A 60,948-nucleotide genomic window follows, 5' to 3' on the forward strand; every position below is an offset into this window, starting at 1 on the left:
GCTCCGTCACTTGTTAAGTGCACAAAGGCCATCCCTCATTGCTACAAAAAGTCCAAAGAGGAAAACACCCCCTGTGTCTGCGAGAGCGGGGGCGGAAGAAGACTCATCGGCTGGCATCTCGCTACCTGACCCTGGAATGAACAAGACAACGAACCAAAGAATCAGCACACAAGTACCATCAGCTGAAGGACTAAAACTCCAAGTATGTAGCTGTGGCTGGTCCAAGGTAACATCCATCAGAGGCCTAAGAATACATCAAGGGCGGATGAAGTGCTTGAAAAATGTGAGGTCAGGACCTTGCATTGACCAGTATTTTTTGAGAGACAGGTCAAGTCAGGCGACTGAAGCTCAGCGGCAGGACTCAACCCATAGTCCAATGAGCATCAGTACCCCAGAGGCTGAATGTGCCTCAAGCACAACATCAGAGAACCTGGAACCAAGCCACATGCAACCAGCATTGGAGAAGAACATTCAAGGCCACAGACCCCAGGTTAAGTGGCCGAAGTCCAACAGCAAGAAAGAGTGGGAAACAATTGATGCAGACCTAATCAAGATCCTTGACAGAACCTGCGGAACGGTGGAGAAGAAACTGGAGAAAATGGGCGATCTGATCTACTTCTACGGAGCTGAAAGGTTTGGAACAAAAGTGACGGGAAAGAAGGATAGGACATCAATAACCCCTCCTATGTCCAGAAGGAAAAAAGAGATCCAGCTCCTAGTGAGAGAAAGAAGGGAGCTGAGGAGTGCTGGAAGAAAGCGTCACCAGAAGAGAGAGTGGGTATCGACTTCCTGCAAGTAGACCTGAAGGGGCGCCTGGGAAGATTGCAGAGAGCTGAAAATCTCAGAACTCAACGCAGAAGGAAGGAAAAGGTGAGAACAGTTTCTACAGTGACCCCTTCAGATTTGTGAAAGGACTTTTCACAAAGGAGAAGAGTGGGTCACTAATGGTGCCCAAGCGGGAGTTAGAAGACCACCTGAAAACAACTCACACAGACAGCCAAAGGTTTGAACAGCGGGAGATACCACCAGATATGCCACCCATTCCTCAACCGAAATACCAACTTGACGACAGTCCCCCTAGGTGGGGTGAGGTTGTGGAAGCAGTGAAGAAGGCAAGAGCAGCTTCAGCTCCAGGACCAAACAGAGTTCCATACCGGCTGTATTAAAAACTCCCCAAACGTTTTGCGGTTGCTATGGAAACAAATGAAGGTGATGTGGACAAAGCAGACCATCTCAAAGGCATAGCGAAGAGCAGGAGGAGTGCTAATTCCCAAGGAGAAGGATGCCTCAAACATCGGTCAGTTCCGGCAGATTAACCTGCTAAATGTGGAAGGGAAAGTCTTCTTTAGCATTGTTGCTAAAAGATTGACAATGTACCTGAAGGAAAACAACATGATAGACACATCTGTGCAGAAAGCCGGAATACCTGGGTTTTCAGGATGCTTAGAACACACAAGCATGATATGGCACCAGATCCAATCAGGCAGAAGGGAAGGAAGAGATCTGCACGTCCTGTTCCTAGACCTTGCCAACGCCTTTGGATCTGTCCCCATTCTCTCATCTGGACAGCCTTTGACTTTTTCCACATCCCAAATACCATCACAAACCTGGTGAGGAACTACTTCCAAGATCTTCAATTCTGTATTCAAACAACAGAATACATAACATCGTGGCAATCCTTGGAAGTGGGAATAATGGCTGGCTGTACCATCTCCCCTCTAGCCTTCACCATGGCATTGGAGGTAATCATTCGAGCCTCCAAGTGGGTTGTGGGAGGAGAATGTCTGCAATCTGGACATCGTCTACCCCCCATTCATGCATACATGGATGATTTGACCACTCTGACCACGACCGTGGCATGTACAAAACACTTGCTGGGAAAACTTCAGGTCAACATTAAATGGGCACGGATGAAGTTTAAACCCAGTAAATCCAGAAGCATATCCATCATCAAAGGAAAACTTGTGGACCAGAGGTTTCACATCAAGGAGACACCCATTCCGCTGGTCTCAGAACTGCCTGTGAAGAGCCTGGGACGCTGGTACAATGCCAGCCTCAAAGACTCTGACCAGGCTGACCAGCTGAGGAAAGAAACCATCAAAGGCCTGGCCAGCATAGATAAAACCTTGCTTCCTGGGAAATTAAAATTGTGGTGCCTACAGTTTGGTCTGCTGCCGCGCCTGATGTGGCCCCTGACGGTATATGAGATCCCCATGACCAAAGTTGAGAAGCTTGAGAGGACAGTCAGTTCATACATCAAGAAGTGGCTTGGCCTCCCACGGTGCCTCAGTAACATCAACTTATTTGGACATGGTGCCCTGGATTTGCCCATCTCTAGCCTCACAGAGAAGTTCAAATGCACCAAAGTGAGGCTAAACATGACCCTGACCGACTCCCATGATGACCGGATTCAATTGGCCGCTCCCAGACTGGCAACTAGGAGGAAATGGATCCCGTCTGAGGCCATAGAGTAAGCAAAATCTGCTCTCAGGCATGGAGACATCGTAGGCCAGGTGCAGCATGGAAGAGGTGGGGTTGGGCTCAGAAAAAGCCGACCCACGTGGCACAAAGCAACACCAAACCAGAAGAGAAAGTTGGTCGTGGCCGAGGTGCGGCACCAAGAGGAGGCAGACAGACGCACAAAGGCAGTTTTGCAGTCCAAACAGGGCCAGTGGACTAGCTGGGAATGCCTGGAACAAAGAAAGCTCAGCTGGAGGGATCTCTGGGAAATGGAAGGGAGCCAAATCAGCTTCATCGTCAGAGCCACCTATGACGTTCTTCCAACATCCACAAACCTCAGCCAGTGGTTTGGTGAAGATCCCTCTTGTGTGCTCTGTCAAACCCCTGCAACTCTGAGGCACATCCTCACAGGCTGTAAAACCAGCTTAGCCCAGGGCCGCTATACCTTGAGACACAACCAGGTGCTATGACAGCTGGCCATCTCTTTGGAAAGAAGGAGAACCAGCACCAACGCCCTCCCTCCGTCAGTGCCTGGACGCATATCCATCACAACATTTGTAAGTGAAGTGTGAAGCGTTTACCCCTCTAGCCCTAACCCCTCACCAAGTGCTGATTAGTTAAGGGATTGTACTACCTAGTCCTATAAGCTCAACTGTATTGCATTATAATGAATGCCACCAGATTTTAAAATTGTTAATAGCTGTTTTTATTGTTATGTTATGATTTGTTATGATGTGTCATTATATACAATCATGTATACAAATATTTTACACAATAAAATGAATTATGAATTAGTAATTAGTAATTATGTTATATAGAAGCAGTGGTGGGCACAGCTAACGAAAAGGTTATCTTCACTAACTGAAAAGTTTATTTTTATAATGAAACACTGATAAACTGAAAAACAAAATTTAACGGAAGCTACAGCTATCCACTACTTTTAGTATTGACTCCGGTAGGCTGCTAACAAGCAAGTTTTGAGCTTAAGCACCTCAGACACTTCAGAGTAGATACAAAGGCAATCACAAACCCAACACAAACAATTCAGTGTTTCCCAGAATGCACCACGGTCCAGCAGAGTTCCGCTGTCTCACAGCGCATCTACACAATGGCAAAGCGAGGATGTGGATGGCTCCGCTTCAGAAAGTTCACGAGCGATTATGATGATGACACGTCCTCTCAAGTGGAGAGGGTTATCTAGAGGAAGTGTAGCACCTGTGATAAACTTCTGCCGTGTGCTGATGTTGTCTTGTTGTCCACGCTTCATGAGGTGGTTTCCACGGTGCCCTAAACCGGAACTCTGCTGAAACAATCTCTCGTGTGAATCACGGACCGACAGACAGCGCAAGATTTCACAACTGCGAAACACCGAATGCGTCAGAGCTCCTGTCTTTATGCGCCCTGCCCACTGCTGTAAGGAAGAGTCACTGCAGAGGTTTGTGCACCTGTGGATATTCATCAATGAATGAGTGTTGTCTACAGAAACACCTGTGTAGAGGTCAGTACAGTCAGAAGGTGGACAAGGAGTTTGAAGGGCAAAAATCCAGTCAGTCTTCATGTCTAGGCCCATAGCGAGCACCCTACAACAGCCTCAGATGCACAGCATCAAGCAAGGGTGCAATTTAGAACTAGAAACTGGGGGGACAAAGTGTGAGGCCCGCAGGGCCGAAGCCCATAGGCCGGGGTTCTGGGGACTGCTTTAGGCCCCCAGAAGCCAACGGTTTCTAGATAAGCTCAAATGCATTCTGAGCATCCAGAACAGTAATTTTAATGTTTTGAGAAGACCATAAAGTGGACACCATTTGACTTATGCAATTTGAAACTGTGGATATAAGTACTTTATTCTGAGAATAGCCAGCATTGATTTTATTAACATCCTGGTGTAAATAAGTTATCACCACATGTGTAGAACTCAAAAAGAATGATAGGTTGAGTTTTCATTAAAAAAAACAACTGCAATGTGGTAAAATGTATTCATAAATATGAAAGAACAGGCCCTTTACAGGGCACCCATTGAAATACTTTGAAATTCAAAAATTCAACACCACACTGTTATTGAAGGCCATAACCAAACTTTATTTCTGTTATTACATTTGAAAAAAAAAATTAAAATTCTTTAGAAATTTGAGGTCAACGAAGTTACCGTATTTGGTTCCTTGCCCATAAGTGGTAAATAAAAATCCAATAACTGTATATATAAAAAACAAGAAAAACACATGTAGGGGGAATACAACATGTAGGTTTGAACATTAGAACATCACTTTTAGACTATAACATTCCTGCTGCAATAGAAACATGTCAACTTGTGCTTAGACACCACTATGCTAGTTTGTCATGGTATCTAATAAAGCAGTTACGCTCACTGTAAGAACCTTGAACCCTGAGGCACCCCAGATGTAATCTTAAAAAAAAATGTGCTGCTCCCATTTTGTTCAGGGTCGCCACAGCTGATACGACCAGATCCGCATTGGTATTTGGCACACGTTTTACGCCGGATGCCATTCCTGATGCAACTCCAGTTTTACCTGGAAAAACACACACAGCCGCTGGTTTTACAAAGAGGTCTCCCATCCAAGTACGAACCAGATCCTGCACTGCTTAGCTTCTGAGATCTGACAGGATCAGGCTTACACAGAGCAGACCAGCTGCCAGTTATCTGATACCATACTTCTGTAACTTTATTTATTTTTTACATTTACTTTGAATTCTATTTCATTGCAATAATACTGAATATACATCCATTCTTGCATTTAAGACCTGTAACATTCCAAAAAAGTTGGGACTCTGCAGGATTCACCACTTTGTAATGATACTATTCCTTCTACAACGCTTAAAAGATGATTTGGCATTAAGGATACAAGTGATGTTGCGTTTCAGGTGTTATTTTGTCCCATTCTGCCTGCCAACATGTCTTAAGTTATGCAACAGTACGGGGTTGTCATAGCATTTTTCATTTTAAAATTCTCCACACATTCTAGATTGGAGACAGGTCAGGAATGCAGGCAGACCAATCCAGTACCCATACTCTTCTTCCACACCCACAGCCATGCATTTGTAAACTGTGCAGCATCTGGTTTTGCATTGTCTTGTTAAAAAAAATGCATTGAGGTCTCTGGGAAAGATACCTTGAAAGCAGCACATGTTGTTCTAAAATATCAATGCACTTTTGTGCAATGAAATATAAGTTTTTGTTTTGTTTGTTTTCATTTCCCATACTGTCCCACTTTTTTCTGATTTTGGATTGTGGGCTACATGATTTAATAGCTGGTTTGCTGCTATTTCTCAAAGTGGACACCTGCTGTTTATCTCCAAAGCATTTTGCTGCTTGTGCTTTCACTTACTGTATTTCTGCTCGATGTTCTTCCATAATTCCCCTGCCCGTCTCTCTCTGATTAATGGCCTGTTTTCCTTCTAGATATGTCCTTCAAAAACTGTGAGAGTAATGATGTTGAAAGAAACTTGAAATCCTTTCATTCTTGTCTGCGGTTTCTGCTGCCTTTTGAGTACCAACATCATTTTATTTCTAATTACTGTCTCGTTTCCCCAAAGGTCTGCGTTTCAAATGATGTCACATCATGAAGTCATTTTAACAACCAGAAATGATGGATTTGTGGGCATGAAATCTTTTCCAGCAAGATCTCTAATTCTGCTGCGGCACTGCTTGACTGCACTCACCAAATTCAATTTTGACTTGGTTCTTGTCTATTATTATTATTATTAGTGGTTAGTATTATTAGCCAAATACCAACAACTCTGTTGTGTTTGCGTTTCCATGGCCCTGTCTGTGTCTTTGGTTTAATGGTCTCGTGCAGTGGGTGCAGTTCCACTTGGGGAATGTCCAAATACACTTTGCTATTTAAGTGGAAGGAAACATCGCCACAAAGCTGGTGCTGTGCACAAAATGGTTGAGTTTGCCGTATTCAAGTGATAAGTGTACTGCAACCCAAACATGATATCAAGCACTCAGCATGGAACCTATCCTGACCTGTTAATGAAGTTGTGTCAGACTGTTTGAACTCACAGCAGACATCAGCCACCAAAGCTCCCTGAGGTGAAACAGTGATGCAGTAAGGTGAGATTGTTGTTGTTGTTGTTGTTTGCCATGAGTGTTTGCTCTGATTCTGTTCAGTGGTTGCTTTCAATTCATTTTCCTCAAGCATTTAATGTCACCCATCTCTGAGAGATAGAGACAGATACAGGGAGACAGAGAGAGAGAGTGCGACAGAGAGGACAACGAGACCACTTGCTTGCAAAATGAGCTTTTTCTCCTTCCTCCCACTCCATTAATTTTTTCTTTGCCTACAGTGGCACAATAAAAAAGTCAAATCTGGGATCACCCTACAATGGTGTTGTGCTTCCCCATATCCAAAAAAAATATGGAATTGCTGTGGGATCTGGATGGCACCCACCCAGGCAGACAAAGAGTCCATACCCACATCTCTAAAATAACCATCTATCTGCCACAGCCAAGCGAAGTATGGGGGGACCCCGTGGACGTTGTCTATAATACAACGTCATAATTGAGTGGTTGGAGGGGGATCTAATTTTAAGTCAAAGGGGAGGAGTGAGCAGACTATATGAGGATATTCAGATCATCGCTTTCCCATCACTCAGTCATGTTAGGGCGGGGTGGGAGGAGGAACTAGGGTTCGATTTGTCAGGTGCCTCCTGGCAAAGCGCAATCAGGAGAATACACTCAACGTCAGTTTGTATCAGACATGGTCTGCTCCAGTTTAAGGTGCTCCACAGGCTTGATTTATCTAAGAGTAGGCTTGCCAGGATTTATCCGGATGTCGAGCCGACTTGCTCCCGATGTTGTCAGGCTCCGGCTACTCTCTGTCATATGTTCTGGGCTTGCCCAAAGTTGATACAGTTCTGGTCATTAATTTTTGATACCTTTTCTTATATGTGTAATAGAGAGATAAGCCCTGTTCCTGAAATTGCAATATTTGGTGTGGTTCCTGTTGGAATGGCGATATCTGGGGCGCAATCGGACGCCATTGCTTTTGCATCTTTATTGGCCAGACGTCTTATTTTGCATAACTGGAAATCAGATATGCCTCCTACACACAGATGCTGGGTTCAGGATGTAATGGTACACTTGAAACTGGAAAAGCTGAAACATACGATCAGGGGATCAACTCAGAGATTTTATAAGGTCTGGCAGCCATTTCTAAATTACTTTACGCTACAATTTGATGCTGGAGACACTGGGACATAATGGATCCACAGGCTCTGTAACTTTGTAACTTTTTTTTTTTGTAATTGTCATTTCATTGTTGTATGTGTTCGGGTTGGTGTTTGGGGATTTGTTAGTTGTTGTATAACTGTTTACAATTCAAAACTCAATAAAAACATTTGAATAATACAACGTCATATTAAATAATACACTGTTGCAGGTGACTGGCAATGATATGTGCAGGCAACAAGAGTGTACATGCATTGTGAAGCCACTTATGTAAGGTGTGCCTGTTTACTGTTGTGTTGTGTGCAGTACTGGACTTTAGTCAAGGTTTTTGGTGGACTAAGGTGCAAATGCTTTCTGGTGATGGTATCAACACACCAGCTCTGAGCCCACCTATACCACATTTTTAGATCAACATGCCCCCAGGAACACAAGTGGTACTGTTTTTTATTATTATTATTATTAATGATTTGCCATGTGCAATAAAGTCAAATTGTAAAATCTTCGCCGATGACACAAAGGTGTATCACCCCATCCTTTCTTTAGCTGATGGGGAAGACTTCCAGTCAGACATAGATAGTCTAATGGCTTGGTCTGAAGAATGGTTACTTGGGTTTAATGAAGGAAAATGTAAAGTTCTCCATATTGGTAGAAAAAAATCCATGTTACGATTATTTTATGAATGAGAAACAATTAGAAGTGGTTTCAGAAGAAAGAGACCTAGGAGTGTTGATTTCTAAGGACTTATCCTTTTCCCGCCACATTGCTCTTTCGGTGGCTAAGGCCAATAGAATTCTTGGGATGATAAAAAGGGCCTTTTTGTTTATTGACAAAGACTCCTTTCTTCTTTTATACAAAACATTCGTTCGTCCTCACCTTGAATATTGTGTGCAGGCATGGTCACCATATTTGCAGAAAGACAAAAATATTTTAGAGAAAGTACAGAGAAGGGCCACTAAGTTGGTTCCAGAATTTAAAAATTTGCCTTATGAGGATAGGCTCTTGCAACTGGGTCTCACAAGTCTTGAAGACAGATGAACCCGAGGTGATTTGATTGAAATATATAAAATTTTGCATGGCTTTGAGAATGTTGACCCCATGGTATTTTTTGAAATGAGAAGGTATACTGGCCTTAGAGGTCATGAATTGTGCTTGGAAGTTTATAGATCTAGATTGAATGTGAGAAAAAAAATCTTTAGTAACCGAGCAGTAAAGATCTGGAATAGTTTGCCACCTGAAGTGGTCTTATCCTCAAGTACAGATATTTTTAAAGAAAATTATGATGATGATTTACCCCTCTAGCCCTAACCCCTCACCAAGTGCTGATTAGTTAAGGGATTGTACTACCTAGTCCTATAAGCTCAACTGAAAAGCTGGAGAAATCCAGTGACTGCTGTGAAAGGGCAGCTGACAACAAGGGAAAGACCATGTGACGGCTTGGAAAGACAGCTGACAGGAAGGAAAGACTCCACGGGGCTGTCATGGACTAGCTATCCATGATGGCAGGCTCCGTCACTTGTTAAGTGCACAAAGGCCATCCCTCATTGCTACAAAAAGTCCAAAGAGGAAAACACCCCCTGTGTCTGCGAGAGCGGGGGCGGAAGAAGACTCATCGGCTGGCATCTCGCTACCTGACCCTGGAATGAACAAGACAACGAACCAAAGAATCAGCACACAAGTACCATCAGCTGAAGGACTAAAACTCCAAGTATGTAGCTGTGGCTGGTCCAAGGTAACATCCATCAGAGGCCTAAGAATACATCAAGGGCGGATGAAGTGCTTGAAAAATGTGAGGTCAGGACCTTGCATTGACCAGTATTTTTTGAGAGACAGGTCAAGTCAGGCGACTGAAGCTCAGCGGCAGGACTCAACCCATAGTCCAATGAGCATCAGTACCCCAGAGGCTGAATGTGCCTCAAGCACAACATCAGAGAACCTGGAACCAAGCCACATGCAACCAGCATTGGAGAAGAACATTCAAGGCCACAGACCCCAGGTTAAGTGGCCGAAGTCCAACAGCAAGAAAGAGTGGGAAACAATTGATGCAGACCTAATCAAGATCCTTGACAGAACCTGCGGAACGGTGGAGAAGAAACTGGAGAAAATGGGCGATCTGATCTACTTCTACGGAGCTGAAAGGTTTGGAACAAAAGTGACGGGAAAGAAGGATAGGACATCAATAACCCCTCCTATGTCCAGAAGGAAAAAAGAGATCCAGCTCCTAGTGAGAGAAAGAAGGGAGCTGAGGAGTGCTGGAAGAAAGCGTCACCAGAAGAGAGAGTGGGTATCGACTTCCTGCAAGTAGACCTGAAGGGGCGCCTGGGAAGATTGCAGAGAGCTGAAAATCTCAGAACTCAACGCAGAAGGAAGGAAAAGGTGAGAACAGTTTCTACAGTGACCCCTTCAGATTTGTGAAAGGACTTTTCACAAAGGAGAAGAGTGGGTCACTAATGGTGCCCAAGCGGGAGTTAGAAGACCACCTGAAAACAACTCACACAGACAGCCAAAGGTTTGAACAGCGGGAGATACCACCAGATATGCCACCCATTCCTCAACCGAAATACCAACTTGACGACAGTCCCCCTAGGTGGGGTGAGGTTGTGGAAGCAGTGAAGAAGGCAAGAGCAGCTTCAGCTCCAGGACCAAACAGAGTTCCATACCGGCTGTATTAAAAACTCCCCAAACGTTTTGCGGTTGCTATGGAAACAAATGAAGGTGATGTGGACAAAGCAGACCATCTCAAAGGCATAGCGAAGAGCAGGAGGAGTGCTAATTCCCAAGGAGAAGGATGCCTCAAACATCGGTCAGTTCCGGCAGATTAACCTGCTAAATGTGGAAGGGAAAGTCTTCTTTAGCATTGTTGCTAAAAGATTGACAATGTACCTGAAGGAAAACAACATGATAGACACATCTGTGCAGAAAGCCGGAATACCTGGGTTTTCAGGATGCTTAGAACACACAAGCATGATATGGCACCAGATCCAATCAGGCAGAAGGGAAGGAAGAGATCTGCACGTCCTGTTCCTAGACCTTGCCAACGCCTTTGGATCTGTCCCCATTCTCTCATCTGGACAGCCTTTGACTTTTTCCACATCCCAAATACCATCACAAACCTGGTGAGGAACTACTTCCAAGATCTTCAATTCTGTATTCAAACAACAGAATACATAACATCGTGGCAATCCTTGGAAGTGGGAATAATGGCTGGCTGTACCATCTCCCCTCTAGCCTTCACCATGGCATTGGAGGTAATCATTCGAGCCTCCAAGTGGGTTGTGGGAGGAGAATGTCTGCAATCTGGACATCGTCTACCCCCCATTCATGCATACATGGATGATTTGACCACTCTGACCACGACCGTGGCATGTACAAAACACTTGCTGGGAAAACTTCAGGTCAACATTAAATGGGCACGGATGAAGTTTAAACCCAGTAAATCCAGAAGCATATCCATCATCAAAGGAAAACTTGTGGACCAGAGGTTTCACATCAAGGAGACACCCATTCCGCTGGTCTCAGAACTGCCTGTGAAGAGCCTGGGACGCTGGTACAATGCCAGCCTCAAAGACTCTGACCAGGCTGACCAGCTGAGGAAAGAAACCATCAAAGGCCTGGCCAGCATAGATAAAACCTTGCTTCCTGGGAAATTAAAATTGTGGTGCCTACAGTTTGGTCTGCTGCCGCGCCTGATGTGGCCCCTGACGGTATATGAGATCCCCATGACCAAAGTTGAGAAGCTTGAGAGGACAGTCAGTTCATACATCAAGAAGTGGCTTGGCCTCCCACGGTGCCTCAGTAACATCAACTTATTTGGACATGGTGCCCTGGATTTGCCCATCTCTAGCCTCACAGAGAAGTTCAAATGCACCAAAGTGAGGCTAAACATGACCCTGACCGACTCCCATGATGACCGGATTCAATTGGCCGCTCCCAGACTGGCAACTAGGAGGAAATGGATCCCGTCTGAGGCCATAGAGTAAGCAAAATCTGCTCTCAGGCATGGAGACATCGTAGGCCAGGTGCAGCATGGAAGAGGTGGGGTTGGGCTCAGAAAAAGCCGACCCACGTGGCACAAAGCAACACCAAACCAGAAGAGAAAGTTGGTCGTGGCCGAGGTGCGGCACCAAGAGGAGGCAGACAGACGCACAAAGGCAGTTTTGCAGTCCAAACAGGGCCAGTGGACTAGCTGGGAATGCCTGGAACAAAGAAAGCTCAGCTGGAGGGATCTCTGGGAAATGGAAGGGAGCCAAATCAGCTTCATCGTCAGAGCCACCTATGACGTTCTTCCAACATCCACAAACCTCACCCAGTGGTTTGGTGAAGATCCCTCTTGTGTGCTCTGTCAAACCCCTGCAACTCTGAGGCACATCCTCACAGGCTGTAAAACCAGCTTAGCCCAGGGCCGCTATACCTTGAGACACAACCAGGTGCTACGACAGCTGGCCATCTCTTTGGAAAGAAGGAGAACCAGCACCAACGCCCTCCCTCCGTCAGTGCCTGGACGCATATCCATCACAACATTTGTAAGTGAAGTGTGAAGCGTTTACCCCTCTAGCCCTAACCCCTCACCAAGTGCTGATTAGTTAAGGGATTGTACTACCTAGTCCTATAAGCTCAACTGTATTGCATTATAATGAATGCCACCAGATTTTAAAATTGTTAATAGCTGTTTTTATTGTTATGTTATGATTTGTTATGATGTGTCATTATATACAATCATGTATACAAATATTTTACACAATAAAATGAATTATGAATTAGTAATTAGTAATTATGTTATATAGAAGCAGTGGTGGGCACAGCTAACGAAAAGGTTATCTTCACTAACTGAAAAGTTTATTTTTATAATGAAACACTGATAAACTGAAAAACAAAATTTAACGGAAGCTACAGCTATCCACTACTTTTAGTATTGACTCCGGTAGGCTGCTAACAAGCAAGTTTTGAGCTTAAGCACCTCAGACACTTCAGAGTAGATACAAAGGCAATCACAAACCCAACACAAACAATTCAGTGTTTCCCAGAATGCACCACGGTCCAGCAGAGTTCCGCTGTCTCACAGCGCATCTACACAATGGCAAAGCGAGGATGTGGATGGCTCCGCTTCAGAAAGTTCACGAGCGATTATGATGATGACACGTCCTCTCAAGTGGAGAGGGTTATCTAGAGGAAGTGTAGCACCTGTGATAAACTTCTGCCGTGTGCTGATGTTGTCTTGTTGTCCACGCTTCATGAGGTGGTTTCCACGGTGCCCTAAACCGGAACTCTGCTGAAACAATCTCTCGTGTGAATCACGGACCGACAGACAGCGCAAGATTTCACAACTGCGAAACACCGAATGCGTCAGAGCTCCTGTCTTTATGCGCCCTGCCCACTGCTGTAAGGAAGAGTCACTGCAGAGGTTTGTGCACCTGTGGATATTCATCAATGAATGAGTGTTGTCTACAGAAACACCTGTGTAGAGGTCAGTACAGTCAGAAGGTGGACAAGGAGTTTGAAGGGCAAAAATCCAGTCAGTCTTCATGTCTAGGCCCATAGCGAGCACCCTACAACAGCCTCAGATGCACAGCATCAAGCAAGGGTGCAATTTAGAACTAGAAACTGGGGGGACAAAGTGTGAGGCCCGCAGGGCCGAAGCCCATAGGCCGGGGTTCTGGGGACTGCTTTAGGCCCCCAGAAGCCAACGGTTTCTAGATAAGCTCAAATGCATTCTGAGCATCCAGAACAGTAATTTTAATGTTTTGAGAAGACCATAAAGTGGACACCATTTGACTTATGCAATTTGAAACTGTGGATATAAGTACTTTATTCTGAGAATAGCCAGCATTGATTTTATTAACATCCTGGTGTAAATAAGTTATCACCACATGTGTAGAACTCAAAAAGAATGATAGGTTGAGTTTTCATTAAAAAAACAACTGCAATGTGGTAAAATGTATTCATAAATATGAAAGAACAGGCCCTTTACAGGGCACCCATTGAAATACTTTGAAATTCAAAAATTCAACACCACACTGTTATTGAAGGCCATAACCAAACTTTATTTCTGTTATTACATTTGAAAAAAAAAAATTAAAATTCTTTAGAAATTTGAGGTCAACGAAGTTACCGTATTTGGTTCCTTGCCCATAAGTGGTAAATAAAAATCCAATAACTGTATATATAAAAAACAAGAAAAACACATGTAGGGGGAATACAACATGTAGGTTTGAACATTAGAACATCACTTTTAGACTATAACATTCCTGCTGCAATAGAAACATGTCAACTTGTGCTTAGACACCACTATGCTAGTTTGTCATGGTATCTAATAAAGCAGTTACGCTCACTGTTCATGCAAAGGTGAACCTTGCAGACCCTGCAGACCACATTTGACCTGATAATGTTGCCTTTGCTGCTGCAGTACTTGCATGTTTGACATTTTGCATGTACAGGGGCATGGAAGAGGGACAGATCAAAGCGCACAGCCTCGTTTGGCGTGTGGCTGCGGTGTCCCCGGACAGGTCTAGGGACATCAACAGTGGTGGTCAGGCTGTCAACAGATGAAGATGAACTTCTTCTGGAGCTAGATGAGTAATGTGTCTGGCTGCTGGCACCCCTGAACACCTGGATTCTGAAATCTTTCAGAGACTGGCTTCCCACTCCAAGGGTCTTACAGTCTCGCCTGTATACAACCCATGCATTTGTGAGACTGATATCAAGGACGTACGCAAACAGACGCAAATACCACCTCTTGGACTTCATGGGGGTGCGGTAGAGGTGTACAAGCATGTCACTTTTATCAATGCCCCCCATGTTAGCATTATAACTCTTGATGACAGCTGGACAGCTCACAGGCTCCTTCATCTTGGTCTCACTGCAGTACCTGATGACTGAGGACATTGGCTCCACCCCCATGTCTGTTGACAGCAGAGTGACCGTTTTGTTGTCCTTCCACCTGATGGCCAGTATTCCATCATCACTGGTAACGTAGTCACAAGTACCACGAGGGACAACCTTTTTATCCATCTCTTTGATGGACTTGAGTGGAGGCTTTCTGATTCTATTGTCCCTGGCTGTCCCTGTGTACCTGCAATTGTGGACTCGGGGTACCGCACTAGCTCCAGGCTGGTGAAAATGTTGTCAGCAAAAATGGCTGTGGTGGTGGGGGACGACATGGTACTGGCCAGGACAGCGACAATCTGGCTGGTGGCACCCAAGACTTTTTGTTCATTCGTCAGGAGTACATCATGGGCATCCAAGGTGGTCTTGCCCTGGTATAGCACAATGTCATGGATGAAGCCATCCTCAGAGGCCCTAACAAACAACTTAAATCCCCATTTGTCTGGCTTATTTTTAATATATTGCCTCAGGTTGCCAGCTGTCTTCCCTTTGTAGGCAACCATCACCTCATCTACAGACTGTTTGGGGGTCTGTGGCTCACGTCTGAAGTCAGTAGTGAGGAAGCTGAACAGTGGCCGGACTTTGAAGAAACGGTCACAGGTATCAGTAATCTGAGTGTTGTCATTGAAGTGGACAACCCTTCTCAGCAGTCTGAACCTCTTTGATGACATAAGGTTGGCAACTTGAGGAACCCTGGTCTCCATGGCCCAGTAATCTTCAATAGATGGGAGCTGAACTACACCCATATATATTAGGATGGCCAGAAATGTCATTACTTCATTCTCATTGGTGGTGAAAGTGGTGTTCATATCCTTCTGAGCAGCATATAGATTGGTTTGGTATGTGATATGACTAATCATCTGGGCATCAAAGTATCTTCTAAAGTACTGAAAAGGCATATCAATGTATTCAGGGGGGATGTGCTGGTATTCAGGAAGGGCTGTGTTGTTCAGGTCAACTTTGTGCCAAGTGGTTGGCCTAGCTGCAGACTTACTGGATTTGCTTTGCTTCTGGGCTTGTGGTGCTTGCTGCACATTATCATCATCATCACCATCACGGTCCTCACTGAAACTGTCACTACCACTGTCCTGGAGAACTTCCACTGGAGGTTGAATGCACTTCTTCTTGGCACAGGGGCCAGTGTCATTTGGGCCTGGAAAGTCCTGGTTGTGGGTGAGTGGGACATAATCAGGGTCTGCCACTTCGTCATCTTCCTCCTTCTCATCATCATCACTGATGGCAGGGTGGGCAGGCATGACAACCGTCTCCCTCCTTTTCTCATAAAACATTCTAGCAGAGATTGCCTAAAAATTACACACAATATAACAACTCTTACAGAGCACAAACTGGCCAAAATCATCTGTGGGTGATTCTTAGACTACGGGCACTTATTATGTCCTTTGATCATATTGTATGAAAAACAGAAAAAAGGGGAAATTTCACCCTTTTATAGTTATCTTTACAATGAAAGTGTGTTAAGAAATTTGTTCTAGTAGTCTATGATGACTTTTTCACCTTTTTTCAGCATCATTATATGCAAATATTGCCGTTTTGTGCTTGTCCCACACCCAGACTTTTGATCTTCAATGATAAAAATGAATGGTAAAGAAACGTTTTTTCTAATGTTTTAAAATATCTCTGAATAAAATATCAGTAAAATAATCAAAACATAATTGGGGTATTCAATGTCATACAACTGTTGTGATTTTTTTTAAACAAAATGTAGTTGTCCCACACTATTGCCATAATTTCCACCACAACACTGTAATGTCCCTTTAAACAGTTTGTATGAAAGATTGTTTGGGTAGTTTCTATGGAGATAAACAGTGACATCAGAGCACATGTATATAGCGCCAAATCACAACAAACAGTTGCCCCAACGCGCTTTATATTGTAAGGCAATGGTGTGGTGGAAATTACATTTACAAGGCCAATAGTGCCCGTAGTTAAAGAATCACCCCTGTATCATTTCTAAAAATTGGCCAAAATGAACTCTGAGTCACTGTATAGTGTTTTCAAAACTTATACTTAAAACCTAACTCAATTTCCTTAGATTTATTGCTTTCTTGTCAAGAAAACTGTGTAATTATAAATTCTACAGTGTATCGGGCATATGTTTAAAAATAGACAAAGGTAATTAACACTAATTTTTAAGAGAACCGGGCATATGATCAAAAATGGTGTCCACATTTTTCATGCTGTAATTTCACTAATTTCACCAAGTACTCCACAAACAACACACGTCATAACATAGCACAACTTAACAATAAAATATGTGAGTTTCATCAACTTACCATAATTAGTTTTGTTGGTCTGTACAGAAATGTACAGTTAGGCGAGCCACATGGGTGCCTTTTTTGGCCTTCAGAAAAAAGAGAAAGTTGGAGACACCCCAGGTCTCACCTGATTGGTCAAATTTCACAGTGGAGGGACTTTTGACATTGGCTGATCCCTTCTGATTGGCTGAATGAGGACCATTAGTTTCTCAGCCTTACTCAGGTATAGGAGGGGGGCCAAATGCAAAGTGTGCGGAAATTACCAAAAATAGTCATTTGCCCGATAAAGGGCAAGTGACTATTTACTGTATTTACTATTTACTGCATACTGTATTTTTTTTCTCAAGATTTGTTTTTGCATAAGTTTGAAAAAAACAACAGATCATACGTTTAGGATAAATTACTTACCATGAATTTAATTTTCGAAGTGGCACTAATGACAACACTCATACTGAACATATACTCAACAAAAATATAAACGCAACACTTTTGGTTTTGCTCCCATTTTGTATGACATGAACTCAAAGATCTAAAACTTTTTCCACATACACAATATCACCATTTCCCTCAAATATTGTTCACAAGCCAGTCGAAATCTGTGATAGTGAGCACTTCTCCATTGCTGAGATAATCCATCCCACCTCACAGGTGTGCCATATCAAGATGCTGATTAGACACCATGATTAGTGCACAGGTGTGCCTTAGACTGCCCACAATAAAAGGCCACTCTGAAAGGTGCAGTTTTGTTTTATTGGGGGGGGATACCAGTCAGTATCTGGTGTGACCACCATTTGCCTCATGCAGTACAACACATCTCCTTCGCATCATCCGTGAAGAGAACACCTCTCCAACGTGCCAAATGCCAGCGAATGTGAGCATTTGCCCACTCAAGTCGGTTACGACGACGAACTGGAGTCAGGTCGAGACCCCAATGAGGACGACGAGCATGCAGATGAGCTTCCCTGAGACGGTTTCTGACAGTTTGTGCAGAAATTCTTTGGTTATGCAAACCGATTGTTTCAGCAGCTGTCTGAGTGGCTGGTCTCAGACGATCTTGGAGGTGAACATGCTGGATGTGGAGGTCCTGGGCTGGTGTGGTTACATGTGGTCTGCGGTTGTGAGGCTGGTTGGATGTACTGCCAAATTCTCTGAAACGACTTTGGAGACGGCTTATGGTAGAGACATGAACATTCAATACACGAGCAACAGCTCTGGTTGACATTCCTGCTGTCAGCATGCCAATTGCACGCTCCCTCAAATCTTGCGACATCTGTGGCATTGTGCTGTGTGATAAAACTGCACCTTTCAGAGTGGCCTTTTATTGTGGGCAGTCTAAGGCACACCTGTGCACTAATCATGGTGTCTAATCAGCATCTTGATATGGCACACCTGTGAGGTGGGATGGATTATCTCAGCAAAGGACAAGTGCTCACTATCACAGATTTAGACTGGTTTGTGAACAATATTTGAGAGAAATGGTGATATTGTGTATGTGGAAAAAGTTTTAGATCTTTGAGTTCATCTCATACAAAATGGGAGCAAAACCAAAAGTGTTGCGTTTATATTTTTGTTGAGTGTAATTTCGCTTGCATAGACTGATTTTGGAGATCAAGCAATAATTGCAGATGGGCTTTCTGAGGTCCCAGATAGCTTTTCTGATTTCCTTTTCTAACTTTCAGAATTTAGTAAATTAGCATATGGTCAATTGATACTTATGTGTAGACACTGGTCCCTAGAGGCAACTATTTTTGGTTTCAAATCTGGGCAAATGCAGTCCCAGAAAATTCCGAATGTGGAAAAACAAGAAACAGGTGTTATAAACAAGTCAATGCTGCTAAAAATACAAACTTGCAGAAACAAAGATACTATTCTGACATGGTTTTGCACATAAGACTGACATGGTTTGCACGAGACTGGCATAGCATGTTTCAAGTACACACATATATGTCAGAAGGTGGGGGGGCATACCATATTCTGTCCCCCCTGGTTGAAAAGGTGGGGGGGACATGTCCCCCCATCCCCCACCAAATTGCGCCCATGGCATCAAGTGCGGGTGCGAAGACATAGTCCTCATAGAATTTTTGGAACAGAGCAACACTGTCAGCTGTGACTGACATGTGGACAATTTGCAAAGAATATGTGCATGTTTGAAGCAGATTTATCCTGGAAAAGATGCAGCATAACTGTTGTGCTGCCTTGGTGCTTGCTCTGCTCCCCCTCCCTTCCTGTTCCTCCAGGTGCTGTGTCATAGAGCTGATCCTGCACACCTGCCTGCAGTCATCACCCCAGTCTAGAAACAGCTTTGCCTGCGTGGTACCTGGCCTCCGCTTGTCTCTATGATGAATGATACTGATTCCTTATCCTCTGGTTTCTCGTTAACCTTGTTTTCTCTGTGTCCTCAGCATTCCTGTTTGCAGTCAGCTCTGTCATGGCCTTCTGGTTCAGTCCTCTTACACCATCTGGTTTGGGAACTACTCACTCCAGCTTTGGTTCACGACAGCGTCTCCTTCTTCCAGTGTCATCCTTCTTGGATCTTGTACATTTATCAATTCCAATTTGTTTGCAAAATAAAATGTTAAATTTTCTTATTCAGTTTCTTATTTGGTTCTCTGCATTTTGGGTCCTTAACCTCTGTCTTTGGTTTAACCACAACAGACGTTTCGCAGGGCTGGACTGGGACAAAAATTCAGCCCTTGACTTTATGGTCCAGACTGGCCCACATTACAATCGGTGTGCAGATATTGTGCCAAATCCCTAAACATTTATATGAAAATATGTTCATCCACACCATGCTGGCGCACACTTATGATCATCTGCGCCACCACCAATCTCCTCCTGCTCCTGTACCACATCCATGGTAGCAGGAGCCTCACTGTAAGCAGGCCTTGGTGTCAACAATGAAGGCAGCGAGTCTCCATAATAATAAAGTTGTTTTAATCTGTCATCAAGTCAAACACTGTGAAACTGTAAGTAAAATAAAAACAAAGTTATAAACACAAATGTAATGCCAGTGCAAACAAATTTTATGTTTTATAGTGCAATACACATACAGAACATATTGTAGCGGGATGAAAGTCCCGGGTCCCAATTGAAAAGATGTACCCGCTAGCTTGGCTAACGGGGAGTTACCCTTTGGCTGACCTGGTAGAGGAACGGTCTTTTGTGTGAGCCGCGTGGGTTCGATCCCCACCGTCGTCCCAGCCACGAAGGTCCTGCTGCTTCAAGCTGGCGTCACGAACAGGATGTGGATCACAGAGTATGCTAACATGCACCTGTGACTTCGGGACGAAGTCAAAAATGGTGGGGAGATGTGTAGCGGGATGAAAGTCCCGGGTCCCAATTGAAAAGACGTTCCCGCTAGCTTGGCTAATGGGGAGTTCCCCTTTGGCTGACCTGGTAGAGAAACGGTCTTTTGTGCGAGCCGCGTGGGTTCGATCCCCCCACCGTCATCCCGGCCACGAAGGTCCTGCTGCTTCAATATTAACTGATTCAATCAACTCAATATTTATACAGATACACAAAGCAAGAAAAATATTAAATAACCTTCCATGGTACTAGAGAATAGAGTGCCACAAATAGTAAGAAGTAGCATTTTACAACAACAATAATGTGGTTATAACCCACAGTCTGAGCGTACATACCTCGTTCCACTCACCAAGGGCAAAAAACTGCTCAGATGTGTCAAGCTTCTCTTGTAACATCAACATTACTTGTGAATGTGCACTTCTTTGCCAAACAGGACTTCACACTGATGCACTAAACAAAAATAAGTCACATGTTCCTTCACAGTGACGGTGTGTATTAACATCATATTTTGTAACTATGTAATGACCAAAGCCAAACATCAACATACCATGCTGACAGAGGCAGATGCAAACGAGGTGTGTGAGAAAACCTCTGGGGGATTTAACTTTCAGTTTCTCCGCATTGCTCATCATTAAAGGTGATTGGGATTCCTGCCCTCTGTAGCCTATCATTGGGCCACAATTGGGTCATTCTTTTAACAGACAAGCCACTGGGCTGATGCTGTGTCTGCAGGCTGCAGCTGAGCTCTGTGGGCTTGGCTGGTGCATGTCTCTCTCCTTGGCCCGGGACACTTATTACGTCAAGGCGCCACAAAACAAAAAAAACGGCCAGCCATCAGCCTAATTATGGATAAGCCCACCGGGAAAAATCCCATTTCTCCTAATAGCCAATCCACATCTGGTTTCTGGCCACCACGTGGACTCAGTGGGAGCAAACCTCATCTACTGTATAAGGCCCTCAGCTCGCAGGGAACCTTATTAGATCAACAGCAACAGCAACTCGTGACATTATCTGAACAACAGCAGTCGCTTGCCACCCAGATATCTCAGGTATGCACACAGTTTTCAGTCGTCAATGAATAATTATCTCCTAATTTAGCGACATCCACTGCACCTGCCGCTCCGTCCAGCTCCACTCCACTTGCACCGCCACCTGTACCAGTTCATTTATAATGGATATAATGAAGAGTTTGGTGCAGACCTGCTCTATATGAACGTGCCCTGAGATGCCAGATGAATCAGCACTACATTAATAAAACTAACCTGTATTGATCAAAAGACTTTGTAAAAAAGGGGAGATTTGTGCTGAGAATTATGACCATTTGTAAAATATGTTTTTGTGTCAGAAGCAGGAGCCAGTAGTGACGAGGGATCACTGCTGTCAGGATGGGAAAAACAGGTCAGCTGTTGTAACAGAGTGTTTGCCATTGAAAATATCTTAATTTGTAAGTCAAAATGTGTTTTTCATATCAAATGTGCTCCAGCCTTACAGATTATTTTTTATTGTGATACAGGTGCAGGTGAGTCTAGGGAAACTAGTGGAAGTGTAAAAGGGAGAGCAGAGTCCACCCAGGGACTGATTACAGGGGCAGCAGCTCAGCAGCAGAAGTCTGAACCTCAAGTTAGGAAGGAGACAGATGAAAATGAGTCTGTCGATAGTTTGGATGACTTTGCTCACGCTCAGTCACAGGATATACAGTAGTGTTCAGAATAATAGTAGTGCTATGTGACTAAAAAGATTAATCCAGGTTTTGAGTATATTTCGTCTTGTTACTGGGGAAACAAGGTACCAGTAGATTCAGTAGATTCTCACAAATCCAACAAGACCAAGCATTCATGATATGCACACTCTTAAGGCTATGAAATTGGGCTATTAGTAAAAAAAAAAAAAAAAAAAAAAGCAGAACAGGGGGTGTTCACAATAATAGTAGTGTGGCATTCAGTCAGTGAGTTTGTCAATTTTGTGGAACAAACAGGTGTGAATCAGATGTCCCCTATTTAAGGATGAAGCCAGCAAGCCAACCCAATTGTGATGCACGTATCTCCTTCACAACTGGGTTTTTAAAAGGAATAGTTTACATCATCTGTTATGTCTAATTATGACATTATAGGGGTCACATACAGTAGTGTTCAGAATAATAGTAGTGCTATGTGACTTAAAAGATTAATCCAGGTTTTGAGTATACGTATTTCTTATTGGTACATGGGAAACAAGGTACCAGTAGATTCTCACAAATCCAACAAGACCAAGCATTCATGATATGCACACTCTTAAGGCTATGAAATTGGGCTATTAGTAAAAAAAAAAGTAGAAAAGGGGGTGTTCACAATAATAGTAGTGTGGCATTCAGTCAGTGAGTTCGGCAATTTTGTGGAACAAACACGGGACACCTGATTCACACCTATTTGATGAAGCCAGCACCTGTTGAACATGCTTTTCTCTATGAAAGCCTGAGGAAAATGGGACGTTCAAGACATTGTTCAGAAGAACAGCGTAGTTTGATTAAAAAGTTGATTGGAGAGGGGAAAACTTATACGCAGGTGCAAAAAATTATAGGCTGTTCTGCTACAATGATCTCCAATGCTTTAAAATGGACAAAAAAAAAAGAGACGCGTCAAGAAAATGGAAAACAACCATCAAAATGGATAGAAGAATAACCAGAATGGCAAAGGCTCACCCATTGATCAGCTCCAGGATGATCAAAGACAGTCTGGAGTTACCTGTAAGTGCTGTGACAGTTAGAAGACGCCAGTGTGAAGCTACTTTATTTGCAAGAATCCCCCGCAAAGTCCCTCTGTTAAATAAAAGACATGTGCAGAAGAGGTTACAATTTGCCAAAGCACACATCAACTGGCCTAAAGAGAAATGGAGGAATATTTTGTGGACTGATGAGAGTAAAATTGATCTTTTTGGGTCCAAGGGCCGCAGACAGTTTGTGAGACGACCCCCAAACTCTGAATTCAAGCCACAGTTCACAGTGAAGACAGTGAAGCATGGTGGTGCAAGCATCATGATATGGGCATGTTTCTCCTACTATGGTGTTGGGCCTATATATCGCATACCAGGTATCATGGATCAGTTTGGATATGTCAAAATACTTGAAGAGGTCATGTTGCCTTATGCTGAAGAGGACATGCCCTTGAAATGGGTGTTTCAACAAGACAATGACCCCAAGCATACTAGTAAACCAGCAAAATCTTGGTTCCAAACCAACAAAATTAATGCCTCGCAGATGTGAAGAAATCATGAAAAACTGTGGTTATACAACTAAATACTAGTTTAGTGATTCACAGGATTGCTAAAAAAAGCAGTTTGAACATAATAGTTTTGAGTTTGTAGCGCCAACAGCAGATATTATTGTGAACACCCCCTTTTCTACTTTTTTTTACTAATAGCCCAATTTCATAGCCTGAAGAGTGTGCATATCATGAATGCTTGGTCTTGTTGGATTTGTGAGAATCTACTGAAACTACTGGTAACTTGTTGCCCATGTAACAATAAGAAATATACTCAAAACCTAGATTAATCTTTTTAGTCACATAGCACTACTATTATTCTGAACAGTACTGTATGTTTTTAAGAATGATTCATGGTTCTCATGATTCATTCAAAGAGTGCAATGCTGAAAAAGTTCTCAACCACTTTGTTACGTATCTCACAACAATCACCCTAAATGAAACCACGTGTAGAAATGTGGTTGTTCGAGAGTAGTTGTGTCCAAACTACTTGTATTCCAGAAAGGGCTGAGAGGGTGCAGGTTTTTTTTTTGCAACCACTGGCCCCAGCAGGTGATTTCACTAATGAATTCATCCCACCTGTTCAAAGGGATGTTAATCACATCACATCACATCACATGACAGATATAATTATTATCAAACATAAGGTGTCTTTAATCATAACGGCCCCATGCCGCATTTATACAAACTCCAAGAAGCTTTTGGAGCTGCTGGTGCAGACTGCAGAGAATTTGCTTCCAATCGGAATGAATATTTCCTTGGTGATACATGTGAGGGCCACAGGCTCAGTCTGAACAGACTTCTGAAACTTCTTTTGGTTGTGTTTAACAGAATTAAATGTGTTTCATCCTGGTTGAAGAACAACAAAAGTTTCACAGGAAAGAGCACCTTTATTACACCTGGAACAACCAAACGGTTTCACACGCTGTGTGGTCTCGTTCTCTCCCTCTGCTCTCAGGCAGACATCCCTTCATATACACATGGCAGCCGACCGCTCTCTGTAAGTGTGGATGCTTCATCACACCCACAGACTAATCAAACCGTAAGTCTGTTTTAACACACCTTTCAGGAAAATAACTCTAACTCGTGAATCAATTTGAAAATTTGTTTCATGCTGAATGCAATAATGATGTGCTCAGTTTGCACAAGGGGCTGATTCTGGTTTCAACCAGCTCTCCCTAAACCCTTCTGAATTCTGAAAATGAGATCATGTCTTTAAAATTTCTTACAAAGGAGGATTCAATGTCAACAGGTAGTATTTTGGGTCCCGAAAACAAATATTAGGAAACACTGTTCTAGATTAATCTTGAACAGAGTACCCACTTCAAGAACACAACAAATGAAGGGGTTATACTGTACACCTCACATTGTAATTGCTCTATAACCTAACAGGTCTGCAGTTAATTTTTCCACATGTAGCTTGCAGGGACATAATGGGAAAATAAATGGTTTGTGTAAAATAAAACGAGCCCCATCGATTTAGTCTCCTACTTTGTGACACTTACTCTTCTGTTAAATCTCCCCTTAGACACACACATAAATACCTCAGAGTATTCACAAGGTGTCTCTGAGGTAATTCCCCGTCTGTGAGCACTATAGCCAGCAATCTGATGTGAGATTTTGAATTCATAAGATTGGTTTCATTGTATACATATTTAATGGGATTGCTGTTGAAATGATAACTAAGAGGCAACAAGATCCATCCATCTTCTATATCCACTTACTCCATTTATGGGTCATGGGGGTGTCTTGAGCCTATCCCAGCAGTCTTGGGAGTGTGAGGCAGGGTAGACCTTTGACAGGATGCCAGTCTAACACAGGGTCACATATAGACAGACACACTCAGGAAACAATAGAAAAATGTTTTTTTCTGTTCTGAGGAAACTACAAAGCCAGACTCCAACTGCATGTTGAGCTCTTAAAATGGTTTTAACTACACTGTTTTCCAAGTCTCTTAAAATCAGTAAATCATTTTACTTGGCACACTTAAGTACTTATTAAATCTGCAAAAATGACATACTTGTGTAATTTTCTGTGGTGCATCAGCATGCATGTTTCTTCCCTTAGTTCAGCATGAAGATCCGCATTGGTTCAAGCTGATTTTGACATCTGCCTACAAACAGATTTGACAGACTGCTTGTTCTCCTCAATTATTGATGGACACGAGCTTTCTGACTTCTCAATAAAAGTCTTATTTACTGTAAATTCTCAGTGTGTAATGGTAACATACAAAATCAGGTTCAAGGTCACTGTGCAGCTCAACTGACGGTTAATTTCACTCAAGATGTCCTCTAAAAGATACAAAACAAAACCTGCATAGAATAAAATTTGTGGAATATCACTTAAACTTTTTCAATAACTGGTACAAGGTTGTTCAATTTTTAATCATTTAGCTTTCAGGTTTTATGCTGCATTTTGTATTACATTAAAAACAAACCTCAATGTGGCAAATGTAATTCGTTATTGAAGATGTTCTTTTTCTAAATGGCACATAACCCCGTTTGGTAGTGTTTTGGTTTCAGGTTTTGCTTTATTTGGTTTATTATTTATATTTATTCAAAGTGTGCCATTAACTGTATCCTACTTTATGCACATTCATGATATACAAACTTACATTAACGGGACATTTTACTAAATATTCTGAATACACACAATTTGAGCATTTTCTTTTATTTCTGAACATACTTTGTTTTGTACCCAAAATTCAGGGATGCTCATAATTCTGAGCAGAACCGTACAGAAAAATTGTGAACCAAAAGCATCATGCTGAGCTTCATACTGGAAAAAATGAATGTATTTAATAAAACAGCTCACTTAAGAAAGCAAAGGGAACACTGATATCGGAAACATAGAATAAATATTTCTGTAAATCTTAAAGAACAATTTATTTTTAAATGGGTCCATTAAAAGGAGTTTAACTGACGAACTGATCAGAGCTCACGAGTCTGTAACCACAAAGAGTCTTTAGAAGAAGTCTGCTGCAGTGGGTCGCTGCTTCATGGTGCTTTTGGGGGTGCTGGGTGTCCTCTTCCTGGTATTTGGGGTCTTTTTGACTTTGGTGGGAAATGGTGTGGGCGGAGACTTTAAAACCCCAAACTTGGGCTTCTGCTGAGGGTCAAAGGGCACTCGTGATGATCCATCTGGACTCACAAGCAAGCTGCGATCGCTCTTCTTAAACTCTGCAACCACAACAAAAACAGCCAATGAGGCAAAATTTACATCTGTTAAGAAGTATTAGACCATGAACCTGAAGCCACCTTTGACCAGTTGGTACCACTAAAGGTGACAACACTTACAAAACCAGCCTCAGTATACTACAGCCTACACAAAAACGTTACACACAACGCAACAGTATTGTTTGTACTGCGTGCAAATATATAACTGAACCAGTGCAAATTTACAAAAAGCTGTCATACAATTTTCTAACATTAACAAATAAGAGATGGACAGTTCATATGCACAAGTCAAAGTGTGGCTCTGGATCATCAAAACCAGACCCTTTGGAGGCCACCTCAGACACACACACACACAGCTTGAATTTTGTGATGCAGACAGGAGATCAGCTGATGGTTATTGCCTGATTCTGATCCAGTCCCCTCAGAGTGCCTGAGACAAGTCTTGCAACTTGGATGGTTCTGGATCACACCTCACGCAATGATCCCGAATAACTCAAAGGCATTGAGATCTTGAGAATGTGGAGTCCATTCAAGTCACAAAATATTATTTTGACTCAACAGCAACCTAACTGAAGAGATGTTCACATTAAAAACTATTGCAACCTGGTTCTGTTAGATTTGCAATCCAGCTGATCAACAGGTCTTTCTCACGTTGATCTCATTGTACCACAGCCAAATATTATGTCAAAACAATGCCACGTGATATTTAAACACAGTATTGCCCTTAATTATAGGGAAAAATTTGGCAATGATAGTTTGTAATTCTACTCCAACTTGTTCGAGTGGCAAAAAAAAAAAAAAAAAAATCTACTTGTGCAATCAAGTGAAAAGAGCTTTAGAATAAACTGAACACAATCAAATTTTATTGCCTTAAGGTTATTTGCATCGTGGCATGAACAAAAATCATTATCAGTTTTTGAGCAAAAAGTATTTGATATTTTTGGGTGTTGCATTAGAGGTTTGGGGCAGTGTGTGATAACGTTTCTAGGCAGATCAGGAAATGCCCCAATCATAATAATGGAATCTTTATAATAAAAAAAAATAAAAAATCCAAAAAGTGTAGTTTGGACTATGTATTGCTGAATGTTAGAGTTATGGGGTGAAAAAAAGCAAAAATTGTGCAAAGTCCATTTGAGTTTTTACAGAGCTCAAGAGTTAATGCTGCTCCATTTTGCAGGATGAATAAATGGAACAGGTTTGACTGTGTTGAATGGTTGGTATCCAAAGTTATGGTTAAACATGGTGAACAACCATTGGATTATTCGGCATACAGTAGTGTTCAGAATAATAGTAGTGCTATGGGACTAAAAAGATTAATCCAGGTTTTGAGTATATTTCTTATTGTTACATGGGAAACAAGGTACCAGTAGATTCAGTAGATTCTCACAAATCTAACAAGACCAAGCATTCATGATATGCACACTCTTAAGGCTATGAAACTGGGCTATTAGTAAAAAAAAAAGTAGAAGGGGGGTGTTCACAATAATAGTAGCATCTGCTGTTGACGCTACAAACTCAAAACAATTATGTTCAAACTGCTTTTTTAGCAATCCTGTGAATCACTAAACTAGTCGGGTCATTGTCTTGTTGAAACACCCATTTCAAGGGCATGTCCCCTTCAGCACAAGGCAACATGACCTCTTCCAGTATTCTGACATATCCAAACTGATCCATGATACCTGATATGCGAAATATAGGCCCAACACCACAGTAGGAGAAACATGCCCATATCATGATGCTTGCGCCACCATGCTTCACTGTCTTCACTATGAACTGTGGCTTGAATTCAGAGTTTGGGGGTCGTCTCACAAACTGTCTGCGGCCCTTGGACCCAAAAAGATCAATTTTACTCTCATCAGTCCACAAAATATTCCTCCATTTCTCTTTAGGCCAGTTGATGTGTGCTTTGGCAAATTGTAACCTCTTCTGCACATGTCTTATTTAACAGAGGGACTTTGCGGGGGATTCTTGCAAATAAATTAGCTTCACACAAGCGTCTTCTAATTGTCACAGCACTTACAGGTAACTCCAGACTGTCTTTGATCATCCTGGAGCTGATCAATGGGTGAGCCTTTGCCATTCTGGTTATTCTTCTATCCATTTTGATGGTTGTTTTCCGTTTTTCTTCCATCACTGTAGATGAACAGCCTATAATTTTTTGCACCTGTGTATAAGTTTTCCCCTCTCCAATCAACTTTTTAATCAAACTACGCTGTTCTTCTGAACAATGTCTTGAACGTCCCATTTTCCTCAGGCTTTCAAAGAGAAAAGCATGTTCAACAGGTGCTGGCTTCATCCTTAAATAGGTGTGAATCAGGTGTCCCCTGTTTGTTCCACAAAATTGACAAACTCACTGACTGAATGCCACACTACTATTATTGTGAACACCCCCTTTTCTACTTTTTTTTTTACTAATAGCCCAATTTCATAGCCTTAAGAGTGTGCATATCATGAATGCTTGGTCTTGTTGGATTTGTGAGAATATACTAGTACCTTGTTTCCCATGTAACAATAAGAAATATACTCAAAACCTGGATTAATCTTTTTAGTCACATAGCACTACTATTATTCTGAACACTACTGCATGTGACCTCTATAATGTCATAATTAGACATAACAGATGATGTAAACTATTCCTTTTAAAAACCCAATTGTGATGCACGTATCTCCTGAAAGGATATGTATCACAATACTTTAGTGCCAATTCAATACTCGTCACACTGCTTGAGAAATGCAATTCTACAAACACTGCAATTTGATAGTGGCTGGTTTTGCTTGAAAATGAGAACAGTTAATACATTTCTAAAGGTACACATATACCTCATGTGCATTTCATTATAAAATGATTGATTAAGTCAGGCAATCATATTTATAAAAAACAAAAAATGCCCATCACATTTGTGAGTGCACCCACCCACCCCCACACACACACACACACACACACACACACACACACCCTGCAGAACCACACTGCATATCTGGTAATTAAGTAATTACAGGGTGCTCCAGAAACTGCATAAAAGGAATGAGTATTTTGAAAATGAGTAGGTGGTGGCAGCATGACAAATCTGCGTGTGAGAGATATTCTCACGGAAAATTTTGACAAAAAGGATGCTTTTAGGTGCCATCTGGTGCTCTTTTGTTGTCTTTATGTGCAAATTATTTTCAAAGCACCAATGATAAGCATATAACTGGGTTTCGTTTCAACACTCCTTTGCTGTATTTTTCTCCTGTGATGGACTTCTGCCGTGCCCTGATGTTGTCTTGTTGTCCATACTTTACAAGGTGTGTTTACATTGTGCCCTAAACTGGAACTCTGCTGAAACAGAACTCTTGTGTACGTCACAGGCCACGAAACAACGAATGCTCAAGTGTCCCAACTTTCTTTTTTTTCTGGTATGTGTTGAAGGCCTTAATGTGGGAGCGGATGTGTCTTCACAAATGAGATGAAGTTGAAAAGGGAAAACATTAAATAGCTTTGGTTTATACTGTCTGCAATGAAATAAAAGGCAAAGTAAACATAGGAAACCACTCTATTTTTTATTGCGTGTTTGTGGCTTTTTGTTTTTTGCACTTTCCATTCCATCCCAATGTTTTCTGTTTCTTACCAGCTGTTTTACTGAGACCAAAGGTCACTTTCTTGGATTCAGATTTGGGAGTCTGAAAAAATAAAGAAAGAAAAAGTGAAAGGTAGCACAACAGCAACATTACCATAAGACTCACTGGCAGGGCTTCATATTAATAGACACTGGAATTACTGGGAAATATGAGGTGCATGTAAAAAGTGTCCAATGTTATTTTATCCCACGGAAATAAATGCAGCATGAGAGCTGTCATTTGGTGGAGAGGTACAGGGATCCTTCTTGTGCATGCGTTAATTTTTTCTAGTCCGCAGAACACGTCAGTCATGAGCAGTCAGCCTTAGAGTGCATATACTGCGCCTCCGTCTGATTTTCATGACTGAATGACTCGAGGCCATCCACAAGCTGAAATGACAAAGTGATTGACAGAATACAGACTTTGGTCATGGATGGCTGCCATGTCACCATACAAGAACTTGTGGAGGATGTGGGGATTAGCACAGGTTCCATTTTGCCAAAATTCATGCCAAAGCAGCTGACAGCGGAGGTGAAGCAAATGCGTCTGGAAGTCCCAGAGTCACTCATTCTGCTCAGCTGATTCAGGCTTTCCTAACCAAAGACAGAGCTCGTGTGATTCGTCAAGATCCAAACTCTCTCACACACACTTCTCCCAGCGGTTTTGCCATTGATAGAAGCATTTCTGGAAGTCTGCTTTGGCATAGTGTCCACCTGGGCCATCATGCTCTGCATGAAGACTTCTCGCGACACAGAGTTCCTTTTAGTGTCATTTTAAACAGCCAAAAATCAGAGAGCCACATCAGGAGAGTAGGAAGTCTGATGAATTAGAGGAATGTTGTGTTTGGCCAGGAAAGCCTGAAAGAGCTCTCTGCGTCCCCTGTCAAAAGTCTCCGCCTCAACACATCCTCTCATGTTAAAACCTGACAGTGGCGCACTACATGTCCGTACTCTAAGGCTAACTAATTGTGACTGCTGTGTGCTGCGGACTACAAAAAATTCAAGCATGATCAAGAACGTTCCCTACACCTCTCCACCAAATAACTCCCACTCTTCATTTGTTTCAGTGGGATAAAATAAGGTTGCATACTTTTTGCAAATCCTCATACAACTGACAAAAATTTGTTTCATAAAATAAACAGAGCAATGTTGGATGTCAAACCAGTAAAGACAAATAAATTATAATACCCGTCTCTGTGCTAACCCAAATTGGTTATATTTAATGGGGCTGACATTTTTCAGGTGAGTTAGCATACAAAATGCCTACATTCAACACTGATAGATTTTGGCTGTTAGAGGTGTCGCATTTTACCCCAACCTTGACTTTGAAATGAATCTACAAAATACACATTCCGAAAGTGTTTGCTAGCTCCTTTCATAAATTTTGGAACTGATACTACTGATCTTTTAACAATTCTGCAACCATCTGAAAGGTTGGTTTGATGCTGCTGCTGCTCATCAAGTTGAGAATACAAAAGAAAATTATTCAGCATTAATTTCATTTTTAAAAGAGAGACATGATGAATCGCACTTCATAAATTGCACTGCAAACGCTGACTGGACATAGTGACAGTGCTGGCTATCTGCTGAGAACTCCTGCATTCTCACAGTGAATCGTCCATCCGCTTTGGGGTCTCTGAGCTTATGGAAAAATTTGTTTCTCAAACCCATTGCACAAAAGAGGACTCACCACCTTTTTCTTCTTAACAGATGACGGGGTGCTGCTACTCCCTTTGCTCCTGCAGAACAGCGGTGTTGGGACTGTGGCTTTGTTCTGAAAGGAGATGAACTCAGATGATGACCCTGCAGACTTTGGTGATTTAAGATTCCTCAGTGGTGTGGAAGGTCTTCCACCACTCTGGTGCTGCAAATTAATTGACAAATATTTGTACATATTTTTGCTTATTCACCGAGCACGGTGTAAGAAGACTAAACTGAAGTGACAGTTAGGAGGTATGGTCTTATCGAGGTGTTGTACTCACACTGGCCACTTTTGCCTTCTTTGTTACGGTCTCTCCTCCAAGACTGTTGGTCGATGCAGCCTCAATCTCATCAGCCTCAAACTCAAACACCACTGGGATCTTCCTCTTCTTTTTCTTGGCTTTTTCCACACAGGGAGACACCAATTCAGGACTATCATCCATAATTGGCATCTCTTCTACAACACAAACCACATCTGAATGGACCTCATTCCTCTGAGGTATCGCTATTTTTAACTTCTTCCTCTGCTTCTTCATGAGTGTTGTCACAATGACCTCAGCTTCAACCACGTGGGGCTCGAAAGCTGTAATTGCTTCATTTTGGGTTCTCTTCATCATTGATACAGTATTTGTATCTGCGACACGTGCATCTTCAGGTACTGGTTCACAATTCTCCACCTTTTGATACAGTTTGACCTGCCTGCTCCTCTTCTTCATTTTTATTTTAACTGGTGTATCATGGGATGTTTCTTCCCTAAATGGTGCGATCTCTACTTCAGTACATCCTACCTCAGCATTCAGGGTATTACCACCCTTCGAGTTCTTTTTCTTGCTCTTTTTCTTTGCCAGAGTTGTTGGAGTCATCTCTGTCTGGTGGGAGGTTGTTCCATCTCCTAACATCAAGCCTTTTAAATTTTGTCCATTAACTTGAGTTTCCATCTCAAGTCCCACAGTTTTGTGATTGGCCTCCAAAACTAGTTTTGTGCTTTTCCTCCCTGATGACATCATATCAACCACAACAGGTGGATCAACTTGTGAGCTTTCATCACTTACTGATATGATCTCAGTTTCTGTGCTTCCTTGTTCTACCTCGACAAGTTTAGAAACTTCACCCCCCTGGACCTTACAGGAGTTGTTATTAGTCTTCTTTTGTGGTTTTATGTTGCCAGATACAGTGCTGGTTTTGAGGAGCAAGCGGGACTTTTTCGAGAAGGTTACTTCTGCTGATTCCTCACAAGTTGTTGGCATGAGTTTGGCTTCCGATCCTGCTCCATGTACCTGCAATTCAACTTGTTTGGTCTCAGATTTCTTGCCCTTTTTCCTTCTTTTATGCTTCAACACTGTAACATCAGATGAGGTGGCGGGTTGTGCTTCATTTTCCATCACTTCTGAACACTTCTGCTCTGCCGAGGTTTCCACCACTTTTTCAGAGTCCTTAATTACAACTGAAGCAACAATTTCTTCTTGTTTCGACTCGGCAGCCTTTTCCGCACTACCTTTGCCTCCATGCGGTCCCCTTCTCTTCTTCGTCTTCCTTTTCTTTTTCACCTTATCTGTTTTTGGTTTTGCTGGTTCACTGTCACCATCTGCTGAATCTTTGTGTTGCACAGCAACTTTGGATGATTCTTTCATCTTCCCTGGAGCAGTACAAACATATTCAATTACAGTTAAGAACCACTTGCACTCAAACACTATACACACAAAAATGTATGATGGCAACATTCACTAAACAACAAACAACTGTGTGAAGCCACCTGAACAGCTTATAGTGGCTTTATGCTGTGATCGTAAAATACATTCATTATTCTTATCCAATGACAGGTGTGTGTGTGTGTGTGTACACACACATCTGTCAGTCATCAGCAAACAGAAAAAATAACATCACCCATTTTTTAACTGCAGATTTTGTTATGAGACATCACAGGTGCATCTCAAAGAATTTAAATATGGTATGAAAAAGTTTAATATTTTTTGTCATTTCAGAAAAGTGAAAGTTTTATATATTGTGGACTCCTCACATATTAAAATGTTTGAAGCAATTTTTTGTTATTTTAACTCTTATAATTATGGCTTGCAGGTCCAAAAAATAAATGAATAAATAAATAAAAACAAAACATTTTAAAAATTCATCCTTCCACTCATTCATAATAAATAAATCCAATCTCTAAATATTTGAATATTTCCTTTCAGGTTTGAGTAACTCACAATTTATGCAGTACAAATACCGTGACTCTCTCAGGCTGGTTCAGTAATACACCTACAATCATGGAGAAGACTATTGACTTGACAGCTGTCCAGAAGACACTCACTGACACCATCCATTGCTAAAAGGGCTGGCTGCTCAGAGAGTGTTTTATGAAAGTATATTCATGGAAAGTTGACTGAAAGAGCCTGGTAGGGGGGAAAAATGCACAAGCAACAGGGATGACCACAGCCTTGACAAGACTGTCAAGCAAAACTGATTCAAGACGTTGGAGGAGCTTCACAAGGAGTGGACTGAGGCTGGAGTCAGTGCATCAAAAGCTACCACCAGAAGTGTCAAGGAAATGGGCTACAAGTGTCACATTCCTAGCGTCAAATCACTCCTGAAATGAGGTGTTAGAGGTATCTTACATGGACTAAGGAGCCACCGGGTCAATAGTCCATCCCCGCATAGAGCAGACCGTGTGTTTTTTTTTTAAATAGACAAACACACTGCTTTGCTTTAAATGCACAGTAAGTCTATTTCAGATGATCAACGTGGACCATCTTTCTCTTAAAAGGCTTTATTTTACTCTATGTGTCACGTTGGAAAGCGGTAGCTATCGTTACTAATTTGATTAGCTGTTATGCTGCTATTTGAAAGAAGAGTGTCAATTTAAGATACCTTTCTTCTTTGCTGCTGGAACCCCCTCCTCTTTCTTTGAGAGACCTTTTCTCCTTTTCAAGTGCTTCCTGCTCCCAAACATGTCATCATCTTCATCTGTGGAAACCTCCTCTGGATACTCATTCTGAGGAAAAATGCCTGGGGAAAAAAAAAAACAGGCACACAAAGTTCAAAACAACATCTTATTGTGTATGTTTTTGATTGAAAGAAAAACCTTTTATGGTCAATACTCTTACCTTTACTGAGGTTCCGCAGACTAAAAAAAACAAAAAAAAAACCAAAGTAAACAGGACAAAATGTTACTTCAGATTTAAGTACGACTGCATATTCAAACAACTTGTTAGGAGGAAGAATTGACAGATACACTGAGAGGCACTACTTACACTCTGACAAATTTGTAGAGTGTCTGCCTGTTATGGCTGGGTGTGCTGCTCCGACTGGCTAACTCAAATAGTTTGTCTGCCAAAGCACCATAGTCGAACTGGGGGCACAAAACACAGTAATCATTCAATGCTCTGGCATCTGTCATATAGAAAAACCTGTATAGTGACGACTCAAAAATACCTTCATCTACCAGAAAAAATATTACTCTGAAAAATTCAGATACATCAGCGAGAAAAGTCCCTCATTTTGCTGCTAAAGCAGCATCTCTGTTCGTGACCTTCAGTGCTACCGCGACTAGATCCAAGTGCAGCATGTGACACTGGGGATCATTTTATACTGTTGGGCAGAAATGAAAATGGAAAGTGTTGTTGCGCTGTCATGTCTGAGTAGCAGAGAAATCAGAGACAGTACCACTGGACTGGCAAATTTGGGCAGTGGTTCAGATCTTTAAAAAAAGTAAAACAAAGGGAAGCAGAGACTGTTACACTTCTCGGCCTTTCAGAGAGAGTCTATGTCAGGGTGCTAGAGAGAAGACTAAGACCAACAGTCGAACCTCAGATTCAGGAGGAGCAATGCAGGCTCTGTCCTAGCCATGGAATGGTGGACCATCTCTTCACCCTTTCACAGATATTACAGGGGGCTTGGGTGCATGCATCATGAGTCTAGAGAGATTCAGAATAAGGCTGCTACAGTTTTGACTAGAACTACGAAATACAAGCATATTACTCCACGGTTTTGGTGACAACATATAATATACGTCCTTATCTTTAAAGAACTGTTTCAGCCTTATGTGCCGAGTGCTGAGTTATGGGGTATTCCTCGGTAAGTGAGTAAGTGATTTAATTTTTTCTTGGTGCGTTCTAACATTGCAGAATAGTCACTTTCAATTGAAATTTTCAGCAAAATTCACTTCTTTCAGCCATTTATGATTTATACAAGGTCTCATTTCATTCATTTGCACTCACTCTAGTAAGTCCCTTCGGCTGCTCCCTTGTTTGCACTTGGGGTCGCCACAGCAAATCCAAGGTGGATCTGCATGTAGATTTGGCACAGGTTTTACGCTGGATGCACTTCCTGACGCAACTCCACATTACATGGAGAAATGTGGCAGGGGTGGGATTTGAACCCAGAACCTTCCGAACTGAAACCAAGCGCATTAACCACTTGGCCACCACCCCTGCTATTCATTTGCACTCACTCTGCTTATGTTTTATTGGAATACTGAATGTTCCTGCTTGGCTGTGACATTTCTAAACTGTGCGTTTTGTGCTGTTTAACTTTTGTGTATTTTATACTGTAGAGCATTTTTAAATATCCAAATAAACGCACCTCATAAACAAGAGTAATCACAAGATGACATATCCCCACGCAGTGACGGTTCAACACTGAATTACTCTGTGGTTATACAACTAAATACTAGTTTAGTGATTCACAGGATTGCTAAAAAAGCAGTTTGAACATAATAGTTTTGAGTTTGTAGCGTCAACAGCAGATGCTACTATTATTGTGAACACCCCCTTTTCTACTTTTTTTTTACTAATAGCCCAATTTCATAGCAGTGTGCATATCATGAATGCTTGGTCTTGTTGGATTTGTGCAAATCTACTGGTACCTTGTTTCCCATGTAACAATAAGAAATCTACTCAAAACCTGGATTAATCTTTTTAGTCACATAGCACTACTATTATTCTGAACACTACTCTGTGTGTGTGTGTGTATATATATATATATATATATATATATATATATATATATATATATATATATATATATATATATATATATATATTTTTTTTTTTTTTTTTTTTTTTTTTTTTTTAAATGGACATAAAAAGAACGCAGTCCACAATATAACTCATACAAAACTGATAAAAATGAATTGCAAATTTGAATAAACAGACATGGTAAATGGACCGCATTTATATAGCGCTTTCCCATCTACATTAGACTATCAAAGCGCTTTACAATAAAGCCTCACATTCACCCCGATGTAAGGGTGCTCCCATACAATGTACTCACTACACACTGGGAGCAACTAGGGGATTAAGGACCTTGCCCAAGGGCCCTTAGCGATTTTCCAGTCAGGCTGGGATTTGAACAGAGGATCCTCTGGTCTCAAGCCCAACGCTTAACCACTAGACCATCACCTCCCTTCACATGCCCTTACATGCTAAATGTCTGTCATTAGATGCTTTATTCATTTGTCTTTCAGGGAGGAACAATTAGCTCTTTTATTAAGGTGCATATTTATCTCATCATTTAGCTAAATATGTAGCTTGATGTTTGTCAATATTAGGCTAAAATGTGTAAATACTGAGGATGAACTAATTTGCAAAAGTTTTAGGTATGACAGAAATTTGATAATGTCATGTTTCCCTTATTTCTCCCTAAACTGTGGGTCAAAAGAAGATCTAAACTAAAATGTTACTAGCATTCCCATGTCAATGAAATCAAATACAGTTCTTTTTCTCCATTAAATAAACCAGTTAATTATGAAGATAAGACTAATTTTAAATTTCAATATCATTATTATTTTGTTAGTGTACATGACTACAAAAAGACAGTTGCTAGCTGCTGGAAAATTATTGTAAAAATTGGATAACACACACACTCATTTGTAAATCGCAGGTGACCACGATAAAAACTGTTTTTTTTTAAACCACCTAAAACAGTTATGCATTTTAAAAGGTGAAAAGTGGTCAAACCATTTTCTTACTTATTCATATCTGTTGTCAACCATCACTCATATTGACTATGGTGTAGCACCAAAAGGATCATCTTGTTTGACTGTGTGGACCACTCTTAGATTTACATCATCTGTGACATTTCTGAAATATGAAGACAGACATTTATGATGACAGTCCATCCATTTCTGAGTCCTTGTGACATCTGCTCCTGAATCTTTTTTGTTTGTTCCTGTTTGTAAGTGACCATTATCTGATCTCACAACAGTCAGATCACCAGTGATGACATAGAACGCAGAATAAAATAAGAACTGAATATGATCTCTGAGCACATACACAAAGGAAGGTAATAGCAAAAATACATAAATTAAACTTGACAGCTTCAGACGGCTCATAAAACAGTAAGGAGCCCAAATCTCTCATCAAATAATTTGATTTGGCACATTCACTCTGCTATATTCACTTAATCTAGTTCTGTCAACTGGTCCCACATACCTCAGTTGTTTAAATATTAAAAATATACTGTAAAATTCAATACAATTAAATGTATATTTTGTTGAACAACCACATCGTGGTGAGGGTTAACAAAACCAGATTAGGTACATATATCTTGGAATTTGTTAAAGTGTACCCATATCACATGCAGGCACACAAAAAAGGTCAACTTCAAGTCACTTCAGCTAGTAATGTGAACGCAGCTCAAGTTCTAAACTCTCCTTACAAATAAGCAGGCTGTCCTTTCTGGAATTTTTTTTTCCACGAGTGGGCAGTTTGTCCTCTCCAGAGAGATTCAAACCCGTTCTTACACCCTGTCTGTCTGCTTTCAAATACCTTTTTTTCCCCAGAAACTGGCTGGCTGTGGCGCAGAGTTCTGGTTCTGTGCCATGTCCTAAGTGGACTTTGCCTGGCTAGAAGAGACGCTGTGGAGCCGGACAGCAGGACCTCGCTGAGCAGAGCAGGATGCCACGCCCGGAGCAAAAGTGGAGCAGAGTGCACGGGGAGGAGAGCGTCTGATCGCAGGGACAACACAACCGCTGAAACTCACACACTGCTTCTGTTCTATGCACCTCGGCAAGATAGAGAGCCTGCAGGGAGCGTCAATTTGCCAAATCCCCACACAGTGATACGATAATCGCTTTGCCACCCCCCATGTGTCATGAAGAAAAAAAAAAAAAAAATGCCACTGCAGGCTGCTGCCCGGTTCGCCCGTACCAAAATCCGCTACAGTCTCCACAAATCAGAAATTCAAACTATCAGGGGATCACCCACGTACACCCTTTATGCTAAATATGAATGAAATTTGTCAACTGGTTCTTGAGATATCACACTAACAAGGCTGGCAATGACATTTCATGCTTGGGGAGTGGGGGGTGGGGTAAAGCATTGTCATTATTAACAACAAAGAAACTTTTACCTGTAGAAATGGTCCCATGTCATCATCACCTGGGAACTCTGTATCAGAGTCATTAAGATCATCATCACATTCTTTGTTGGATTTTTTACCTGAAAACAAAAAGGTTGACACAAATATCACGCCTTTGCAAAATGCAATACTAATGATACAGAAGAAAACCCTAACAAAAACAAATTAGTAACCAGTGTGCACATACACAAACCAGCGGTACATAAGGATAATCCAAAGTACCAAAGACAAACAGTAAAACAGGAAGCTCCAGGACCCTAAAAACTTGGGTCTTTGTTCTCCTGCATTGCTATCGGCATCGCCAAACACCTCTGTCTAGTGACCACGTGACCGCTTAAGCTCTTCTAAGGCATCTTTCAATTTTAAGGACAAGAAGCCAGAGACATGAATGTTGCTGCCGAGACAAGTGAACACACCACTGGAATAAATCTGTGCAAAATGGACAGTTACATAAGGAAACTCAAATCAGGAGTTTAATTTGTATTGTGAGGCAGCATCAGCTATGACATTTAGGCTATGTGGTGCATTTTCCTGTGCGTGATCTAATACACAGGTGCCTCGGTGTTGACGGCCCCAGACGCTAGAGAAGCCCAAGGACACCCCTGTGTTTCACATGGCTGTGGCAGATAGATGGTTACTATCGAGGTAGTAGCGAAGGACCGGATGTCTGACTGGGTGGTTGCCATTCAGGATCCAGGACGTTCTGTGGTGTGGTGATTGCAATGATGCATAGCACTGGTACATGCTCCCAGACTTTACTTGATACACACACACACAAACTCACCCACCACAGAAGATTTCACAACAGACGAGCAGGTATGTCAAATGTTAACATTTCTAACCACTGCACACAAACCGAGTAATCATTGTATCTATAGCTTTACTATACAGTATGTCTTGCTTTCAATACTAAAGTGAGCTCAAATTAGTCATGCATTCATGTAGTGGTAATGTGTGAAAACAAACAAAAGCATCCTAATGGCTGAAAATGACTAGCAACAATGGAGCAGAAACTATTCTACAATTTAAAAATGTTGACAAAATTACCGTTCATCTTCTCTGACATTTTATTGACTTGTTTGCTTTTTGTTTTCTCCTTTCGACTGTTCTCATCCTCCTCCTCAGTATCCTGTCCTGAATCAGAGTCCATCTCCTCAGCCGCCTTCAGCTCCTTCATCAGATCTTCAATAGCAAACGGAGCCTGATCAATAACTGTGCTGAATATTTCGCTGCAGATGGTACTGAAAAGCATACGACTGTAAAGACAGAACACAAGTAGGCACACATGAGATAATTTAGCCACATCATACACATAATGCACTGACTGTTGTGCACATTTTCCCATCTGTGGTCAAATAAAAAAGAACAGCCAGTTTGGAGTACAATTAATGCAAAAAACTTCTTCCCACTGCACATAAAGCAACACAATTCAAAGCACAATTCATAAAAAAAAAAAATAAAAAAAAAAATAAAAAAAAAAAAATCAACCATAACAGAAACCCAAGTGTGTATTATGTGCAAAGAGTTGCCTACGGGGAGAGGTGGAGAGCTGGGGTCGCATTGCTTATTGCTCCCCAGCTCAGTCGCCATGTGTTGGAGTTCACTCCGGTGAACAAAAGGGTCGCGTCCCTACGCCTTCGGGTCGGGGACAGGTCTCTCACCGTTGTCTCGGCCTACGGGCCGAGCAGCAGTGCAGAGTACCCAATCTTCCTGGAGTCCCTGGGAGGGGTACTAGATAGCGTTCCGACTGGGGACTCTATTGTTCTCCTGGGGGATTTCAATGCCCACGTGGGCGGCGACAGTGAGACCTGGAGGGGGGTGATCGGGAAGCACGGCCTCCCCGATGTGAACCCGAGTGGTGTTCAGTTGTTGGAATTCTGTGCTAGTCACAGTTTGTCCATCACAAACACCATGTTCGAGCACAAGGGTGTCCATAAGTGCACGTGGCACCAGGACACCCTGAGCCGGAGGTCGATGATCGACTTTGTAGTCGTATCACCTGACCTTCGGCCACATGTCTCGGACACTTGGGTGAAGAAAGGGGCAGAGCTGTTGACCGATCACCACCTGGTGGTGAGTTGGATCCGCTGGGAGGGGAGGAAGCCGGTCAGACCTGGCAGGCCCAAAGGTATCGTGAGTGTCTGCTGGGAACGACTGGAGGTCTTCAACTCCCACCTCTGGGAGAGCTTCTCCCAGATCCCGGGGGAGGTTGGAGACATGGAGTCCGAGTAGACCATGTTCTCCACCTCAATTGTCGATGTGGCCGCTTGTAGCTGTGGTCACAAGGTCTCTGGTGCCTGTCGCGGTGGCAATCCCCGAACCTGGTGGTGAACACCGGAAGTAAGGGATGCCGTCAAGCTGAAGAAGGAGTCCTACTTATCTTTGTTGGTAGGTGGGACCCCAGAGGCAGCTGACAGGTATCGGCAGGCCAAGCGTGCCGCAGCCCGTGCAGTCGTAGAGGCAAAAACTCGGGTCTGGGAGGAGTTCGGGGAGGCCATGGAGGAGGACTATCGGTCGGCCTCAAAGAGATTCTGGCAAACCGTCCGACGCCTGAGGAGGCGGGAGCAGCTCTCCACCAGCACTGTTTACGGTGCGGGTGGGGAGCTGTTGACCCTGACTGGGGATGTTGTCGGGCGGTGGAAGGAGTACTTCAAGGATCTCCTCAATCCCACTGTCCCGTCTTCCGAAGAGGAAGCAGAGACTGGGGACTCAGAGGCGGACTCATCCATTACCCAGGCCGAAGTCACCAAGGTGGTTAGAAAGCTCCTCGGTGGCAAGGCTCCTGGGGTGGATGAAATCCGCCCTGAGTACCTTAAGTCTCTGGATGCTGTGAGACTGTCTTGGCTGACACGCCTCTGCAACATCGCGTGGTGATCGGGGACAGTGCCTCTGGATTGGCAGACCGGGGTGGTGGTCCCTCTGTTTAAGAAGGGGGACTGGAGGGTGTGTTCCAACTATAGGGGGATCACACTCCTCAGCCTCCCCGATAAGGTCTATTCTAGAGTACTGGAGAGGAGAATTCGACCGATGGTCGAACCTCGGATTCAGGAGGAGCAGTGTGGTTTTCGTCCTGGTCGCGGCACACTGGACCAGCTCTACACGCTCCATCGGGTGCTCGAGGGTTCATGGGAGTTCGCCCAACCAGTCCACATGTGTTTTGTGGATCTGAAGAAGGCGTTCGACCGTGTCCCTCGGGGCACCCTGTGGGGAGTGCTCCGGGAGTACGGGGTCCGGGGTCCTTTGCTAAGGGCTATCCGGTCCCTGTACGACCGCAGCAGGAGCTTGGTTCACATTGCCGGTAGTAAGTCAAACCTGTTTCCAGTGCATGTTGGCCTCCGCCAGGGCTGCCCTTTGTCACCGGTTCTGTTCATTATTTTTATGGACAGAATTTCTAGGCGCAGCCAGGGTGTAGAGGGGGTCTGGTTTGGGAACCACAGAATCTCGTCTCTGCTGTTTGCGGACGATGTGGTTCTGTTGGCTTCGTGAAATCAGGACCTTCAGCGTGCACTGGGGCAGTTTGCAGCTGAGTGTGAAACGTTCGGGATGAAAATTAGCACATCCAAATCCGAGGCCATGGTTCTCGACCGGGAAAAGGTGCTTTACCCTCTTCAGGTCGGTGGAGTGCCCTTGCCTCAAGTGGAGGAGTTTAAATATCTCGGGGACTTGTTCACGAGTGAGGGATGGATGGAGCATGAGATCGATAGACGGATCGGTGCAGCGTCTGCAGTGATGCGGTCGCTGTATCGGACCGTCGTGGTGAAGAGCGAGCTGAGTAGGGGGGCAAAGCTCTCGATTTACCGATCGATCTACGTTCCGAAAAAAATCGAAAATGCACAACAAAACAAATGAGGAACAAATGGGAGGAAACTGGAGTCAATGTCTGTGACCCCGTAAGAAACCGCCTAAAGGAAATGGGATTTACGTACAGAAAAGCTAAACGAAAGCCATCATTAACACCTAAACAGAAAAAACAAGGTTACAATGGGCTAAGGAAAAGCAATTGTGGACTGTGGATGACTGGATGAAAGTCATATTCAGTGATGAATTTCGAATCTGCATTGGGCAAGTTGATGATGCTGGAACTTTTGTTTGGTGCCGTTCCAATGAGATTTATAAAGATGACTGCCTGAAGAGAACATGTAAATTTCCACAGTCATTGATGATATGGGGCTGCATGTCAGGTAAAGGCACTGGGGAGATGGCTGTCATTACATCATCAATAAATGCACAAGTTTACATTGATATTTTGGACACTTTTCTTATCCCATCAATTGAAAGGATGTTTGGGGATGATGAAATCATTTTTCAAGATGATAATGCATCTTGCCATAGAGCAAAAACTGTGAAAACATTCCTTGCAAAAAGACACATAGGGTCAATGTCCTGGCCTGCAAATAGTCCGGATCTTAATCCAATTGAAAATCTTTGGTGGAAGTTGAAGCTGAAGTTGAACCCATAAAACCAGTAACTCTGACCAATGAGGGGACAGTGTTCACACATAGCTTTTCATTACACACACATCCACTTTAAAATACTGCTGTGATAAAGCAAACCAGACCAAGGGCAAAATTTTAACACTGTAGCATTTTGGTCCATGATCCAGACCAAACAATCACATGTGAAAATACCCCTATTCTGACTTCTGCAATGCTGCACTTTAAACATCTGATCCATATCAGTTTTTCTGCCTTTAATGTAAGGTAATTTTTGACACAGGCACTAAAGAAGGGAAGCAAAAGTGTGGTGGACTTACTTTTTGGTTTTGGCTGCTGTTGCACAAAATGGTCCAATGAAAATCAAGTTCTGATCAGCGGTGAGCTGTAAAAGGGGGGGGGGGAGGACAAAAAAGTAGAGGGGGGCAATTTTTAAAGCACACAATCCTGTATTTTCCCCACCCCATGAATAATTAACTCATAAATAAACTCATAAATAATTAAGATTCTCAGACACTGTTTTCTCATTTTAAATCAATTAGCTAACACCAAGCCTGCGAGAAAAATTATCCTAAAATCCCCAAAGGAATTATGGGTCGCAATACGAAAAGCTTTTTCATTCCACACTGTCTACTTCTACACAGTCACACCTGGAGGGTAAAATGTTCACTGAAGAATGAACTGAAGACCATGGTACTCAGGAAAAGTGAAGAAAGTGTTCACCATTCTAGTTGTATGGTTTGGGGAAAATGACAGTTTTTGGAACGCATTGGAACGCATTGATTGTGTATACAACTTTTTTCCAAATAGCTACAGATGTTAGTGATACAGTATTTCTACTTTTACAAGTTCTGGCTATGAAAAACAGTGTAAATTTGGCAAACTGATGAAGAAACATGCCTTCCAAATGATTAAAAATAAAAAAATAAGATTGGGGAGGGGGCATGAGCATGATAGAAACATATGATAATGTTGCTCATAGTTACAACAAACACCTGTCTGCATTCTTGGCAGTGTGGTGGCTTCCGAGAACAGGATCTTCAGTGTTTGTGGAAGTTCTCCACAAGGAGAAGAAACAAACCAGTAATCTGAAAACACTGGCCACATACACAGATGAGAAGAAACTACAAATCTTTATTGGTAAAAATTCCATCCATGAAGTATTCAAACAATGCCAATGCCAAGAATCTTGGGAAGCTAAAGGAATCAAAGTGTCTTGGCTTGTGACTGACCTGGATCAAGACTAAGATCCAGGCTTTCAATGACTTCCGGTACTTTGCCATCAGAAGGATATCTGGACTGGAGACAGCTGGGAAGTGCTTACAGAGTCATGAAGTCAGTGGACAGAGGGGTTTGGTGACACCAATAGCTTTGTAGAAGACTGAAGGACCAACCATGTCTTTAGGGTCCTGATGTCTCACTGTGTGGTTATGAGACTTTGATGCAAACTGGTGACCAAAGGTAAAGACTCAATATCTTTGGTACGAAGCCTCTTCAGAGGATCCTTGGGCAGAATGACTTTGTGACTATTTTTTAACCCATTGAGGACCACTGGTGGTGAACTCTGAATTCCATCCTGTTAAGTGGATAAGAGTCTACAACTCCACTTGGATGGGACACCAGTCGGATCCAGGTTACTTAACCATGCAAGGCTAGTACCATTCACAGCTGGGTGAACTGAGACAATGCAGATGAAGTGTCTTGCCCAAGGACACAGACAGGGAGCATGACTGTAAATAAAATCCAGGTCTACATATTAGTCGGCCAACTCCTCATCCTACTGAGCTCCATGTTCTATATATTGACAAATTTTATTAATATGACTCTGTTCTTAACTTTACACCGGCTGCAATATTTAATTTTCTTTTGGCAATGGCTCTGTGAGGTCTGACCGCAATGTACTGCAAGCAAGTAGAACATGTCTGCTTTTTGACTACTTGGGGGTCACACAGTGTAAAAACTAATACATTTTGCTCTGGAAACAACAACAATAGGTCTAATGATTTCACCATCACTACGTAATAATAAAAACAGAAGGAAAATTAATAAAAATGGCCCTTGTCAATTTGCAACGTTAACACCAGCACCCAGCGTGATGTGTCAACAGTGACGGTTATTTTACCTCATCTGCACCCACAGCTGCCAACTCAGTCATGTAAAGGTCCAGGATGTGCAACTGCAGCCCGCTGGGTACAGCACTGTTACTCTGCAGGACCTGTGCTGTGAGCAGCTCCAGAAACCTAGCAACCACACTGAAGTAACAAAACACACACCATGAATCATTCTGACTTCAAAACTCACAAACAAGTGAGATCAGTTCAAACTCAATTTTGTGCTCAATAAACTAATTCAACTCATTTGTCATGTGACCAGCAGTCATCAATGCTTATCCTGAGCTTAGTCATTTAAGCTTCTCGTCTTCTAGCTTCTTAGTCATTTCATCTTTTCTCACACCTGTATGAGGTTGATGTATCGGACGGAGTTCATACAGCCGGTGTGGTATCAATGAAACGATGGAATTCTCACACCTACGATTTTATCCTTTCATTGACACTACAGACACTCAAAGACTGTAAGCTCTCCTCAAATGAAATGAAAGAAGTGAACCCACCTACCACGATCATCAGTACGACAGTAATTAAGATACTCTGGATGTGTCAGGGAAATTGGTTCGTCTTCCAGACACATTTAAATTAAATAATTAATGGAAATAATGGGGAAAAAAAAAATGCATGATGCACACATGTCTGTGTGCCCGATGGAGGTGAACAGATTGTGTGGTGGACGCACGGTTTTGATATGGTCATGGACACGATCACACACGTTTCAAGTTGAAGGTGGGACAATGTAGTTTCATTTTCTTGGAGGTACAGGAATCATTCACACACAATGTGAGAAGGAGCAGAACCCCCCATCCCACCCCCCCACCCCAAAAAAAGGACAAGTCCGTGGTGCTGAAAATTGGCTGTGCACTGCTGATGTTCACCTGTGATACATTTTAAAAAATAAATAAATAAAACAGACATGTTTGGACTGGGTTGTTTTTGCCCTTTTTTTCTATTCTTTTTTTAAATCCACATACAGAGTCGTAGACCATTTTACTCAGCGCAAAGTACTTGATCCAAACACACACGGTTTTGAACAACTACACATTTCAAATGAGTCTTTAAAAAAAAAAAAAAAAGTGCAAAATTCCTTTCACACAGATGTTCGTCTTCCCGCAACATTGATTTAACATGGTAATGAAGCATTTTAGAGAAGATAAAATACCCCACTGCATGGATGTGCGACTTTGCACGTAGTCCGGATGGAAGTTTTGGATGCCGCAAAAATAATGGGGATTTCACACGCATGTAAATGTACTTCAAATCCCCCGATTTCATAAAAAAAATTACAGATTCACCATCTCCAATTTATTCCATACTCTCATAATTTAATGTTGTTATACAGAGTAAACACCATGCATCTGTATTAGTATTTGGGATTCTGGGGATTTTACTGCAAAACAAGTCGCACAGAAAAAGATGCCAAGTTCAACAAGTTATTAATTTTGAGTAATTTGTAGCAGATTCATCAAAATTTCAGCTGTTCTTTGGTGCTAGATGTTATCATTATAAATGTTGATTCACAGCTGCACATCTGTCAGTTTATAGCTCACTAACAACTGTAAAAATAAATAAATGCATTTTGTTTGTGCTTTGGAGCAGTTTTGACCATCTGTATTTCCACACTGAAGCACATCAGATCCTTCAAATTTTGGTATTTATTTCTTATGTTACAGGACTATTTTGATTTTTCTCAAAGAAAAGCAAGAGTCATCAGGAGATGACATGTCCCCGCACTCCAACACAAATAATTAATACAAAGTGTCGGGGTCACCCAAGTAGACCCATATGCAACAAATATGAATGAAATTGGTCAACTGGGGGATCACCCAAGTATACCCTTATGTTAAATACGAATGAAACTTGGTAACTGATTCTTGAGAATCGCGCTAACAAAAGAAAATGGACGGACGGACGGACAGGCTGATCGCTATATCCCCCTGTATTTCAGACTCGGGGGATAACAATTCTCCGATTTATGAGGGTTCAAAAATGAAAAAATTAAAATAATTTCACATGCATATTGCTCATGTATGACAAAGTCTATGATTAGAAAAATATATTACTGGGAAGAGCATGTCTTCACCAATACCATATTTTCTCCATTAAAGGCCCCCGCCCTATTAAACGCCCCACTGACATTTCTTCAGCAAATTGCATGTAGTGAAATTCTGAATTCCTGAAAGAAGAGAGTAAAATGAAAATGAAATAGTCCTACCTCACTGTATGTCTCTTGTGACATACAGAGAAATGTTACCAAAATAAAGAAGCACATGGTTCATCTACAAGCCGTGGCGAGTGGAGCCGAAGTTGGCCCCAAGATCAAAAAATGCAGAAAACCGTGGCTCTGCAGGAAATTAGCATCCCTGAACATTAGTAACTGTTGAACTGAACAGTCGTTTCCCTGATGTTTGCTTAGTGCTCTCGGATGCTCACAGTACATGTGGCCATGACAGAGTCAGCTGGATCACACCACAGAAACAAAAGCATATACTCAATAAAAACGCCGTCCATTGGGCATCGCGATGCCCTTTGTCGTGAACTCATCTCGTGTTCACAGTGCACTTTTTAAACTTCTGATAACGTTATGACACATGTACGATACACATATACTGAGGTGCATCTTGGCAAATCTGTGTCCAGTTGTGTTGCATAGCGTGTCGTCCAAGAAAATTCACACCTTAACAATAACAAACACACTCCTGAACTCAAATTGACCTCCAGTAACCAACAACTTTTAACTGTCATTACATCAGTGACCCTTGACCACACCAAGCATAAATTTTTGAAGCTCTCACTACTTCTAAAGGAATTGGAAATGTAGACATTTGATACATTACCTGCTTTCCCAGTTTTTCCTCTTAAGCAACTCAAACATTTGTCTGAACACAAAGCGAACCAACTGTAAAAGAAACATGAAAAGTTATTTAAAAAAAAAACTAATATTAGTTCCAAAATTACTGAAGCATCTAACATTTATTCAAATCATGCCACTCAATGAATTGAGAAATTTCACAACAAGGTTATCTGAACAAGCCTGTTGAATTAAAACATGACTTTTCTTCATTTTTGTTTCATCAAGTAACTCTCAAGCACACTGATTACAAAACAGTAACCTTTCATTCTAACAACAAGCAGCTTTGAATTACACATCTTCAAAGGTTTTATGCTAAAAGTTTCAGATATTCAAAATAAAATAATCATTTGTTGAATATTTCTCATATAAAATCGTCTTCAGCACCACACTGATCTTTACATTTATACTGACTTTTATTTCACTGCAGACAGTGTGACGATATTTCATGTCTTGTGTGGTCAACATTTCATTTCTTAGTATCATACACTGTATACAATAAGTCCCTCCAGCTGCTCTCTTGTTTTTACTCGGGGTTGCCACAGCAGATCCAAGGTGGATCTGCATATTGATTTGGCACAAGTTTTACACAGGACGCCCTTCCTGACCCAACTCCACATTACATGAAGAAATGTGGTAGGGGTGGGGTATTATATTACATATTAGACTGTATAACTGGACATCATCCATACGTTTTCTATAAAGACACAGAAGCCATTTTGAAGCCCAAACATTGCTGCTATAGTTGTAGCCATATTGGCAGTATTCACTCTACCTATGTCGGGTAGAGTGTGGGTGACACCCTGTATGACCTGGGAGGGAAAACTGAAGCCACAACATGCTCCCATTGTCAAGTTATGGAACAAGCTAAATGAACAAGCTAACCTGGCAAACTAACCTGTTTTTCTGCATTGTTTATTTGGTAAAATAAAAGTTTTCATGTATGCAAAAAATAATGTCTGTACAAATGTTTGTGAAAGGCTCATATCAGCCAGTATCACTGGCCAAACAATATATCAGTCAGGCTTTGTTTTTAGCTCCTGAATTTTTGTTTGCAGGAAGTGGATTAAGTTCTGCGCTCCATCTCACTGAAAACCTTTGGTGAAAGATTAAATCTGCCACGTTAAAAAGACCTCCTGCAAACCTAAAAGACCTTGAATGCATAGCAATGAACGTGTGGCAGAAACTACAAACAAAGCGTCTGGGTAGCTACACAAAATGCCTAAGTTGCTGTTGTTACCAACAGTCGACATGTTGCTAACTGTAGACATTTTATGAAATTTCTCATTACCATACAATAAAATCTGCATTCATTATTTCTGAAGATATTCTGAATTATGGACTTGAGATTCAGGGGTGCCAATAATTCTCACCAGTACTGTACTTTTAAGGTTGAAGCCTTTACACTAATTTAAGATTCTGCTCACACTAACCTGGAAAAACTTGTCCATACGAAGTCTGTCAATGCCATTCCACTCTCTATTCACGGTCTGCAAGAAGGTCTCCAAATATAAAAACTCTGCAAAGAAAAACACACGAGCTCCATGAGGAAGTCTGGATGTTTGTGTGGTGAATTGATTCAGCTGCACTTATCACCATTTGAAACGATGAAATCAAACACTTCAAACTTACGGTTGTCAACAGTGTGAAAGCTGTGGATCAAAGAGGAGATCGTCTTTGAAAGCTCCTCCTACAGAAGGAAAGTGAGGCATTCATGAAAAATAAAATGACTAAAACAGACTGCTGAAGATGAGAGCAGAGCTACAGCATGTGTGTACACAGTGATAACAAGCAAGACAGGTGCAACAGTGTCAACTTCATGTCCCACGCACTGAGCTCAATATGGCAAGACACAAAGGGCCCGATAGACTAAAGGTCTGTGTGCATAAAAACACACACAAACACCATTGCACTCACAAAAACAAATGGATGCTGATTTTCTAACACTGCACACTGTATATTTCCAATGTGCAAGATACTGCGTATCAGTACTGTGTACTGCTTTGTCTAAAATGATCAGTGTGATCAACTGACAAGATGGATTGTGGCTTAAAATAAGTATTTAGCAGTCGCCATTTTTCTCAGAAAAAATATTTCTAAAGGCGCTATTGACATGACATTTTCACCAGATGTCAGTAACAACCTAAGTAATCCACACATACAAAGAACACAAAACAAACAATACAGAAATTACATCATGTATAATATGTAATGACAAGAAAAAAGTATTGAACACAGGAAGAAAGGGAGGTGCTAAAAAGGCAATGGAAAGCCAAGACATCAACTGAAATCTAACAGTAATTATAAAGCAGTCCTGCCCCTTGTCAGTGCAAATTAATATCAGCTGGTTCAGTCCCAACTGATGGTATAAAAAAGGTGTCTCATTACCAAGGTGTCACACAAGAAATATTTCACAATGGGAAAAAGCAAAGAGCTCTGTCAAATCTTCGCAACCTTATTGTTGCAAAACATGTTTATACAACCCCTGGCAAAAATTATGGAATCATCGGCCTCAGAGGATGTTCATTCAGTTGTTTAATTTTGTAGAAAAAAAGCATATCACAGACATGACACAAAACTAAAGTCATTTCAAATGGCAACTTTCTGGCTTTAAGAAACACTATAAGAAATCAAGAAAAAAAGATTGTGGCAGTCAGTAACGGTTACTTTTTTAGACCAAGCAGAGGAAAAAAATATGGAATCACTCAATTCTGAGGAAAAAAATTATGGAATCACCCTGTAAATTTTCATCCCCCAAATTAACACCTGCATCAAATCAGATCTGCTCATTGACACTGACCCTATGCCATGACACTGACCCTATGTGTCTTTTTGCAAGGAATGTTTTTGCAGTTTTTGCTCTATGGCAAGATACATTATCATCTTGAAAAATGATTTCATCATTTCATCAATTGTCCAAAATACCAACATAAACTTGTGCATTTATTGATGATGTAATGACAGCCATCTCCCCAGTGCCTTTACCTGACATGCAGCGCCATATCATCAATGACTGTGGAAATTTACATGTTCTCTTCAGGCAGTCATCTTTATAAATCTCATTGGAAAGGCACCAAACAAAAGTTCCAGCATCATCACCTTGCCCAATGCAGATTCGAGATTCATCACTGAATATGACTTTCATCCAGTCATCCACAGTCCACAATTGCTTTTCCTTAGCCCATTGTAACCTTGTTTTTTTCTGTTTAGGTGTTAATGATGCCTTTCGTTTAGCTTTTCTGTCTGTAAATCCCATTTCCTTTAGGCGGTTTCTTACAGTTCGGTCACAGACGTTGACTCCAGTTTCCTCCCCTTCATTCCTCATTTGTTTTGTTGCACATTTTTCAATTTTTGAGACATATTGCTTTAAGTTTTCTGTCTTGACGCTTTGATGTCTTCCTTGGTCTACCAGTATGTTTGCCTTTAACAACGTTCCCATGTTGTTTGTATTTGGTCCAGAGTTTAGACACAGCTGACTGTGAACAACCAACATCTTTTGCAACATTGCGTGATGATTTACTCTCTTAAGAGTAAACAATGCTGTGCGCCACACTTAAAATAAACTGCACACCCACACATACACACCTTCACAAATGACACTAACACCCTGCCTTTCCTCAAAATTACTACATTTATGTTTGCTGTCTGTCTCTGTACTTTTCTGTCACTTTTGCGCTCTTTTTCATACTTTTCCCTCATTTCAAAAGTCACCAAACACACTTTACCCTAATATATGCCACATATAGCATACTGTTGGAAACCACTGGTTCTTGGCTTGCTGTCAGTGTTGAAATTTTTCAGATTGAGGGCTTACATGAGAACTTATGGTAATGAGAATCAGCGGCGCACTAGTGTGAAACTTCCAAGTTTTTCCTCTGCGTTATGACATCGCAGGCTATGTTTACTGTAATACACCATATATCATTGGAAAGCCCTTGGTGTTAGCTTTACAATGCACTTTGAATCATTCGGATTGGACAAACTATGGCGGAGTTACGGTAAAAAAAAATATGCATATGGAAAATATGGCATGGGCGGCATCGCCGTAGATAAAGGGATAAATAGCTGGCGGAGCCAACGTCAGAGGTTCCGGAGCACGCGTCCAAGGTTCCGGAGCACGCTCCGGCTTGCTCCCCCTCAAATTAAGCCCTGATTTCACCATAAACTAGCCACAACCAGGTGCTCATCACAAGAATTCTGACAGAGGAGTGAAAAGAGTTATCAGAAGATTTGTCCAAGAGCCAAGGACCACTTGTGGAGAGCAGGGCTCTCCCTAAGCAATGGACGTGTGGCGCAGGGCCATGTTGTTACAATCTCAGCACCATCATGAAGATTTTCAAGTTTAGGGTGTTCACTCTGTTTTCATGGGTAATTCTGCGTAAATATATTGAAATTTGTCAGTTTACACAGAGTGATTTCTCTTGTCTCCATTGCTTTCCTTTGTAATCTCGTAATGCAAGCATCTTGTGCAAGACTCCCATGTCACTGGTCTGGTTAACTATCACTCAAAAAATAAAGCGCTGTTATTGGTGGAATATCTGACATCACGCAAAGATTTAAGAGCATGAATCATGACAAAGCACAAGCGATACATAAACTCTGCGGATCAGAGGACTACTTTGTTTTTTGTGCCATCTCTGGCGGTACCTACTGTCTGTGAAACTGAGAACAACTGTAACATCCAGGGCTCTGTGGTCAACGACCACAGGGGGGTGGGATCCTCATCAGTGCTGAGACAGACGAAAAGCTCACGCTTTCGTCAAGAAAACAGTTCAACATTCATGGTTACAAAATTACATAAAAGTATAAAAGCATGCATCATACAAATACAACAATAAGATTGACACATGCACATAAAATTTATTTTGTTTTTTTATTATATTTAATTATTCTTCAATTTGTGGGCAATCAAGCAGAATCTCTTTTTGTCAGATGTTCTTCCAAGTCTCTCCTGCTTATGAAGTTTCGGGAAATGGGAAATCCCATACCCACACAGCGAAGGAAACTCTCAACTAGTTTCAGAGTATAAAATAAAGCTGCTAGAATGGCCCAGCCAATCACCTGACTTGAATCCAACAGAAAAAGAACTAAAGATCAGAGTTCATAGAAGAGGTCCAAACAACCTCCAAGATTTGAAGGCTTTTGTGTGGAAGAATGGACCAAAATCAATCCATGCGACTTGTTTCTCCATACAGGAGGCATCTTGAAGGCGTCATTACGAACAAAGGCTTTAGTGTCACGTATTAAATAAATTTCAGTCAATATGCTCAATAATTTTTCCTGGTGTCATTTAATTTTATTACATATAATTTCTGCACTTATGTGTTTTGGTTTCTTTGCATGTGTGGATTTACTTTGGTTGTTACTAGGGTTGGGTATCGAGAAGCGGTTCTTTTCGAGTATTGTTGAGAAATTATTCGATCCAACGATATCAACAGCCTTTTTGCTTAACGATTCCCTCATCGGTTTTTCAGAGCAGCCGCTGTTTTTGAGGATGTTTGTCGGGGAAATGATGATTCTTCTACATTGATTACAGACCCTGCAGCAGCTCTGTAATCAACTGTTTCTGCAGCGCGACACCATTCTAAAGTGTGAACCAATGAAACAATGCTTCGATCCACTAGCTTGTTGGTTCTTTGATTCGCTGCTCTTCAGAAATGGCAAGTCCACTTCTTAACACTTCTCAAAGAAGCATTAAAATATCGTGAGTCACTTTTGTGTGGATTAAAGTCACTAACTGGGACTCTTGTTGCAGTCAAGAAACGAGAATCGTCCCCCGTTCCGTTGGCACAGCTCCAAACACTGCGCAGCTCTCTGCCGAGTCCGGTCGGGATTAATAACTTCAAAACGAATTGCCGCTTTAAATGACACCTCTTACAAACGTTGTAATACAGACAAGAAACTACAATCGACTAAAACATTTTTTTTTCCCCTCCCAAAATGAGATGTCCTGCATTCTTTATAAATTACATCCTGACGTGCAGCACAGCCAGCTGCAAGAGCTCTGCTCAGAGGTATGGAAAGACTTTCACACCAATAATGTCTGAAAGGAAATGCTTTTGACAACTACAGATTTTGTTTATTTCTATTTATGTCCAGAGATCAAGGATCCAGTGACCAATTTCATATTTACTTTAAGATTCAATAAAACGTTGTTCAATTTCAATGTAATCGTCTTATAAAGCGCAAAATCACAACAAAAGCCGTCTCAAGGCATCTCACATAGAACAGTTCGCCATAAAAATTTTTAAATCAATAAATAAACATTTAAAAATTGAAATGCATAATTAAAAACAGACGTAAAAGAAAACAGATAAATCAAAAGTTATTCATAAGAAAGAGAATAAAAATAGGCTTTAAGTCTTGACTTAAAAATGTCCACGGTCTCCAACTGCCTCACGGTCGCAGGAAGACCGTTCCACAGAGCGGGTACATGATAAGAAAAAAGACAGAGAAAACCTGTAAAGCCTACTTTTAGTACAAAAAAAAAAAAATCACAAGAGGTATCGATAAGGGAATCGATAAGGAATCAGAGTTGAAAGTTATTATTTGATTGCAATTTGTAAAACACTGCTGGAATGAGAAGCAGAGACACAGACCAAATGCTTTTGGTAAGTTACGTGGCTTTTTTTAATTATTATTATTATTATTATTAATAATGGTTAAGTGGTCCTTGGTCTGAAAACATTTGAGAAACACTCCTGTAAATGAAAGCAATCTCACTCAGAAGCCATTAGATTTTCACAGTAGAACTGTAAAACGTACCTGGAGCAGAGGTTTGTCCTGCATCCACAGACAGTAGAAGAGGCCCTTCCACAACTTAAGCAGATCATCACCTGAAAATCCTCCTGCGGTTTGATATAAAAAAATGTAAAGCTTTATCCACAATGATGCCTCAGAATGAAAGTTATCTGCAGAAAAAGGTTACCGATTCTAATGACACTATATTATCATATACAATCCCTAGCAATACTTATGGAATCACCGGCCTCGGAGGATGTTCATTCAGTTGTTTAATTTTGTAGAAAAAAAAGCAGATCACAGACATGACACAAAACTAAAGTCATTTCAAATGGCAACTTTCTGGCTTTAAGAAACACTATAAGAAATCAGAAAAAAAATTGTGGCAGTCAGTAACGGTTACTTTTTAGACCAAGCAGAGGGAAAAAAAAAAATGGACTCACTCAATTCTGAGGAATAAATTATGGAATCACCCTGTAAATTTTCATCCCCAAAACTAACACCTGCATCAAATCAGATCTGCTCGTTAGTGTGCATCTAAAAAGGAGTGATCACACCTTGGAGAGCTGTTGCACCAAGTGGACTGACATGAATCATGGCTCCAACACAAGAGATGTCAATTGAAACAAAGGAGAGGATTATCAAACTCTTAAAAGAGGGTAAATCATCATGCAATGTTGCAAAAGAAGTTGGTTGTTCACAGTCAGCTGTGTCTAAACTCTGGACCAAATACAAACAACATGGGAAGGTTGTTAAAGGCAAACATACTGGTAGACCAAGGAAGACATCAAAGCGTCAAGACAGAAAACTTAAAGCAATGTGTCTCAAAAATCGAAAATGCACAACAAAACAAATGAGGAATGAATGGGAGGAAACTGGAGTCAACGTCTGTGACCGAACTGTAAGAAACCGCCTAAAGGAAATGGGATTTACATACAGAAAAGCTAAACGAAAGCCATCATTAACACCTAAACAGAAAAAAACAAGGTTACAATGGGCTAAGGAAAAGCAATCGTGGACTGTGGATGACTGGATGAAAGTCATATTCAGTGATGAATCTCGAATCTGCATTGGGCAAGGTGATGATGCTGGAACTTTTGTTTGGTGCCATTCCAATGAGATTTATAAAGATGACTGGCTGAAGAGAACATCTAAATTTCCACAGTCATTGATGATATGGGGCTGCATGCCAGGTAAAGGCACTGGGGAGATGGCTGTCATTACATCATCAATAAATGCACAGGTTTACGTTGATATTTTGGACACTTTTCTTATCCCATCAATTGAAAGGATGTTTGGGGATGATGAAATAATTTTTCAAGATGATAATGCATCTTGCCATAGAACAAAAACTGTGAAAACATTCCTTGCAAAAAGACACATAGGGTCAATGTCATGGCCTGCAAATAGTCCGAATCTTAATCCAATTGAAAATCTTTGGTGGAAGTTGAAGAAAATGGTCCATGACAAGGCTCCAACCTGCAAAGCTGATCTGGAAACAGCAATCAGAGAAAGTTGGAGCCAGACTGATGAAGAGTACTGTTTGTCACTCATTAAGTCCATGCCTCAGAGACTGCAAGCTGTTATAAAAGCCAGAGGTGGTGCAACAAAATACTAGTGATGTGTTGGAGCGTTCTTTTGTTTTTCATGATTCCATAATTTTTTCCTCAGAATTGAATGATTCCATATTTTTTTTCCCTCTGCTTGGTCTAAAAAAGTAACCGTTACTGACTGCCACAATTTTTTTTCCTGATTTCTTATAGTGTTTCTTAAAGCCAGAAAGTTGCCATTTGAAATGACTTTAGTTTTGTGTCATGTCTGTGATCTGCTTTTTTTCTACAAAATTAAACAACTGAATGAACATCCTCCGAGGCCGGTGATTCCATAATTTTTGCCAGGGTTGTATACACCTGAGATTCCACTTGACTTTTAGAACAAAAGGTCATGAATTCTTGAGGAACGTAGTTCGGCGAGTTAAGTCACTGTTATAATCACTACCGCTCTGGTCGTCACCATAGCAACGCACAAATCAGTTGGCGCAGATCAGTTGTGTTTTGACAGGTGAATGACAGAAACGCGATAAAACATAGATTTTCAAGTGAATTTTAATATTTTTGGCCAAAATAAAACGTTTGAGGAATGGAAAGAGGAGGAGAGCAAACGAGAAGAACAGCAAAAGCAACGGCGTAAAGATTTAACATCGGACGAACTGGACAAGACTGAAGACGGGAAAGAAGAAAAGAACGGTTTCTATCCTTGTGGGCTGCCGGAGCGCTCCGCATCAAAACAGCGAGCGTAGTTTCTGGACCTGTTACCAGAGTTGGCCGCAGCTCCACACAGCAGAGAGGGGGGCGGTGTAAGTAGCCCGCTGCGGCTCGAGCCCGCAGACTCGGTAAGCGCATCAGAGACAAAACATAAAATAGTCCCAAATACTCACACATTTTTATCAAGTTCTGTTAACTTAAATAAATATTTGTGTGTTAGCTCACTGTGTGGGACCATGGTATAAGCAGATTAAACAACTCGAAGCCGTGCATTATACGGTTTGAATGCACTTCGCGGAGTAACACCACTCTGCGAAGACTCCGCGTCGTGCATTCAAACTGTATAATGCACGGTTTCGAGTTGTTTAATCCTTACATATAAAACCCAAGATGATGCGTTGAATAAATAATGGAACGCTTTGGTATAATACCTGTAAATAAGTTTTATTGCTAGTTTTCTTCAGACAAGTCAGGGGATGGACACATGAACATTTCCAAGTCACGACTTTATTGCATCAGTATGAGGAAATACAATAGTATGGCACTCTATGGTAAATCTGTGTTGAGTAGACAGTTCTCAAAAACTGAGTCTGTGCAAGAAGGAGAAGCGTGAGGAAAGCCACCAAGACATCCAGACAACCCAGAAGAAGTTATAGGCTTCTGTGGCTATGACTGGAGAAATTGTGCATAGTGCATGTTTTGTATTTTGTATTCCCAGTTATACAGCTTCATGATGAAGTGGTACAGAGGAGGATTTCTTTCACACCAAAACGTCAATCTAGGCTTGCATCTCAGATGTACCTTCTGGCAAATTATAGCTGAACTTTCAGGTCTTTTTAAGAAAACCATCTTCTATACCACTTCATTATGAAGCAATAAAACTGATTATTTATAGGTATTATGCCAAAGCTTCCCACTGTTGAGAATTTCTTTATGATCAAGTGTTAAGTGTTATTTTTCAAAAAACAATGCACTCACTCAACAAGGCTGCAGGCCTGGCCACTGCAGCAAATATGTCTCAGGCATTGGCATATAATACATGTGAGAGAAGACCAAATACAATTTTTTTTATATCATAAACTTGTTGCCACTATATTAGCAATTGTCCCATTGTAAATGGGAGTGTCCCAGTACAGATCCACAAAATGAAGAAAGTGTTTCATTGGCTTCTTTTCTCTCGGGCAACTCCAGTGGCAATCCACATAGCCGTATTCATATAGTGAACTTCTACTGGTACGTAAAATCTCTGTCATTGGTCAATATAAGTCACGTGATTATGATGCTAGATACTTGCACATGTATTCGCTATTGAAACATCAATTCATAAACTACATTAACCAAAACTACCAGGCTAATCCTAAACACACTGCCCTATGTACAAATAGCCACTTCCGTTTGTGAAACCCTGATCTAGGGTATGGTGCCCACTACCCAGAATGCAATGGGTGATGATGTAATTACCCGGTCTCTATGCAGCCCTCAGGCCACCAGTTGCCCACGTGTCATATTAAATAAAAGTTCCCACTGAAGGATTTCAACGGAATGGAGCTCTGTAGTTCTTAACTACATACAGTTTTCTTTTACAAACAAGTCAAAATGTCCACTGTGGAATAAACATCAAAATGCACCATTAATGTCTGTGCTCCACTGATTACTGAAGCACCACAGGCTGTAGAACAATTATCCCCTAATTCATCTAGCTAATAAGACAGTTGGACATTTAAGTAGCAGTAACCTCCAGAACACGTTTTTCCACACAGCAACTCTTCCAAAGTGAAGCTAGCTTGATGCTAACCGGCTCGTTGACTTACCTGAATCTTTCTGAGAGCGGACGTGAATGTACTTTCTCAGTTTCTTAATAGCTTTACCCGGATGGGCCGCTCGTTTGAGGCTAACCTCTGTGCAAACTGAACCTCTGGCTCTTGTATTTGTGCCATGTTCAGATTTATTCAAAACCAAACTTTTTTCTCTACTCGCATCCACTTTTCTCAAATCCCCACGTTTCGACGCGCGGTGATGACGTCACTGGAAACTGTCTGTGACGCCCCTGCACAGCTCCACACGGGGGCAGTGTTGCACCAGTCAGAGCGTCGGGTGGCCCGATACAACAGAAGCTATGTTCGTTTGGAGAAGGGATTTTGTTTTTTGTTTGTTTGGTTGGGTTCTTTTACATGAAGTTTCATCTAGAACCCCGTGTCCTGGGTGTCTTGGTAGCTTCCCCTCACATGTCTCCTTGTGGCACACTCCGCTTCCACTAAGGAATTCAGGAATACCTCAGGGCCTAGATAGGACTTCTCTACCCAACTAATCATCCACCATGAAATGAACTTTATAACCTTGCTGAGGTCATGACTGGGTTTTAATGATGTAATATTTAAATCAGAAAACGTCATACCATGAATTTGTCGATCTACTTCTACAGCTTTTATATGTAGTGATTTGTTTTTTTGTTTTGTTTTTTGTTTCGTTTTGTTTTTCTACAGGACGTTTCCTATTGGATAACAGAAGGCCATGGAAAGATACAGCACCTTACAAAAGTATTAACCACCTTCCCTTGGCATTTTACACTTTTTAATCTATTTATGCCATTTCAAACACAAAAAGTAATTCAGGCTTCTCTATATTAAAATTCCTAAAATTGTCCTCCTTAAACTCAAACTGAAAGCAATTCTCCACAACTTGATATAAATTAAATAAAATACATCAACGTTAAGATAGTGGGTTGCTAAGTAATGGGGGCCCTTTGGTATATAACACACATAAGTCATCAATTTTATTGCCAGTTTTTTTTTCCAGGCACATCAGGGAATGGATACATAAACATTTCCAAGTCCATTTCCAAATGCAAACAGCATAATACCAGGACACGGTAAATCTGTGTGGAATAGGACAGTTCTCAAAAACTACTTATGGTTTTTGAGTATGGTTCAAGAAGGAGAAGAGTGAGGGAAAGCCGCCAAGACACCCAGACAACTCTGAAGAAGTTATAGGTGGCTGGGGTGTAACTGAAGAAATTGTGCATAGTGCAAGTTTTGCACTTTGCATCACCACTCTTGGAGTGTGGAGAAGAAAACAATTTTCTTACAACAAAACAGATCAAATCCAGGCTTGCTCGTTGTGCCCTTCTGGCAAATTGTAGCTGACTTTCAAGTCTTCTTTTAAGAAAAATCCTCCTCTATACTACTTCACATGAAGCTGTATAACTGGTGATGCAAAATGCAAAACTTGCATTATGTGCAATTTCTCCAATCACAGCCACATAAGCCTATACTTTTTTCTGGGTTCTCTGGTGTCTTGGTGGCTTTCCTCACTCTTTGTCCTTCTTACACAGTCACTCAGTATTTGAGAACTGTCTACTCCATGCAGATTTACATACA

General features: G+C 41.6%; 2 protein-coding genes across 2 annotated transcripts; both read right to left on the minus strand.

Moving 5' to 3' along the window:
• Positions 1-13,930: 13,930 nt before the first annotated feature.
• Positions 13,931-15,816, minus strand: LOC117524309 (piggyBac transposable element-derived protein 3-like). The gene is made up of 2 exons (XM_034186073.1): positions 14,715-15,816; positions 13,931-14,655 (listed from the first exon to the last, which is right to left on the minus strand). The coding sequence occupies exons 1-2, from the start codon at positions 15,814-15,816 to the stop codon at positions 13,931-13,933; spliced, it is 1,827 nt and encodes a 608-aa protein (XP_034041964.1).
• Positions 15,817-26,219: 10,403 nt separating this feature from the next.
• LOC117524675 (ribosomal RNA processing protein 1 homolog B-like) lies at positions 26,220-59,560 on the minus strand. The gene is given in 17 exon segments (XM_034186489.1): positions 26,220-26,524; positions 30,130-30,181; positions 31,808-31,981; positions 32,100-33,454; positions 34,684-34,821; positions 34,920-34,939; positions 35,067-35,164; positions 39,166-39,254; positions 40,222-40,430; positions 43,928-43,992; positions 45,730-45,859; positions 48,553-48,614; positions 50,000-50,085; positions 50,199-50,256; positions 55,332-55,414; positions 59,383-59,439; positions 59,442-59,560. Coding segments are annotated over 17 exon segments (2,958 nt in total). The 5' UTR covers positions 59,509-59,560; the 3' UTR covers positions 26,220-26,309.
• Positions 59,561-60,948: the final 1,388 nt, after the last annotated feature.

This window comes from Thalassophryne amazonica, chromosome 14, assembly GCF_902500255.1.
Source record: "Thalassophryne amazonica chromosome 14, fThaAma1.1, whole genome shotgun sequence".
Taxonomy (NCBI): domain Eukaryota; kingdom Metazoa; phylum Chordata; class Actinopteri; order Batrachoidiformes; family Batrachoididae; genus Thalassophryne; species Thalassophryne amazonica.

Excerpts from the sequence above, each read along its gene's own strand:
- LOC117524309 (XM_034186073.1), bottom strand. The coding sequence starts at position 15,816 with ATGTTTTATGAGAAAAGGAGGGAGACGGTTGTCATGCCTGCCCACCCT. Across the intron at positions 14,656-14,714 it reads CCCCGAGTCCACAATTGCAG|AGATGGATAAAAAGGTTGTC; the intron begins GTACACAGGGAC and ends AGTCCATCAAAG.